General features: G+C 40.0%; 1 protein-coding gene across 3 annotated transcripts; it reads left to right on the top strand.

Moving 5' to 3' along the window:
* The first annotated feature begins 24,200 nt into the window (after positions 1-24,200).
* Positions 24,201-54,340, top strand: olfm2a (olfactomedin 2a). Of its 3 annotated transcripts, XM_062438874.1 has the most exons (7): positions 24,201-24,321; positions 26,220-26,238; positions 34,965-35,100; positions 47,153-47,308; positions 49,110-49,329; positions 50,158-50,264; positions 53,666-54,340. In XM_062438874.1, the coding sequence occupies exons 1-7, from the start codon at positions 24,201-24,203 to the stop codon at positions 54,338-54,340; spliced, it is 1,434 nt and encodes a 477-aa protein (XP_062294858.1). The 3 variants fall into 3 exon arrangements, with proteins under 3 accessions (XP_062294858.1, XP_062294857.1, XP_062294856.1); XM_062438873.1 differs by lacking the exon at positions 26,220-26,238 and having other exon boundaries at positions 24,201-24,338; positions 34,951-35,100; XM_062438872.1 differs by lacking the exon at positions 26,220-26,238 and having other exon boundaries at positions 24,201-24,344; positions 34,951-35,100.
* Positions 54,341-72,089: the final 17,749 nt, after the last annotated feature.

Genomic DNA, 72,089 nt, shown 5'->3' with positions numbered 1-72,089 from the left:
TGGTTGTTGTTTAATACAGTCCTCGGGCAACTTCAAAATAGTGGATATGTTGCAATACCTCAAATATTTTAGTGACATACATACATACACACACACACACACACACACACACACACACACACACACACACACACACACACACACACACACACACACACACACACACAACTATAGGTATAGGACAATACCTAACATAAACACTAATTGCATCCTGAGAAGATGAGGAGTGAGAGAAACAGAGAAATAGGGAAGATTACTTCATGAAGCAGAAAAGGGCTAAGAAGTAAAAATGTAAAAAATAGAATAGAATAAAAAATTGTCATTTTAGTAACACAGCGCAGTCACATGTGAGGTGACAGAAAGTGAGAGAGAGATAATGCCTGCCTGCCTGCCTGAGAGGACACACAGTAGCCCCGAAGGTTTATTTTCTCCTTTCTCTTGGCCCTCTTGGACTGACTCGGGGGGATAAAAAGAGAAAAATTCTGTGTATTTGACAAATGGGTCATGCTTTGTTTGTGTTTACCTCAGAAATAGTCCCTTAGCTCCCTCAATGCCCCAGGTCTCTAAACTGCAACAGGGGATGGAGATGGACATGGAGATGGAAGAGAGCAACCACAAGAAGGGAAGAGTCTGTTATTACAGTGTATTTCCTCAGCATCGACATTAAACACACTGACAGTCTGACCCCATGCAATGATTCAACATCACTTTTACTCACCCTGGCAGCCTTGAGCTTCTCTATTATTCTGAGCAGAGGTACTATCCAGGACGGTACAGTAAATACGATAACTGTGGTGAAAACAATAGCACAGGAAAGAAGGAATTATTCCTACATTCTTTCCTCTTGTCTTTCGTATACACCACCCCCCCTCCCTTTCTCTTCCTAAATTACTCATTTCACCTCCATGTGGTTTTTCCTGCTGGGGAAATAAAGGGGTGTGCACCATATCACTGAGGACAGCAGCAGGGGTGGAAAATGTCCACCCTCTACTGAACCATACAGGGGAGGAGGCCATAAAACACTGTAAACGTATCCCACGGTTAAAGGTGTTAAAAGCCATGAGGAAATAACTGAAATATACTAATACAATGAAATCCTACCATTCAGGAGACCTTCAAGGGGGAAAAAGTAGATAGATAAACATGAGAACATAAAAATGGAAAATAAAATGCTGTAATTGTTCCTTTTGCATAAATAAACACTTATTCATGCAGTCCCAGTCACGAGAAACCTTGCAGAAGACCATCAGGTGTCCCCCAGTTAAGCTGTGTGTAGGTGATTTATCACCAGCTTCCATACATCTGCTGCCCTCTTTATTCTTGGCACTAAGGATTTCCATTGGATGAACCCTAAAAACATACACATTTTCATTGCTTGATGATGAAGGTTTCAAAATATACAAAAGAATAGAGAATTTATAACCAGCTTTGATTTTTATAAATAGTGTGTTTCAAAACTGTATTTGTGTCATTTGTTGTTCAGCACCATTTTGAAAAATCTTCAAAAACAATGAAGATTATCTGTCACTTAATACACAAAAAATCTGCTTTGGCCACTGTTGTTAAAAATATGACACATTCGGTGTTGGTTAGGTAAGTAAGCCATATTGTTGAGAGGTGAGGGTGGAATGGGCAGCAGAGGCTGTTATATTATTCATACACTATCCGGGATCACCAGGAGCCACAAACACAGCCTGTCAAAAAAGCAGGGGAATCACAGGCCTGCCATCCAATCACTGTGACACCACTCACATGAACACACACAAACAGACAACATACAGGAACTGTGTCCACAACCTTACCCTGCCTGGAAAATACTTGTTTAATTCTCAAGTCTTAAGTGAATATCTTCATTGTAACTGGGGAAAGAATAATCTTTGACAATTCCCTAAACCCCAAGTAATCGCTCTGGTTTGGCACCTTCTAATTGGAAATTAATAATATAAATGCAGATTTGGCAGCTAGCCTACTACACCTATCTTTGAAAATGTACATGGTTACAGTTAGTCAACAATTGGATTTAAAAGCATGAATTATCTGTACTAGATGTCAGCTCTTTCTTAAGGTATCTGACATTGGAAAAAGCACTGCAATCAATTATATCTATATCAATTATATCTATCTATCTATCTATCTATCTATCTATCTATCTATCTATCTATCTATCTATCTATCTATCTATCTATCTATCTATCTATCTATCTATCTATCTATCTATCTATCTATCTATCTATACATCTATACATCTCTATACATCTATCTTAGTTGACTGTCTGTTTCAGTCACTGGAGCAAGAATTGTCAGTGCAAGCAGGCCCCCCCCCCCCCCCCCCCTTCTCTCTCTCTCTCTCTCTCTCCAGGCTTGGCTGCATCAAAGAGTGGTAGCTACTTCTTTGACTGGGCTCCTAGCACATAGACGTGCTGCTCCTAGCGTCGGCACCTTGCAAGCACAGCAGTCACCTTCCAACCTCTGCGACTCTCCTCCGCTCTCCTCGCTCAGTCGCAGTTATTTTGCAGGACGGAAGGGACCGCTGACTATCCACTTCGCCCCTTTACAGCATCTGTAGAGTTTCCCCCCACACCTGGAGATCGGAGCGTTTGCTTTCGGTACCGGCAAAAGAGTCTATGCTCCATAAAAGACACCAGGGCTGGTCGCTTTACCGAACCAGAGAGGGCTGCCGTGCGTCCTGGTGATGAGGTTGGTGGCGCACAGCCGACACAGTATTAAAGGAATCCCTCTGTGTCTGAAGAAACCGCCCCAGTAAGGGACAAGAACAGGGGGAGAGCTGCGGGAAGTGTTGTCGGCTGGGACGCTATCATTTCGACTAGGATGCATCTCTTCAGTGCCATGTTCCTGCTTGTGATGTTAGCTGTCATGCCCTGTGAGGTAAGGACTCCGGCACAAACGCTTGCAAGCTATGAATAAGCTTTGTTTCAAAGTTCCTAAAGCACTCACGACTGTCCTTATATGCGTTATCAAATATAGATAATTTAAGTAAGAATCTACACCTTTTTAATGAGCTCTATCACAGTAAGAAATGAGGAAAAAATATTATGTTAATTCAGTGTGGAGACTGTGTGCATGGTGCAGCATTTAACAAGAAAATTGCTATTGTTCTGAAGGTTTCTCCTTTCAGGATGCCACCTTGTGTACTAATGAGAAGCAAGGGCAGAGTAGGAAGAAAGTTCAGAGAAGATAAGACTATAAGCAGAGCTTGTAGTTGACAGTAAACCCACCTGAGCCCGTTTTACTTGCCGTTTTATTTCGGGAATTGAGCTCACACACATTTCAAGACTGGCATAATGATGTAGGCCTAATCTGTTGTGTGAATGACAATGAGCAAAATAAAAAAAACTGCTAGGGAAATTGTCTTTAAGAAAAAAGTAATCATGATTAAAGCAACGTTTTACCATGACAGTATAAGTGATTTATGGAGGTTGCCTGCTGCCTTTGATGCCCCGGAGGTCGTTGTTTACAGACCTCCCTATCTACCTTTACATCACTGACAGAGAGATCCAGGGGCTCCCCAAGATCTATCTGATAGCGCTGATTAAGCTGAAAGAACCGAGCAATGAACGGCAACGCTGACAGTTTGTTTACAGGATCTAGGTGTGATTTGTTGCTGTGAATCCGAGCCATGCGTAATTAGTAGTGTACCAGACCAGCGCCAAGAAATGGTTGTAGATCCTGAGTTGTGTGTGTGTGTGTGTGTGTGTGTGTGTGTGTGTGTGTGTGTGTGTGTGTGTGTGTGTGTGTGTGTGCGCGTGTGCGCAAGCGCTCGTGGGGTGCTGTAGTCCATGACACTCTGGAAAAAAAAAAAAATCCGTGCCCGTTTGGTAAAAATGACGAGCTTTGATGTGACAGTTATAAATTGAAGTGAAGGACGGTAAATTATTTGACCCAGAAAAGCTTTCAGTCAAGGCAGGAGCATGGAACTTGCAGAGTTTCAGCTGGTCAGCATACATGCAGTGCTGAGTATAACCCGTGGCAGTTTAAAAAGTATGACACTGGAGGTCTGCTGATAGAGTACCTATAATGTTTCTGTTATTTATGAGTGCATTAAACATCCCATGATCAGTACATTGGACAGCGCCGCTCCACACCTCCAGATACTTGCAGCAGCAAGTATATTCATGACCAGGGACAGCGCCGGTGAAGATGAGGATTTGGAAAAAGCCACCAGACAGATTGCAGCGCCTTACAAATAAAACAACGTTGAAATAAAATATTTCAGGGTGCTATTCAAAAATAACAGTCCAGTATGCTACATTTGAAAAATACCAGTTAGGGGGATTAATGGAGCACAGACAAAGTAAGTTTCTATTATAACTTTTCTTAGGATGGCTCCTGTAGATGAATATTATCAATGGGGCCTTTGGTGTTTAATCTCTAAGGCCCCCAAACAATGTATGCAATGATGGAACTAAGGTTTTGAGGTTTGTAACCAATTGAATGAGGAGTAGTTCATGTTGTTTTAACAATAATTCTATAAAATGTAGAAACATAAATTCCATATGTTGCAGCATCAGTGCTTTATATGTCACATCTACAGGTTGAGTGAACACTCTAATTGACCTTTTCTGTCTAGCAGAGGTGCACTGATGATATGCTGTACTGTACATCTGTGTAGCAGGCTCAAAGTATAAAATGTATGAAACAAGCCACAGGATTCTCCAGAGCTCACACACTGAATGCATCCCCAGATGCACGCCTACCACTCCAAATGAAACCGCAAAGAGTTATATACCTTCCTCTTTGACCTACTTTAAATTAAATTACTTATTATATTTTCTGTGACTTAATACCGAAATTAACTGAAAATTTGCATTTTTTTCTAATTTAATCTAATCGCTATTTCTAACACTTGAAGTAAAATTTTAAATTACACAACTTGTCTTTGCTAACACTGACACAGCTTTATGGATGTACTTCAGTAAATGAAGGGGAATAATTGACACTGTTAAACAGTTGTAAATGTGACTACTGAATGTAGTAGATGACTTACTATCATATCTCAATAGCTGCAACCGCCTCCCCTCTTCAGAGGGTTCACACTGTAATTGGCCATAGGGAACAATTTGTTAAGTGTTTACATTAAATATTAAAAAAGGCTGAGAGAAAATATGACACCACTCATCCCACCAAGATTACACCGCAAACATAAAGAATTGAAGACTTCTTGCATCTACTGCAATGAGGGTAACACTGTATCAGTGGAGTTGAGATATCCACATATTTTCAGTCACAGTCTCAGCACAGGCCTGTATGAAATATTTACACGGTTTTAATGAGACAGATGCACTTGTTCGTTCTCTGCATGTGTTTGTTAAGTACCCATAAAGCCCAGGGGTCCTTAGTGCTACTGATATAGATGGGCACATGCTTGACCTTGACACAGATGTCTTGTTATGGTGTGCACATCAAGCCATGCATGACAGGACACACCAAGTGTGTGTGTGTGTGTGTGTGTGTGTGTGTGTGTGTGTGTGTGTGTGTGTGTGTGTGTGTGTGTGTGTGCGTGCGTAAGTAAAGCATAAAGTACTAGCATTATACAAATATACCACTACTATTGTATGCAGTGCTGCATACATGTTATTCTTTGTTGGCTTCCAATTAAACGGGGAGGAGAGAGATGTGCACCAACTCTTCAAAGCCTAAAATGATCTGAAAGTCTTTTCAAAACACAACATTTATTTTAAAATATTTCTTACAAAATATATTCAATTTGTCCAGAATATAAATTATGACTGTAAAAGTATTATCAAATTGATTTAACTGCAAGGCATCTTATCTCCTCTAAAAAGTACTGGATATTCAGATGAATTTCCTCCAACAGTCATTCTGCAGGGTGTAAACCATTTTTAATATAATATTTTGGAACAAAGTTTCCTAATATACAACATACTGCACAATGTGCACCATCATCATTCAAGAGGTAGAAATTATACTATGTTGGCGTAATGTCGATTGCAACAATTTTTCTGAGAATGTCAGCACCTTTTTATTAGTCTGTTTAATATTAATAGCTTAGTATTGATCACAATGTAAATTTTGTGCCACGACATATAGTCCAACTCACAACATTATGTAAGTTCTGTTTACGTGGATGTAGACTAAGACCTAAATTGAATGTGATGACTGAAACTCACATTAAGTATAAGATGATCAGTTGTTAAAGGGGACCTATTGTGCTCATTTCCAGTTCTATATTCATATTCTGGGACTCCACTAGAGAGGCTTTGTATGATTTAAAATAAAAAAAAAACCTCTTTATTTATCTTAAACTGAGCCTTTACGTAGCCCCTCAATTCAGCTTCTGTCTCTCCATCTCTTTAAGAACTTCCTCCCAATGAGCCCACTCTGTTCTGATTGGCCAGCTTTCCGGAAGTCTGCCGAGGGGGCCTCACCAGAGTCATGTTAAGTGGCCACTGATGCAAATGAAACATATTCCTCACTTCATAAGAAGAGCTTGTTAGCAGCGCTAACAACGCTTGAATGTTATAATGAAGATTTTAGCTACTAAAATCTTCAAGTAACATTAGGTGAATGAATGAAAATGAGCAAAATCCTAATTTGTCCCTTTTAAACAAAGACAAATAAAGACCACAAGAAACCAACATTTAAACAATGAATACATGCTCACAGTTATGCCTGCATATGTAAATACCGACAAGAGCACCTTGCATGTTTTCAGGGGGGAAAAATCAGTGTTAGTGAAGTATTCCTTTTATCACAAATTATGTAACTTGAAATTTGGTTGGTCAGATTTGCCCTGAATCTTTATGAATAAATATAAAGTCTTGTTAACAGAGACTTTAGATAATACCAAAGTCACATTTTGAAATGGGTAATGTCAGCAGATCACACAATGATCTACCCACATTTTCCACTAATATTCTTGTCACACTTTTTAGTTTATTTTAAAAGCATGCTGGAGCATCCCTGAGAGTTGAGGTAATAGTGTTTAAGGGGGGAAAAGACTGCTTTGTTTAGTTTTGTGCTGGTGCCCAATTTCTGCCTAAGTAGTTGGGTATAAAGATTGTTTCATGAACTTGAAAAATTCACATTCAGGTTAAGAGGCAAAAAAAAATGTTGTGATCCCACTGGGGCAAGGTAGTGCCAGAGGAATGCAGTTATTGGTTTAAGATGTCTTGGCTCGAAGACTTCCAACACTAGCATGGATGAGAGTGATGGAAATGAGCACTTCCTTTGGGGTTTTTCTGTTCAAACACCAAGCGCATTGAGGGTGAAAACCTAATTGGTTGTCATTCTCAAGGAAGGAGACAGAACCCAGTTCAAGCAATTGGCTAGATTTTTCAGCAGTTTACTAGATTCTCCACTTACCAGGGATCACAATAAACAATCACTTTGAACAGACTACCATTTAGGACCTTGTTAAGTTGTGTTTCCTCATTCTAGATTGGTGTGATGATTCACCAAGAATCAACACCCAGTCGGTGTCTAGTGTTTAAAACATTGTTTAGCACAAACACATTTGTCTTGTTTATATTGAGCTAATTATCCAGTATTTAGGTGCTACAATATAAATGTCACTGAATTAAGATGGTTTTAATGACACAAATGAAACAGTAGCTACGGTAATGCACTACTGAAGGGACTTTTTTTAGCTACATGTCAATTATTAACAAGTCTGACATATATTAGGTCTGACTTCACATATGAACAACCAAAGCGATGGAAAGCATTAAGCTGGCCCCATGTTAACACTATCTACAAAGTCTCCACATGTGAGAACAACAAGGACAGACCTCAGCTCAATCAGAGTCAGGCAGGGCAAACAGCTGGATTGGCTTCTGCCCAATCCAGACAGCTTTGAAAAGTCCACTGACCTGGCAGAGTCCCTTCGGCCAAAAATCTCTTTTCCTGGTGGTAGTCCAAAGAGGGAAAAGCAGCATGATCACAACAAAAGCTCTTGCCAGACATGAGTGTGATCGAGCCACTTGTGGTAAATTTCTGTCCTTGTCTCCATGCCAAAAGCATATCATACAGCAGTCTTACCAAAATGTTGAAGCTAGTCAAATCTTACTTATTTTTTTTATCTTCCCTATGCCATTATTATCAGTTAAAAGCTTTTGTAAATCCTGAGGAGTGAGACAGTACAGATGACAGTTGGAGAGGAACTGAGATGTGAGAGTTGTCTACGTTTCCCAGGAGTAAGGACACTAGATAGCAGGCTGGACAGAGTGTGCTCTGCCAAGCAGCAGCATAACCTCCGCCTAGAGAATTAAACAGATGAAAAGCTGCAGGAGCATGGGGTGTAAATCTGCCAGTGAGAGGCAAAGACACACACTCAACCGTTAAAATCACCTTGCTTTGCTATTACAAGTCCAGTGCTTGCCTGCTTTGCTAACATTGCATTACAACACAAGCCAATATAATTAGAGGGTCAAGCTGCAACATTTAGACACAACTTGAAATCAAGCGCGAGAATTTAACATATTATGTAATTAGCATAGCCTTAATTTTCTCATAGTGTCGACATTTCTTAAGTGTAATAGCTATAATATGAGCCACATTTTCCTATTAAATGTGTAAGCTTAGTTTAATTTGCATGTGTTTCTTGCTCTGTTCAGACATAAGTAAGATAACCCACATAACCCAATTTCTGTGTTGTGCCTGTCTGTCAGTAACAATCATGTCTAGCACTACGTGGGTGAGTGAGTGAGTAGGTAGGGTTAGATTAGCCACTATGCCTGCATCTACCTTCATGCACTCCCTATTAATATACAAATGTGCTGCTGTGCTTCACAATCAGCCACAGATAATGAGGATGCATCATGTTTGATTTTGTGCTGCTCGAAGAGATTGAATAGTATGTGCTTGTGTCATGACTGATTAGGGTAGAGCTTGAATCAGCACACGCTAATGATACTACTTTGTGTGAGTCAGAACTTTACCACTGTAAAGAGATTTGTTTCATAAAAGTAATACTGCTTAAGAAAGGAGGCCGTGGTGCAGAGAGCTATTGAGCCTTTGTCCTGTCTGCTCTTCACTTGCTCATCTTAATGTTTGATGTGCTTTCATGTAGCCTGCCGCTTGATCATCAGAGGTGTGTATGTGTGTGAGTGTGTGAGAGTGTGTGTGTGTGTGTGTGTGTGTGTATGTGTGTGTGATATGTATTCATCAGATTGTTGGGACAAAAATATGTACATGCAATCACATTGTGTGGACATTGTGGGGAATGATTCAGTCCTCAGATGGTTGTTTTCAGGTTAAAATCTAAAAATTCTATTTACGAGTGACAAGTCTAAGCATTAGACACAGTGATTATGGTTTAGAGTTAGAACAAGTAAATACAATGTCCTCCTAAGTACTATAATGTGTGGGTGGTAGATACAGTAAGTGGTGGTCAGTATGTGTTTTTTAATGGACAGGGACGTTTGTGTGCCAGTGTGAGTGCTTTGGTTTTTGATGATGTACCTGTTTCTGGGTCAGTTTTCTAAATGTGGTCTGTCCATGACTCATACAGGGGTGATATTAGTGTGTGTGGATGGTTGAGAGCTGTTTTCGCGGTGTGGCCCACAGTGAAATGGGTGACTGATTTTACTACTGCAGTGCCCTGGATGAGGCACTAAAGCATGCAGCAGTCTGCGTGGTAATTGGTTAACAGATGGAAAGCTGGGTAGAGAAGCATGTGAGGTCAGTGGCTCGACGCTCAGAGTAACACTGTGTCCCTGTCATGGTTGGCCCCCTGAGGTTGAGAAGGTGTGTCCAGCATGGCCTTACCTTTCCAGCTGGAATGCCCTTTTCTGTACTTGTCATATGCAGCGCTCATGACCTTCCTGACTTGAGATAAAACAAAACACAAAACTGTGTTCTTAACTTCATACAGCATAACCAACACACAATAAACCCTGCAGACATTACATTTTACTGGTGCAAGAGTCAGATTTTCATAGCATCCCTTTCTGGCACTGACTGACACTCCTACAGACAAACCAAATCCCTTTCATGTTTGCTGTTGTTTGTTTTCTCATTTTTAAGCTCTAACATCATACAGGGCTAGGCTGATTAACTGCCAACAAATTTGTTGGACATGTGAGTATTTTGCAGATATTTCAAAACAGGGTTCAAAATGAACTTTTTTGTCCATTGGCCAAATGGCCAGAGAGTGTTAAAATTTGACCCTACCCTCGATAGATCACCACTGTTTTTATGTCTAGTGAATGAAACAAGTCTACCTGCCACTTGCATATTTTACCTGCATTTGGTTGGTGGTTGGTGCTCATTTTGAGCTATTTTGAAGACAAGGGACACCTTTGCTTCAAATTGGAAAGTCCTGGTATCCTTGACATTTAGTCAATTTTTTAAATGACTACTTACTTATTCTGAACAGCAGACTGACCACTACTTATCCTCTAGGGCTGTGTGGGCTCAAAATGACCTCTGATGCTGTTTTCTGTCTCCTTGGAAAAACCCAGAGGCCTGCTGCCCTAAAATGACCAGTATCATTCTAATGGGCTGAGCTGGCTGACTCTAGGGCAGCTTGTTATCCTCATTATAAAGGTCTTTGGGACTGAGTACTTAATATAGTTGTTAGACCCTTCTTATTTATATGTGGTTAACCCGGTTGCTAACCAGCAGCCGGCTGTACACTCAGGGACTGATTACTTTTCTTGCCTGCAGGTGGAAAGAAAAGTCGATTTACACGTGTCCCCTTTTGACCGTTATCCTTGCTTCTAGAAAATTTCACAATGACTGACTAATGCACAACTCATTTTTCAAAATATTCAGTGTGCTCATATAATGTATAGGATGTTATGTGTATGCTTACTGTCAACAATGTATGGACGGATCAGCTTTACTGGTGGGATGGATATCATTCCTATATCGCATTCTCTCCCCCACTTTCTCTCTTTCCTTCTGTGTGAGTGTGCTGGAGGGTGCAGGACTCCCAGAGGTTTATGTCTGTGACTCTAAGCAAGAGTGACATTTCTCTGACAACACCCAGAACAGGCACAGACACAAGCAGGCACACACACACACACACACACACACACACACACACACACACACACACACACACACACACACACACACACACACACACACACACACACACACACACACACACACACACACACACACACACACACACACACACATTCTCTTTGTCTTTCTTTTTCTCTCCCCTTTGCTCTTTAGTTCACAAACATTTCAGCAATGGGATCCACAAAACACAAAAAGACAAATAAGGCATGGAATTGATATCAACAAACATGGCTGAGTCTACTCTGGCAGTCGTTGGGTATAGTATGAGTGACAGATGCCAATTAAAGCAGGGACATGCTTGGTCAGTGCTGGACACATTGCCAACATTAATACGATTTATAACACATGTAACCCTAGTAACTGCCACTGTGGGACTCACCTAATGTTGTTTTGTTTTTGCGTCCGTCTGCTCTTTTTTGCATTGCAGTAGGCACCTCCTGACCAGTTTTCTGTACGACCTTGCTTTCCCCTGCTCGATGAATCTTTTATGAGGCTGGCAATGTGGGTTTCTGTGTAGAAGATTGGAATATAAATATGGCTGTTGCGCCTAAAGCTCCTCTTCCTGCTCTGATACAAAAGCTTTCATAAGACAAGCAGATTGGGCAAGCTGCTACGTGAACGGTGCTCTTCACATCTCTTCGCTTTTATCGGAAGACACACATCCCGTATCAGAGAGTGTTATGCATTTCTCGAACAACAGACACAGATTCTGCCTCCACCTGCTCGATCACATGGTTGGGCAACATACCACACCCACGGGAAATCGTGTTTCCTTTAGAAAGTGTCATTCTTTCAAATTCTTTCTGTCTAAGATTTTGCACGGCATAGTTTTCTCTTCGAAAGCCCTGGTTAATACGCATAGTGCTCACATTCATGTTATGAAGTTGAGAGTTGTAGTAGTAATTGGTATGATAAAAAAAAAATTCAGATAGTAAATCTTGCTTGAACTCCTCAGAGTGTACTATGCCTCTTTCCTTTTGACTATCTCTTTCTATCTTTTATCTTCTTTTGTACTCCCTGAACCTTCTATTTCACATGATCCTTATTACCTTTCTTCCAGAGAATCCTCTCCGCACTACTATGTGCGAGCGTGGCATCATTGCCTCCCATGTTGAAAGCTAACTCAATTGCAGAGCTTTCATTTTGGGGAATGAAGGATGAGTGCTATGCGGCGCGGCAGAAGCGGGTGGCAAGAGAAACCATTTAATCGATGTGTTTTCCGCGTGGCACTGTCACAGCCACTCAGTAGGGCCATTGATGAGGGAGGTTCTCTCTGACTGCGCCAAGGCTTAAAGGCTCCAGTCAGGCAGGCGTGGGAGCCCAGCAGCCACCAGACTGTGCTGCATATCAAGCAGGCTGGCATAGCTGCTCTCTGCAGCCCCACGGTGAGGAAGGTAGAGAGGTCCTTTGATAGAGACACTACATGTAGGAGAGGGGAGATAACAAGATGCTCCAGTGGAAGGAACACCAGTTTACATTACATTATGCTGCCTGATTCTAAACCCCTGGGATTTCTCCAAGTCTACAAAACACACACAGACACAGTGGTGTGTAATACTGGATGTTAACACAACATCTGGAAGTAGAAGTCAGAACTAGAGAGACTGACTTACATTTATGCAGCTAATTGGGAACTCAGTATGTATCAAATTAAAGAAAAAGTCAAATGGAATTATATATTTAGCTCTGATGACATTTACTGAAAGAAACTTGATCTAGCTTTGATCGATTACGCAAAATTGGACGCAAATGATGTAACACCCTGACTTTGGCATTCAATTTTCATAAATCAGAGGGCTTGGATTTGGATCACATTTAGTTGAAAGGAACTTTTCTTAAAGGGAGTCCTGTATATTCGGCAATGCCACAAATACATTGCTCATTATGCCATTTTGATTATTTACTGAGTATACAAGCAAAACATGCTTTTAAGACAGCAGCCTTGAGATTGCCCTGAGTTCTCAGTATGTGCCATATTTCACCTTCTCTTTTCAATAATCTGCAGCCTCACACACAAAGACAGCCTGCACAACGAACAACATTTATTTACTTTATAGTCTAAAGAAAGCATCATTTTGCCTCTCCAGTCCCTTAGTAATACTTTTGGCAGTGGTTATACATTTGTGCATTTAAATTATCTGAAAGCAACTATGTCTGTAGGAGAAAATACAAATAAGAAAAGAGTTGTATTGAGCTGTGTGTATATTGCAAATAAATACCAACATATAATGTACATACACAACATGCACTCAGTAACACACTCTCTCACACACAGCAGACAAATGCTGTGAACTTAAGATGCTAAGGTGATCAGGGTTGGTGAGCAGTGTCAGAGTACAAAGTGAAAGGATGTGTACTGTTTTAAAAAATACGTGCCCAGTGGAGTCGCTGAGCAGGGCAGCATGACTGAGAAGAGGGTGAGAGAAAGAGAGAGAGTGAGAGAGAGAGAGAGAGAGAGAGAGAGAGAGAGAGAGAGAGAGAGAGAGAGAGAGAGAGAGAGAGAGAGAGAGAGAGAGAGAGAGAGAGAGAGAGAGAGAGAGAGAGAGAGAGAGAGAGAGAGAACGGAAAAGAAAGAGTGGAGCTGGAAATGAAAATTGGAGATCGCGGGCAAGGACAGAGGGAGAAATAGACAGATAGAGTGCCTTCTGAATGTGCCTGCAGGGTTATTATCTCCCCCATCCTAACCAAAAGGAGAATAATAATTAGAGGCCTATCGCTCTATCACCATGATTTTATTCCCCTCACTGGCACTGACACTCCTTGCAGATTGTCTTTAATTAGCTTCACATTGCTTAATCAATACGGCCGCAACCATGACAAAACAATGGCATGTGCATCTTGTCGCTCGCGCGAGAGAGACACAGGAAGAAGCAGGAAGAAAGGATGAAGTGTTGACAGACAAGATGAGAGAAGAAAATGATGTAGAGTGGCATTTCTGTGGGAGGGGAAAAAAGAAACGTCATGCTCTGATAAAAACCTGTTCTCACAATGATTGCAGTGTGCACTTGTTTATCTACTATTGAGATTATGTGCTTGTGCATTTGTTGCAAGATTTATATGTCTGCATCTTGCCGCACCACAAGGTGAAAAACAAGCAGGTTGAAGACTTGGCTTAGCTGTTTATCAGGCGATAGTGCCATCATGTCTTAGTATGCTATGGGATATTATGCAGCTATCCTCGTTATATTTTTGAGCAGCAGAGCTGAGTGCTTCAGCCACACTAATGGTGATGTGATGAATAGGTATTCAGGAGAGGTCTCTCTCTTTAAGCCTTAGTGCCTCGGGCTACTGGCCCTCTCAGGCCCAGCTCTCATCTCTTACTCTGCTCAGTGAGAGTATAACAGCATGCAGTGAGCTGCAGGGATCTTCAGAGAGAAGTACTTCGCGCTTGTCAGGCACATTTTTCGACTAGGTATATTCTGGATCAATATCTGCAGCTGCCATGCTTAAATCTGTATTGATATTATCCAAACAGCTCAGAACAAGACCATTAAATGTTAACAGTGAGGCCGAGCTTAAGCTGCATCTGATCTCTACCTGTACATATTAAGAGATCATTTTTAAAGTGCATTTACATTGTGAAACAAGTTTACGGAGATGATATGTTCAATCAGAAACTAAGCTAAAAGAAGAACATTAAAAAAGAGGGACTTTGAAAATTATTAAGAGTGGAGAGTCCTCCTACATAAGCCTTTCCTTTCAAATTAACATGACCACAGTTGTTGTGCAGAGGTTGGCCCTTGCATGGGTGTCATTAAAATTTAAATTTGTGATTTAATCTGTGGGTGGCAGGAATGTCCCCGGAATGTGTTACCCTCTCAAGCTCATTATTAAAGGGTATTTCTGTCTTTCTGTCATTCTAAACTTCCATGCTTAGAGGTTGGATCTTAATGTTAATGCATTCTTCTCCATTTCACCCAAAGCAATCAGGCAATAGTCAACAATGATACGCCCCAGGAGTAATGAGCAGTGGAGTAGCAGACTGCAATGTCTTAAAGACAGACAGCATATGAAAACATTTGTGTTATGATTAGCAAAGGAAGTGCCTCCTTAAGGGAAAAATAATTTCCCATTCCCCCATTGTGCCAAATGGAATATTAATGCATGGGATGGCCTTTCTGATATCATATCGCCCAGGCTGCACTCACAAATATTATCATTAAGCACCTTGGTCCTGCATCGTGTTCAGAGTCAAGAGCCTGCTGCACAACATCCTGAAACTGGAATCCGGCAGCCAGAGACACAGACAGAGACGCTGCTTCGCTTTGTTTGTTTGTTTGTTTGTTTGTTTGTTTAAAAAAACAACACCAAAAAGATGCCTGCATGTCCAAGAACATACACCGTACAGTGAAATTGTATTGGAACGAATGATGGATTGAGACATTTACCATACAGTTTATTGCCTTTTACCTGCTGAATATTGCATCCATAGTTGAAAGATTCAGCCCGATGATCCATTGCAACCCCATGTGGTGAAGCATCAAACTCAATGCCTACTCTTTTCCATTAGGGCCTTTCTCTTCAACTTCCTCCTGCCAACACCTTCCCACTCATAATTCTTCTCATCTCACACTCGACTAACTCCACAGAATATTACCCATTTATAATATTCAACGTACAGCCCCCTCATTTCTGCTCTGTATACTCATTTTCTCCAGTTTGTTGATATTTTCCTGTCTGTTTCTCTGTGTAATCACTGAATGGATCAGTAGCTCCTCGTTCTGACAATGCAGCCGAGACTTTGCCGATTACATGGCCGGAATCATTGGCAGGGTGTTGTGGGAGCATACTAGAAGCACAGGCTAACACAAGACTGTTTACTTATACTAATAATCTGTTCTACTGTTCCCACTAGCCAGGCACACTCCATAAAAGCACACAGTGACAAGCTAATTTGTTTATCTACAAGTTTCTCCTAACCATTTTTGCCCATAACTCCATGTGGCTGTAAATATAATATTCAGTTAGGGGCTGTTTTGGGATTTCTCTCGACTGCACAGTGTGCCTGTGTTGTACTAATAATGTCTCCCTAATTAAATGTTACAGCTTCTCTGAGCATTAATGACCTGAAGACAGAGGATACAAATGGAAGCTTCAGCGTGAGATCCAACAAAGAAGCTGGACACTAGACTGCAGGCTGGTTCTGTCCCTTCATTACTAATATACAGTACATAGCTGATGGGCTCTGGTCATTGTTTGCTTCTGACCATGTCCGAGCACAGAGCATTACAATGTTTGTTTTTTCACAATTGGCTGCAGCAAACTCTGTCATCCAGACTGTAATTTGTAGGATTTTACCACTCATCTCTGGTCCTGTTAGTTTCACTGTTGCAGACGTGGCAGAAAACAGACAAGATGTAAATTCATCACCTCGGGGAGTTTCAAATGCATCACCAATCCTTTTCTCTCTTTTTTTGGTTTCTTTCTGTCTCTCTCTTTCTGCCTCTTCTAAGCACCACGGTCTCTTCTATAACCTCTTTGTCTATCTATTTAGTGGTTCATTGGCTTATTTTCCTCTTGTGTGACCTACCACAGTGATAGGGTAATCATGGTGATACCTTCACTCTGTGAGTGGGTGACATTTGTAAACAATGAGTCAGACAGAGACCAAATGAGAAAATGCAGACACTTTGTCCATTGGCTGTCTCTTCAAACATCTAACAAGACACTAGGTGCATGGCATCTGAGATCAGCTCTCAGCTCTTCTTCGGATACAGATGAATGCATCATTAAGGAAACAAAGCACTTTGCCTGTACAGTAATAAGACAATAGAATCGAATGCAGCAGCAGATGCAGATTTTTAAACACTCTCAGTAGCAACAGTATTAATCTATATTGAAGCCTAATATAGAACACTGAGTATTAGCTAGCCAAAATAGAAATGTTTCATCAGTTGTATAAAACTGAGTTTCCAGGACTCACTGCATGAGAAGTTACTATCTGGATGAACAAAAACTCAATTATTCTGGGTGATAGTGACAAGGCAAACACTGCAGGTTAAGTGAAGGTCTTTTTGTAGAGACTAGTGGCCATGCGGGGCAGTCTCAATTAGAAGGCTTTCTTTGAGCCTCAACTGCCTTATTGCCGGGCTGAAGACTCCCAATTTTCTGTCAGTAATTAATCCATTTACAGGAATAGCTTTCCCTACGAAACAGAGAGAATGTTTGATTAGCTGGATGGGAGAAAAGGTCAGGATGTGGCAGTGGCTTCCTACTATTGGATCCAGAAAATGGTGGGTGGGTTTTGTGGGACATTGGTAATCAGGTCATGCTGGCTGGATGAGCAAGGAAATGATCATAGTAATTGTGTGTGTGAGTGTGTATCTGTGTGCATGTATGTGTGCGCCAGTGCCTCCGTGTGTGTGTGTGTGGGCAATTCAACTGGGCACATTTGCCACAGGAAGTGCTGCACTGAGTCGTATTCAGCTGGTACTGTTGGCATGAGTAAATGCAGAACAGTGGATAGAGCCATGCTGTGCTGCAGAATACATGGCAGCTGATTGCTGCATGTCGCTCTTGACTATTGCTTTGATCAAGGCTTTTCTTTAGCAAGCCTCAAGCAAAATGTGGTGCCCTGCTTGTTCCTGATTGAGCTATCTGGTTCTCAACCATATACCATTCATTCATACCAAATACCCTACAAATAATAATGTATAAGCCCCCATGAAATGTTGAGATTGTAATCAAGGGAGCAATCAGGAGCAATCAATTCTTCTATGAATAAAATGTGAATGCATGTTCCAGCAATATATTCATGAAGCCTCTAAGAACAAGTTCACTGAACTAGGATTGCTCAAATACACCGTATTTAATTTTTCAAATAAAACTTGGCAATGTAAATATCATTGCAATTTAGCCCCTTAAAATGTATCAGTCCCTCTGGTGGGTCATTAAAAAGGCAGATTGGGTGGCTGTTAGAATTCAGGAAAAAGAATATAAAATTATTCAAAATATACAATTTCTCCTTTTGTGTAATGCTGCAATATTGTCTCGAGTTGAAGGTTTCACTCAGGCTGAGGATATTGATGAAAAATCTCAATACAAGCAGATAAAGAATGTCCTACAAATACAAACAATAAAGTGTTTATTCTGTTGTAAAAGCAATTACTTATATAGCTTTTTGAGACCGACTGAAGACATCAAGGCAAGAGTCCTGGTCTGACTCTTGGTCTCAGATCTGCAGTCTTGCTTCATGATATATTATGAATGTATTTCCTTGTCTTCAGTGTGGGTTGATAAATGGGCTCTACAGGCTACACTGTAAAGACAATGGATAGACTCACCACAGGGCATTGCGGGTGTGTTACAGTCAATACAGTGAGGCAGACACACTTACTATATTGATTTTCTTTCTCACGTGTTCTCACTACAGGGACCGATTCTCACCGTTAACAGCCATTATTATAGTTAAGCTCTATTGGGCTGAGATTTGGGCATTGACTCTGTTTTGTTCCTTACTTTTGTTTCATACAATAGCGACCAAGGCCCTGTATATCACGTGCAAGTCACAGCTCCAACGGGTCCCTCACACAACACTGTGGCAGCCACCATTAGAGAATATTGTAGACATTTCACAGCTCAGCGGAGAGAAAGTGTTGCTCACGCAAGTGGACACAAATATGGTGAACCATTGAAACACACAAACACATTAATGCATGCATCTATAAACATTCACACAGAAATGGACACATATTACTACATAAGCACGCATATGCAAACACACACATAGGTCTTAGTGTCATACATGATCATAGGTGATTCTGGTGCCTAATCTTGTAAAATTGTGCTGATGCATGCAAGGTTACACTCCCATGTATGTCTCCAGGTCTTAATGCAATCCACATATATCATGCCACGTCATGATTCATATACTGTCAATCACCTCCTTGGTGTCCACAAATGGAGTGAGACTGTTGTCGCAATGCATTTGTGTGTAATGCTCACTGCTTGAATTATTAAACATATTCAACTCGATATTCAACTCTGTACTTCATGTGTGCTGGGGTTGATGCACGTGTGTAGTTCTACAGTGGTGTGAGTCTCTAGTATAAAATGGAAAAGCCCAGATGAGTTTCCTTAATCAAAGGCCCACAGGAGCCGTTAATAGATTAAACACTCCATGTTGAAAGCACACCAATGCGTCTGCCTGCCTGAACCCTGGGCTACAGCCTATTTATGCCATTTAAATAGTTGCCATGGTGATGAGGTCACACTTGTTTAAGATGATTTTGATCTTGATATATTTAGAAGGCAGTGGGCCTTCATGTCCATCATCTAATTAATGAATTATGACTCAGAAAAATAGCCAGTATTCTTAAAGCCAGATGACTCCAGCTTTAGAGCTCAGACGGGGGCTTGGTTTGTTTGCGGCCTCGCTGCCTCAGTCATAACAGCTCTGCATCATTATGAAGGAGGTCTTTGTAATTAGCTGAGGTGTAATTTGGTCCTGTATTTCAGCTGTAAATCTATTGCTGGCTGTGTGTTTGTGCTTTTTGAGAATGTGGCTAGTGTTTGGTGCTTTCTGTTCCCCAGAATTGTTATCTCACCCAGAGCTTGTCTTTATGGCCTCAGGGCTTTGTAGTGCTCTACTGCCATCCATGGGTGTGCACAAATGCTGCCATTTCTGCAGTTGGTGGGCATTTTTGCCATTTGAACTGATTAAAAATGCCCTTTATAGAGCTCGCCTACAGGCTAGTGCAAAGTGGATTTTTTTTTATGTTTAGGATAAAGCACAGGCCATGTTTGTATGTTCATGTGCATGCACCAAAAAGCTGCACATAGAGATTTTCCACAATATTGTATCTACAGTATGCAGGGCAAATGTGAGTCCAAGCATGCAATAAGACAGTTAGAGTGTATGAGCTCAGGATAGAAATAGTTGAAGCTAAGACACATGCAGGGTAAAGGAGAAACACATGATATGATGCCAATTTTCTCATTGCCAGAGGGGCCTAGTGAAACAACAGGGAGAGAGAGGCAAGGAGAGAAGTTAAAGGCTAAATAAAATTCACAGAAAAGGAGAACAAAAGAGAGCGACAGAGAATTGGAGATAATGACACAGCAGAGTAGCAGAGAAAATGAGGCTGGCCAATTATTAGGGTGGAAATTATGAGGAATGGCTGTGAAAATTAATCAAAAAGGATTAAATTAATACAGGTTAAATGCCCGACTTCCTCTCTAGCTAATATTTAATGAAAGCTTGTTCTGCCAACAGACTATATGATTAGACAGTTGATTGGCAGAGCCTGGAATTCTTTGAGGTGTGGCAGATTGTCCTAATCACACTCATTATTTCCCTCCTTTATTTGGTCCATCACTCTACAAAAGATGGCATCTGACCTGAACTCTGTGAGAAAAATGTTAAGTTTGAAAGAGTTCAGGAGCACTCTACGTTGATCATGTAATACATACATACAACATACATTAATCACAGACAGTGATCAAAAGATGTATTGAAAATGAATAAAGGGTGCAAATGAAAACCTCTGAGAGACAGGAGATTTGATTTTCCTAATAGTGGCTCTTATGGTTTTAGTTATTGTACATGTAGGAGTTTTGTTATTGGCACAGAATAACAACATCACAGTGCTCTCTGGTGGGGGGGAGAGAAATGAATTGTGTAAGAAGAAGAACAGAGAATAAAGATTTGATGGGCAGACTTTGATGTAGAATGATAGTTACCAAGACATTGTTTAGATGTGGATATAATCTGCAGACATAAAAAATTCTTTGTGAGTTTTGCTTTAAAGCTAAAGTCACAATAACTTATCTTTTATAAACTTATATTGACTACTACCAAGAATATTGTAGGAATTTTACAGGTACTCGTAATTCAGTCATAGCCATTATTAGACTGTGGAAACTTCTAACTCTTCATGTCAAATGAAATGACAGCAGAGACTACCTTTATGCTTGCTGAATGTCAATGATTGTTGCACCAGAATCATGCACATTTTTATTTAATTATCAGGATAAGACAGTAGTCTGAAAATAGTTATTTTTTGATCGTTTGGTTCTGAATTGAACTCAGGGCCCTATAAGGGTTAAGAATGACTTTGGTGTAGGTTACCACTAAGGTAAAGGTTGGGGTAAGACAGGTAGTTCTAATGGTAAAATTTGGCTCGAGAATGCATTGTGTCAAATTGGGTCGGTATCAAATTACTCGGAAGACAAACTGTACAAATTGGAGTTTCTAGAGGAAAAACTAAGAGATAAATGTGCTGTAGCCATAAGTTCCTTGTTCTACAATCAGTAAATTGTCCCGCTTACTTCCAGCTCAGTGGCAACAGTCATACACTGGGTGACTGGTTAAATCATGTAAGATGGGGATTTTCTTTTTCTCACTTACTTTTACTATCATTTTCATATTGAGCTGATTATGGGTGCTTGGTGAAATACAGATACAAGGTTAAAGAATGCCAACATCCATGTTTAAACCTTTGCTGCCACCCTGTGAATATGATGGATACTGCATTCTTTTTAGACTGTGCATAAAGGAAATACTAGTATGGCACATTACAAATTACAGCTTTCCTCACCTACACAAACCTAGGAAGCAAAAAACCCTAAATATAAAGTCTCATGCATTCACAAAAATATGTTAATATAGTTTCTCCATACATATTTGCATATACATTAGATTTAATAATTAAAAGTGCTTGTAAAAGTGACAGTGTAAAGTATTTCATTATTTAGATGATAAACAACAAATCAAATGTCATAACTTATTATATGTAATCTGTGATAGTCTCTTGGCACCAGTCTATTTCCATCATGCCCCTGGACATTGGCATTGCTATACTAACAAACCAGCAGTATGTGTGTGTGTGTGTGTGTGTGTGTGTGTGTGTGTGTGTGTGTGTGTGTGTGTGTGTGTGTGTTTGTGTGTGTGTGTGTGTGTGTGTGTGTGTGTGTGTGTGTTTGTGTGTGTGTGTGTGTGTGTGTGTGTGTGTGTGTGTGTGTGTGTGTGTGCGTGCGTGCGTGCGTGCGTGCGTGCCTGTGTGTATGCTACCCTGCAAAGAATATCTTTTCCCCCTCACTAAAACCTCTGTTAGTGCGACTCTAAACAATGCTGCCATATGCCCCCTTACATCTCCTTGACACACACCCACAAAGTGACAACTAACAGTCACCAGGTTCAATCTTGCACAACAACAATGACAGGCACTGGCTGAGTGCAAGACTGTTTATTAAGTGCAATTCTACTGGTAACCACATGGGGGCAGTATTGCTGCAAAAATGGAAGACCTCACAGAGGCAAGACTGATGTTGGAGCCAGTAGGTGAGCTGAGGAGGGCTGACATTTTTTGGATGGGGCTCAGAAAGCTGTCTCTCCTCATATCACTTCACCGAACAACCCACACAGAGGAGACCATATCACTCACACAATGTGACTGGGTGGGGAGGGGAGCCCATCCAAGGCTGACAAAATGAATAAGTCAGCAGACCAGGATGCAGGCAAGAAAGGGAGATGACCTGGCCGTTTTTTCTGAGCAAGCCATTCTGTCATTATGCATGACTGTTTAGGGTGTAAAATGACACTACCAGAGGCCCGGTATCTTGCCAGATATTTTTGAGAGAAGTGCTTCAAGGAGAAATTTGAGACACCCTCCAATTTCCATACCCCTTCATACTTCACTCCATCTGACCCATCTTTTTAGTAATGACTGGCACATTCAGACAGCTATGATTTGAAGACAAAATACATACCCCCACCCCCATACCCCCACCCACCCTCCATATCCATAGAGCCAATCTGAACTTCAGAACACGTCTGAGGTCTCGTCCGAATCAAGCACAAATCAGACTTGAGGCATAGTCCCTCAGGTGAGATGACACCAAGACAGGCAGCGAAGCAAATTGTATGATATCTAACACAAGCATGATTGTGCTGAAAGCTAAAGCATTTGGATTATGCAACACAACAATGGTGAAACTATACTACCTGAAAAGTAACAGTAATCCCCCTTATTCAAGAAAAGCTTGTATAGCAGGCTTTATATATCAGTTTTACATCCAAACTGTATTGATAGCTGCAATATTCTCCAAACCACCATTTCATTATTAATGTCAATTCAAATTTCATTTACATCTTTTACACATGCACTAATTTCAGAGCATCAGCCACACATTGTTAGTGGTGACTGTCAGGATGACAGTGCGTGTAACTGAATATGATGATATGGTTATGACTCAGGCAGAGTGTAGTTTGTAAGACACTGTATGCATCTGCATGCTACAGGCTGATTTAGGAGATGTCATGAAGCAGAATGACGAATGAGCTGTCAGAGGCAGCCGTGGGCAGGAGCACCTCGATCTCTACCACATTAATACCACCTGCCCATGTCTCCCTGTCATGAGCCACTGGCCAACCTTAAATCTAACCTCCCACCCCTCCATAACTTAATCTACTACTTCATCTAATACGGACAGTGTGGTGAGGCCAATGCTGCAGGAGAGTCTACTGTGCCTTGGACGCCCTGGGCACACACACGTCACATAACATAGAGCACAAATCAGCCATCTGAAATCAGTCTCTCTCTGATCTACACGCATCAAAAATGTGTGCACGCACAAACACCAAGATGTGAGTCATAAAAGAACAGCCAAATGTCAGAGAAAGAGAGAGGGAAGGAAAAGAATGGATACATGCATGCAAAACAGGGCTGGCAGAACAGAGGCTGATTGGGAGGGGATGAGACAGAGAGGCAGCCAATGCGCAGCTCTGCATCTTGAGGAAGAGAGAGGAAGCGAGAGAGAGAGAGAGTGAGAGAGAGAGATAAGGGGCGAGTGAGGAAGCAAGAGAAATGGAAAGTGAGAGAGAGAGAGAGAGAGAGAGAGAGAGATGGAGAGAGAGAGAGAGGGAGGGGGTGAGGCTGAGGCAGTCACTCTTAGAGGGAAGATTCCAGCGTGATGCTGCTGGATTTGGAGCTGCTTTCCTCTAACCAGTCTCTGGCTGTCCCTTTGACTGAGCCAGTGGTGTGAGAGTCTAGTAAATGTGCTTCACCAACTCTGGGGGCTCTGCTGCTGCTGCTCAGACTGAGGCAGAAGCTGACTGGCTGGTTCCCTGCGTGGGCTGTCTGGAGCAGACTGGGGTTGACTGGAGCTGAGGTCCAGGGCAGGGCAGGGTAGGGCAGGGTAGGGTTGGTCGTTGGGCCATTTGCACCGGTGCCCCACAGGAAGCAAACATGAGCGTTCCCATGCTAAAGATCGGGGCGGTGCTCAGCACCATGGCCATGGTGACCAACTGGATGTCTCAGACTCTGCCCTCTCTGGTGGGACTCAACGGGACCACAATCTCAAGAGGGGGCACCTCCGAGAGGATTGTCAGCGTGCGTAAGACTTTTTTGCAAGTGTGTGTGCACTGGATTTGTTTGTGCATGCTGAATGTAAAAAAGTCAGAGAGACAGATGAAAGAGAGTGACACAGCAGAGGATGGGGAGAAAGTGAAGAAATTTGAAGATTGAGGCATGTTATTGAGTGTGTGATTACATGTTTAACTACAAAAACAGTACAGAGGTTTCAGGCGGGGGAGTGGAACTGCGTGAGTCTCAAGGGCTATGTTGTAGTAAAAAGAGAGAGATTATGGAGGTAGACATGCATGTGAGAGCAATGTTTCAACCAAGCGTGAATGATATACATGTTGGTGTGAGAGTCACATTAAGTGTAATGAAGCTGAATTGTGGGCTTGTGACTGTGAGTGATGGTGAGAGGCAGCGGATGCAGTGTGGATGGCGGTGGTAAATCATATGTTTTTGCCAGGGTGACGGGAGGTAGGGAGCTTTTCTGAGTGATGTTCAGGCTGATCCCATCTGTCAGTCACCTCCAGGGTGGGACGGATTGTGCTCAGATTCAGAGGTGATGGGGAAGACAGGGAGGTTGAGACAATGCTACAGTTTCAAGTACGTCTTATTCCCTCATTGTTCTATTTGTAAATCTGTTTCTAAATCCTCTGAGCCCTCCTCTCCTAAAATAAAACACACTGGCAAGTCATGTAGGTGTATAAAGGCTGTTGGAAGTGTTTTGTCATTAAAAAGCTCTTTCAGTTAAAGTTCTGTGTGGCATATGCCTTTCTGTCTCATTGTGTTAATGGGAGGCGGCAGTGACAATGAGAAATATCAAACTGAGGAATGAATTAGACACTTTCTGATTCATCAGTGGTTAGATTGTCTTTGCCTTTATCCTGAGTGTGTTTTTATTGCACCTTACAAATTAAGCAAATGCCCTGGTTGGTTAAAATAATGGAATGAAATTGAATGTCCAAAGAGAGCTGTGACCATCTGGAAAGATGTGTGTGCGTGTGTATATTTGTGTGTTTAAATATGTATTCTGAGTATGTTTAGGCATTCTTGTCTCAAGGGTGAAGGTCCATCTGTTTGAAGAGGATTTTTTATAATTTATAATGGTTCATTTAAACATCAATCCACCACTCTATGTCACCTTAATTTTGCAGTGATGTGTTGGGTTGAAATCCTTTCTGTGCAGAAAAAGGCATCTTAGCACAGTGTTACCTTTGTGAAAATGTCAAGCACCTAAACTAAAAGCCTGTGCTTTATTTCTTCTAAAATGTGTGCATATCTCAGCGGGTCATTTTGAGTACATCATCAAAGTAAAATGATAATCTAATCTCTGTAACAATGTCAGTGTATTTGAATTATTAACAGCCTTAAACTCTATAATCCCATTGAACACCCAAAATTCCCTTGGGGGGTATGGCCTGCATAATCCATCTATTTATTTTCTATACCCAATTATCCTGCTCAGGGTCAAGAAGAATAAAGAATGTTGCCAGGTTTCTTTTCAGTAAACTCATTCTAATCAACACTCATGACTCAAAGTCTTATTTTGCATTTCAAATAATTGGATATGATGAAATTATACATAGTTATGAGTGGATGATTTCTTTGAGGCAACCCTCATTCACATCCAGTGGAGGAGGAATGCTGCTGTTGAAACTCATGCCATCAAAGTTTCATCAAAACTGATGAGCCAGTTTAATGGTGCCAGGAATTATTACAGTATAAAAGTCTATTGTGAAGGGAATTGTCTTTGCTTTAAGACAGGGATATTATCCCCTCATAAACAATGGCAGTGCATAAAACTTTGATGTAAAACCTCTCCTCAAAGTCCCATCACTATTAATGAGACATTTCCCTGCGATGATCTGACAGTCAGGACTAACAAAATGTTTAGAGCTCTAATCAAAGACACTCTAACTCCAGTCTTGTGACACTCTGGTGCTAGTATGCCAGTGGCCATTGCATGGCTGCTCCCCACACTGGCACCCATACATGCTGCGTCCCACATTCTCCCAGCTTAGAGCTATTTTCAAAGTCTGCTTCACTTGCTTTCTGCGCCTGTCTTCTAACCAGCTGATCCGAGAACACAGCTGAATGAGTATATATGAGACTTGCTGCGATGGCACCGAACACAACACTGCCTGGATGCTTGTGCACATCTGGATAGTGCAAAACCATGTTTCTTAATGAGCAAAAGAGACCCTGGGACCCTAACACTTAACATTGCAAGAGTCAGGCTATGGTCCAATCAAAATAAGCTATCCAAAATAAATAATCTTACATATAATCAAAATAAATGCATTTTTTAATAAATAAACAATGTTTGTACTGCACTTTTCTTTTTTATTCATAATAATATAGATAGACAAATACAATCTAAAAAATAGAAGAAAAATAATGTATTGCACTTTTCAAAAACAGTGTTTAAACACATGTCAGGGAGAAAATAAATGGAATAAAAGATGTAAGATAATTTTGCATGAATAAAAGTGAGAGAGTTATTAAGTTATAGCTTGGTATGTATAAAGACACTGATTTGAAACAATTGATTTTGTAGGACTGCAGGGAAAATGTTGACAGAATCAATAACATCATTGGCAGGAAAACTGTTTCTTGGTTTAAGCTTTGATTGCAAAGGCTTAGTCCCCTTTAGTCTTCAATACATGCTGGGAAAGTTAACATCTCTGAGGTGACCTAAGGGGCTGTTAAGTAAAACATGGTTTGAAAATTTATGAAATACTCAAATGCTTCACTGTGCAATGTATTAAATATCATGAAAACAATTTCAGTGTCAAATAGATAAAGTAATATGAAAAAGTCAGCACAGGTGTCATACCAAGAGTATGTTTATATTATTTGTCAACATTCTTCCTGGTAAATGTTGAAATAGTTGTTGAAAGTTTCAGTCAAACACATTTTACAGTATTACAAGCAGATGGCGGTAATATAAGTAGGCCATTACATGAGTGAATAATTCTCAGTGTGGCAAAGGATACAGGAAGGGTCAGATTTTAGTGCTGTTTATAAAGTGGAATACCACCCAGTGTGGTCTTTAATGATGCTTGAAGCTAAATTCAAAGAGAATACCTCAAACCTAGCAGAGGAAAACTCACCAGACTGAGACTGCTGAATTTGCTTTGAATGTTAATCACCAAATATAACAACTTTGATATTATCTGCATTTAGCTGGAGTCAATTCTGAACCATCCAATGCACATTGTCTGTATGATTTAGGGTTGCATGATCAGTCTTTAAATGTCACTGAGATTAAGAATGAGAAATTGGGCAAAAGTCATTGGCGTAAAACTATAGAGACATCACACGTGAAAACAAGTTTTCCAAGACTTACGACGTATGATTAAAGAAGCACTAGTGCAAAATAACTTATTTATAAACGCTGTAAAATGCAAGCACTTGTATGTATAGGAAGGACATACATCAAGTGTAAATCTTCACATACTGTAGCTGTATACTCAGAATACTGCAAAACAGACAGAATAGCAATGTGTGTGTGCGTGTGCATGCGTGTGTGTGCGCGCATGCATGTGTGTGTCGACTCTGCCTTTGATATATTAAATAAGAAAGCTGTGAGGCAGAAGAGTGAAGAAAAATATTCTCACCATCAAAAGGAAGCGTGGAACAACAAATTGCAGCCAGAGCTCAGAATCTGATTGGGGTCACCCAGCCTCTGTCTGTCAGGGTGTGGGACTGTAAACTTCATTACATCCACTGTGCAGTCCAGTAAAGTGGATTGTAAAGATCGATTCTTGGCTATGGAATAAAGATTAAACATTGCTGCAGATTTTTATTTGAGTACTTCACTTTAATGTTTTTATCACGCTGCCTTCACCCAAATGTATTTGAGTCTAGACCCTGTCAGGTGTCCTCTGCAGGCTGGTAAATACAAAACTGTGTGAATGTGAAGCCAATCTTGTAATATAGTTTTAAATTATTTTGATACATGAACTAATTATGTGATAGCTTGTGTACAAATCAGTACTGATTAAAGGCTCTATAGTTGGATTAGTAATCAAGCTTTTGACATGGTTTATTTGCCAATATGAGAGTGTAATTCCATGTGGCTGAACTTAAGCCCAACTCATTGCTTTGTCCTTCAAATGCAATCGGATAATTTTACATTCACACGCTTCTACAATCCATATTTTCCTCCAATGAAGCCCTGACTGTTTTCTAACAGTTTATGTAGTGTTTTTCTCACTCTAGCCACCCTACCACTGTCACCTCCCTCCTCTATTTAGCACCAGCCATGATAGAGCTGCAAGATGTGTACAAGTCTAACAGCAGAGACGATGCAACATGCTTTCCACCAGGGCACCTGGCATGATGCTAGCAGCCTACTTCAAAATGTATAAAGTTGTCACTGCTCACCGGTGAGTGTTATTCTCTCTGAATTCTCCAAGAGTTCTCCAACTAAAGCCCCCCCCCCCCCCCCCCCCCCCCACTTCAAAAAACGCTTGACACGTTTGCCCACCCCCCTCTGTCATTCAAGTGTGAGCCGGATTGGAACGAGTGAGCTGCAGATGGAAAGCGGGCAGGACACCACGCCGGAGAGGAGGCAGTCATGAGAGTGATGGAGTGGGAGAGAGTGAGAGGCAGTAGGGAGGATAAAGGATGCAGCAGGGAGAGGAGCATGATGAGTTTATGAGTCATATTATTGACTGGTAACCATGCTGCGCTGATTGTGGTAATCGATTTTCCTTGGGAGCAGGAGAGACTAGGGATTTCACTAGGAGTCTTCACTGAGTTTTATTTTAAAGGCCAGCTGCTGGTCTGTGCATTGAGGATTCACTGAGTGATCATCTGAAGAGTGGGTGTGCATATTTGCTTGTTTATCTGTGTGTGCTTAATTCCAGAAATACCCAGCAATTTTGAAAAATTAGATCTGATTGTTTGGCCAAAGTATAGACCTGCCAGCTGTGGTTAGCTGGAACAGATGTTTCTACTTTGCTGGGGCAAAGCATTCAGAGAAGTTAATGCCTGGCAGTAAACATTATTCTGCAGAGAGAGAGAGAGAGAAAAGAGGGAAACAGAAAGTGAAGCTGTAGAACTTGGATAAACAAAGCTGGCATTGTAGTTACGGGATGGAAATAGAAGAAAGAGATAGATTACACCTCCTACTTTGTTATCCTGAACCTGACTGTCTCACCTTGATGTTTTCCACATTCTCAAAATGCTCTTTCCATCCTCTGTGGTGTTGCATTCTCTTACATATGATGGCGAGCTGAGTTCACAGTGTGGCAGTCAGCTCTCTCCATATCTCAGGCCCCTTGCCTGCCTCAGCCTGTTTGCCCTGTCTGCCTGCTGCTTATGAAAGTTATAATAGACTTCCCGTCATGCTCATAAAGTAGGGAGCTGTAGATTTATGATCTCATTTAGCTCTGACTTTACAGCAGCCAGCTCCAGGTTCAGTCCAATGAAATGCCAGAGGAAGTCTGTCCTGCAACTCTCGACAGTGATACCGCCAGCTATAATGTATAATTGGATAATCCTGCTGAACTTTGTTAATCATTAACAACACAAGGGTTCTGAGCTTCTTCGCACCATAGAGAGGCGCTCAAGTAATGGCACAACTTAGTTAGTTTGCCTTTAAACTACATATTGTATATAGGTTATCTGGGGAATGTGATTTGTTTTGTCTGCAGTGTACAGGAAACAGAGGAGAAATATTCAGCATTCGTTGCTACTTTTTAGCTTATTAATGACCACACCTCTCATCTCCTCTTCCCCTCTCTCAGCAGGGATTTATCTGAAGTTGTCATTCAGCATTGCAAATGGGCAGCATTTGAACTAAGCTAAAGGAAATTAGAGACACCTCTCTTCCCCCAAACCACAACTATTCCCTTTCTGCCTATCAGTCTATCAGTAAGTCTTGCTGTTATTGGTTTTCTATAAAGAGGATGGTAGGTTGTGTTTGGAAGAAATGCCAGCAGCTGATGGTCAGCTATCAGAGTCCCAGGCGGTCAGATATGATATCACGGGAGCAGAGGGAACCCTGGGGTGGTAAAAAAGAAGGAGCAAGCCAGAAATCTTAAAGAATTATTTTTATTTTTGTGAGTCAGCCCAAATGATTTTTCATCTCCTTTGCCCTATGCAGTTTCCTGTTGTTCTCATTACTGCTGTCTACCTCCTTAATGGGCTTTTGCATAGCAGCCATGACTGTGACAGCTTCAACTCTGGCACTTACATATTCTATTTCATCCCTCTCTTCTAATGGGTGAATTTCTGGAACAGTGAGCTGAATGCCTTCTCTTTCCTGAAACCACTGTCTGTGTCTGGGAGGAGAGGATTATCCCCTAGACCTGAAGTGCTCCCAGCTAGCAGCAAGTGATAGCATGACAATGATAGCACAGGTTGTGTTACATGTCATCACTACTCTTATATAATACTCCGTGGCCTGTCCTGCCAAATATACAAACATTTGCATATCCTGAATGCAAATCTGAATAACATTAGAAATTGAGGAAGCGTTTTTTCCGACATTAATGAGATATTTGATAGGCTGTGTGAACACTATGTTAAATGAACCAATGTCAATGACCCATTGCTCGCTGCAGAGCAGGACTTAATCATATTTGCAAAAATAAGCCAGTGCTATAAAACATATAACTTGCACCCCGAGAGATCAGTTGCTTATGAGCGCTGATATATAGATCTCCCTGCATGTGGCTCAGGCACAAAGCATATAGGGATATTTCCATTTAAGAATTACCTCCTCCCTCCTGTTCTCCCAGCTGCCGCTGTGAGAATGGGAAGTTAGCGCAGAATGGATAGGTGGGTGGTATTGAAATTGAAACTGATTCAAATAAGCTCTTAATTTCAGCCCAGCATTTATGAAATATTAATGACGGGAAGAGAAGATGTGTTGCTGTGAAAACTCCTTGGCTTTGGAGAGCCACATGAGGAGCACAGCATGAGTTTAAACATGTTGGAAAATCAAGAAAGCATTATGGTAATGGAGTTGACGTTTCTCCAGTAATACTTACTTGAACTCTGAACGTATTCCATATTACTGCCCACTATGTTAGATATTGTAAAAAATTAAATAAAATAAAAAAAGTCAGGTTAACAACTGCGGCTCCCTTTCAAGTTGATAGCAATATGGAAAAATTGGTGCACAATTCTTCATCCATTCGAAAGAATCCTTCCTTGCCAAAAGTGCATATCTGGTGCATAGGCAGACAGCCCCCCACATTTATGAATATGAGGTATTTTTATTGGGAGCAGGAGGCTGCACATACCCTCACAGTCTGAGTAACCTAAGTGGATTCTGCAGTTTGAGGCTAACGAACCTCCACCTGTTAACACCGCAGGATATCAACTATAATGAGAAGTCAGTGTGCCCTACTGTTGCCTCAGCACGATCTACTATCTTATACACATCGGCAGCTATTGCATATGCTCCCCTACACTTCAGTGGGAATCATGCATTACGGCTGCAGGGATTTCCAAACAGTCTTGAGGGGTTTGCTGCAAATCGAAATGCCTGCATGATGAAAACATGTATGAATTTGTGTAAATACTATATGTACAGGCATACACATGTACGTGCTCTTGCATGTACACCAGCATCTATATAGAACTACATGGACTTAAACCAAGATGAGCACACACACTCTCACACACATATGCTACAATAAATCAGAAATCCTGACATTGAGTGAGATGCAGGCAGAGAAGCAGATAGAGGTAAAAAAAAAGAAAAGAAAAAAGAATCCCCCTCCAGGCAACGGCAGAATGAAATAGACAGTTGAAAGAAATTGGAAGAGGTTCTGCTGTGGAGACTGCCTCTTTTTCACTTTCCTTAACTATAACTCTGGCCTCTGTAGACCTCTGTCATCTCTCCACCTAACAGCCTTCTGATGCTTGGATTGCCTCAAAGAAGGAAGTCTAATGATGAGAAAGGTGCTGACTGATTGAGAAAACTGTGCAAACCATTGCATCTATGCAATCTATGCATCCACATCAGAAATAATAGGATGATATTTCAGCTAGAGGGCCAGTAAATTCAACTATGACTCATGTGAATAGTAGATATTCAGTCATATTGAAATATGCTAACCGATGTATGCATGTAATGGTATGTATAGAAAATTAGAATAGAATATATTTAATTAAATTTAGATGTACTCATTTAAAATTGTATGAGTCTACTTAATATACCCTGAATTAGGGGTGTGACGAGATCTCGTACCACAATCGCGAGATTAAAACATGATGATCAGCTCATTTGCACGTCATGTCTTCTTTTTATAATGTCACGTGTGGATCATTAACCTTGTTACAGCTTCAACCTGCTGAGAAGATCTCAAAGAAGTAGGAGATAGCAGCAGTATGCTGGACCTCAGGTCTCTACACTGAAAGCCTGAGGTAGGAGGAGCAGCTATCGTAGCCTAATGATGCAAAAAGTAAAATGAGTCACACTACTAAATTATAACACAATTTATATGTTGTTCTACTTGTGTATTTAGGTGATATAGAATTTGTGAAATTTACTTTTATATCTGTTTTTTTTAATTAGCTTGTGTTATAATTTGTGATAATTTTACTCTTTATTTCATTTATATTAATATTTATATACTAGAATTGTTTCTATTCTTTATAATTCACTTTTTTGTATATGTGATTGCATATAATTTTGGTATTTATGGTTGTTATTTCCATAAATACCAAAATGATCTATCTATAAAATATCTATCTATATGGGGAAACCTTTTACAGTGCTTGCATATTGTATACTGCGTATGATAATTCAAACTTAGAAAGTAGAACTGAAGTGACATTCATTACAAGATGATTAGTTAAAACATTTCAAAATGCACCTGCATTATTTTGCAGGCCAGTCACATACTTCCTCATTGAAGTTTTCTTAAAAATAGTGTAAAAATCTTGTCTCCTCTCGATCTCGTGAACCCAATATCGTGTCTCGTCTCGTCTCGTGATCTGCATGTATCATCACACCCCTACCCTGAATATAATGACACAAATAAAATTTGAAAATAATGGCATGTATAATGTAAGGTATAATTGTTATGGCTGACAGTACAGCATATTTCAGGGCCACTCGCATAACTCTAGTCTGTTTGCCACAATTCATTTAGAGTAAGTAGGATTTAAAATTCACTCTTTCGGAGAGCGTGAGGGACAAAGTGGGAAAGGCAGTAAGTGCAGAAGAGAAAAGGGAGAAAGAGGATGGAAGGCCAAGGGATTGGCAAGAGTGACAAGATGTGACAGTGAGCACATTGGCTCGCAGGGTGGTTGCTACTTTACACTCCAATCACACAGTCCCCCTGTCCCCTAAGACATTTTAATCTGATCCCCCGACCTAAGGAGACGAGAGCACAGTACGGCATTGCTCAGATGGAGGCAGGAGAGCGGCACAGAGCCGAGCCGCAAGATTGTATTTCCAGCCTTTTCCTTCCACTTATGCGGATAGGTCTTTAATTTCATCACTAAAATGGCTGCTCCTTCTCTCATTACATTTTGCTTTATATGCTGAGTGTGTGTAGATGCAGTGTGAATGAACAGATCTCTTGGCCCGGGCCTTTGCATGTGTACGTGTGTTTGTGTGTGTGTGTTTGCAAGCGCTCAGCACTACTTTTGATTGGATTAGTCAGAGACAGACATCCATCCTTTCAGTCTCACCCCTCCTCCACTGGTAACAGGCTGCATTATCGATCCCGAACAGCTCCATTTCCTCTCTGTGTCCAAACTTATTAGATGCTCTGCTTTCACACAGCCTGGCCTGATACATCCTTCTTCCTTCTTTCTTTGAAATTCCCATTTGCCTCCAATTTCAGTTTGTCTTTCCCCATCCCCCATCAAGCTCTCACTCTATCTCTGTCATGCCGTTGTGTTTTTCGTCCCTTTGTGTATTATCCAACCATGTTCTTGTCTTATCTTAATCTGCAACCATTGCTGTGTAGTTCACCTCTTCTGTCTTCTATCTTGACTCGTCTATCTTCCATCTCTCTCCTATGGTGTCTTTACTGCTGTGAACATCACCTCCGTCAAACTTTACCTTTTCTTTCTCTCTCTCTCTCACTCTCTCTCTCTCTCTCTCTCTCTCTCTCTCTCTCTCTCTCTCTCTCTCTCTCTCTCTATCTCTCTCTCTCTCTCTCTCTCTCTCTCTCTCTCTCTCTCTCTCTCCTCTATCTATCTATCTCTCTCTGTTGCTCTCCAGTTAATGCTAAAATTAGACTGCTGTGATTGTGACTGAAGTGATTTCGAGTAGTTGGAGAGATCAATAGCCATTAATTGCCTTTGGGGAAGAGTAACTTTTGACAAGGTTGCAAGAGAGAGAGAGAGAGAATGCCATGGAGAAATTATGACTTTGCAGCTAACTTTTGGTGACAGAATGGGCACAACTAATCACGATATGGAATGTATTAAAGAGTCTTTTTTTCCCCTTCCAAACACTTTCAAAAATTGGATACATTTATTAGTTCAGAAATGTTTATAAGGGTGGAACACATTTCAGATGACTGTTTATACATGTTGGCAGAATAAAATGTCTTGTCTGCCCTCATGCATTTTGAAAGGCCTGCTTGGTAGCAGCTACAGCAGACAGAAGCAACTAGTTTCTTTGCTTGGTTTAAGATATGTCTCTATGTTTTTGCAGGCTCTGTACCCAAGCCCGGAGGAGGGCTGGCAGATCTACAGCTCGGCACAGGACGCAGATGGGAAGTGTATCTGTACCGTGGTTGCACCAGCCCAGAACATGTGTAACCGCGACCCACGCAGCAGACAGCTTCGCCAGCTCATGGAGAAGGTGACAGCTGTCAATAACACACTCACATTGCGTTGCCCACACAGACACACAAACATTAACCACACTACACTGCGCTCGATCGTGTCTGGCGCCGTCTGTCACATGCAAGCTGCTGAAGTGAACAGTCTCACGTCCCTTATTCCACAGCTGATCAGTACTGCAGATGAACACAACACCAATCAGAAGATTATGGCCATTATTTGTTTCTTTTTTGAGCAACAGAGATGCTGAAAGTGAAATAAGCATGAACAGCCTTAATAAGAGAAATGTCCTAAACATACCCATGAAATTGAATTTATTGAACCGTGGCTTATAATGTTTTGTTGTTTTATTTTACAAATATAAACCCATTAGAGAAAAAATTAAGAAAATGAACAGTTTTACAAATCAGTGAAGCTAGCAAATGCTTTGTTTACAAAGTTAAACAGCAAGTGCTTCTCAAACCGTTACACTAATCTATCTATTTACTCAGACTTCGTCTCATTCTGTATTTTTCTTGAGGGAAAATACCAGTTAACACTCTTTTTTTGTGCATACTCATATCTGACAAGCCAACACAAGATCACTCCCCACTCGTCAAATACTGAATTTGGTCAAGACCCCATGGTATCATTTTTTAATGCACTGGGTGCCCCTTGAGTGTCATTTTGCGGCATCACATCACTTCTGTTTTACGGTGTGACAACACTATTCTTAAGGTTTGGTTAAGTTATGGTACAATAAACACTTTTTTAAGGGTTAGGGAAAGATCATGGTTTGGGATAAAAACTTTTCCAACTCAGGGCTAAGAACTGCCCGAAACCACAGTTAAAAGCTGTGATTGAAAACAGGAAGCAAACAGTGTTTTGTGAGCTTTGAGTTAAGGTTTGTTTTTGGTTTGTTTTTGTTTTTCTTGCACATTAACGTTACTGTCAGGTAGTTGTGATGGAGCTGAGCTGGTGCTGTCAGCAAGTATGCAGCTGTTCCAATTGCAGAACGTCCATTCTGCGTCAGATCCACTTAAGAGAAACAGATAGAGGATAAGCTTCTTCAGCTCATGAAAAAAGACATTAGATTGCAGAGAGAGGCAGAGGAGATTAGAGCACAACAGAGCAGAGCTAGAATGGACAGGCTCTTCTCTCTATTTGAGAGATTAGTTTAAAAATAAATGATATTGAATGAGTGAATTAAAACAAAGTAATTATTAAATACGTTGTTTATTTCATTTACAGCGGCCATTACAACTATTAAAAAAATAAATAAAGTAAGAAGTGGAATAATATGTCTGCAGGTCTTTAACAAGTCTTGAATTAGATTTGACAAATATTAGGCCTGAGAAAAAATGTGTTCATGTATATTTTGGTTCAGCAGGGAGTCAGTGGTGGTGCTAATGGACCTGAATGGGTTGCCACAATAATACAATTAAAATGACTGCCTCTGGTGGGAACAGCTGGTGATGCAAATAGGAAATCCTCCGTAGACACCACCTTACAGCGTCTCATTTAACAACGCTGGGTTTGGCCTTCGCGGTCTATGAAGGACACGCCTTCGTAGAGTGAGTCCTTCGAGGGATGCGGCCACTAAATTGAAACACTGCTTGTTTCAGACATTGTGGGAGTTCTATAGAAGTCTATCAGACTGCTGTGCATGTTGAACAATTACACTAAAGGGATAGGCAGGATGTCACAAAGTGATGCCAAAGGGTCCTGACCAAGTTTCAGTATGTGATGAATTGGGAGTAAGAACAGGCTGGACAAGCATATAAATGTAATATAGAAAAACACAAAACCCTCAAGCATGCTACACTGTTGCAGCAACCAGACAATAAATCTATGTATTATTTACATGCAGTGAAGTGTTATTGACCTACAGTGCAGTGTAAGCAAATGTAATTTCCTGTGTGCGCACTCACACACACACACACACACACACACACACACACACACACACACACACACACACACACACACACACACACACACACACACATACTTGTCTCTATATCCTTGTGACACTCATTGACAGAATGCATTCCCTAGCCCATTATACTAACCTTAACCACCACAACTAAATGCCTAAACCCAACCCTAACCCTAAACCCAATTCTAACCTTAACCTTCAAACCTATTTTTAACCATAAAATTGCCCTTCTTGTTAGTTGTTAGGACTAGCTAAGATGTCTCAATGTCCTCACAACCCATAAATGTCCTCACAATGCCAGTTTTCAACTCATATTGACTCACTAAAAGACACACACACATCAGGGGTGAAAGACTACCTCACTAGTGATCCACAGCTGCTTTAGGACTCTACAGACTGCATTTCTCAATTTTTAACCACCTGTCTCTTACAAACTAAATAACAGAAACCTGGGGCCGTATTCATATACATATATATATAGTAGTGACGGAATTCTGATAATTTTTACAAATTCTAAGAATTTCCCCTTACAGCTAAGACTAGATCCAGGTAAAGTTAAAAGTTATTCACGAAGCATCTTAGCTCTTAAGAGAACTCAGTTAGGAGTAGGGAGGAGGTCTTTTAAGAGGCTTAAGAGTTTGTTAAACAGAGGAGAAAATGAAAGAAAGACAAAGAGGTAGGAGAAATATTCTCCAAACGATGAATGACAGTAAATTAATGAAACGCTACAGATTAGATTGTGCAGGGATAATGTTTGTGGTCGATCTCATTAGAGATATGATCACATCTCCCATATTGCCAGAAATGAAAGTGATCACAACACTGAGATATTTGTCAACTGGACAAATATTGAATTTGCTGACAGCTGGGAAAAAAAGATGCTACTCAACATGCTAACTAATGCTGCTACTTGTATAGACTGAACAGTATTCACATAAACTGATAAAAGTCAAGCCATTTTCTCCCGTTAACATCAAATAGATTAAGAGCTAAAACGACCAGCATGGTAAATAAACGTAAGCAAATCAACAAAAGTAAAAAACTAACAGCATGTAAAGAGGCTACTGTGAAAGTATGCATGTGTTTTAAAACATTTCATAGGCTATTTTTTAAAGCATGTGTAGCACATGGCTCCAAACACATCTGGTAGGAGAGATGATACAGTAAATTAATAACTAGTTACAAAAAGATTACAAGTGCACAGGACCAGAATCTGAGGATATTAGACTCAAACAGTAAGCAGAAATGGCTATTTGCAATATTCAATGACTGGTACCTTTTTATTTTTGGAAAACCAAGAAAATAAATGAAATAACCTTAGGTTCAGTATATGGTTCAATTCCACAAAGACACCTCAGTTTCAATTCAGAAACAATTTATTTCTTTTGTCACTTTTTCCCTGTGTTTGAACCACTGAGTTCCTTTCAGCTATTCTTATGTCTGACTGGATGCACCCTGACATAGGCAAATTTTAATTCTCAATATCGGATCCAACTTTAGGTTGGTGACAATATCAAAAAACAATACCCACTTCAATATAATACAGCCTTACAGTAGTTTGTTATTCATTGCATCAGCAATAAGAAAATCAGCATAACCAAGACACAATATTATGAACACTGAGTCTACTCATTTAAACCAATGATGGTTGTGACTCAGTCTTTTCACAGGCACAGTGAATGCGTTTGTAGAAGAGTGAAGGATGCAAGTGTTTTTTTCCAAATCAAGTCAACAAAAGTAAAGTCACAGTCTGGGATGTGAGGTTCAGCAAATAGTGCTGGGAATTGAATGCAACAGTGGAGCTGGCTTTGTTCAGTTTATGATATTTACCCTTCCATCATGGCAGAAGAGGGGTTAGGTTGGCAGTTTTTTGCCTCTGGCATCTCCAATTGAAGGATCTTCAATCCGGGAATCTGGAGGTCTCATCTGGGTTGGCTCATCATCAGCTTCAGATCAATTCAAACAGCCTGGCATGCAGTCATAAACATGGCCAGAATTGTTCATTAATCAACTGACTTTCAAATATGTCAGGAATCATTATCCTTCACTTCAAAAAAATATTGCACATAAAAAGTAAACTGCACAATCAACATATTTTAAATAACCTTTTCAGTAAATGTATCGAATAAAACTAAACTACTATATTTTTTCTGAACATTTTTTAACACAACTTTTTTTTTAATTAAAGAGATATTAGCCTACTTTAATTAAAAACTTGACACTTATGTCTTCTGTTCTATTTTTAAAATCAGATTCATTATACCAATTAAATAAAATACTCGACAAAACATAACTTGTTGCCTCAGTATTAAACAGTTCAGTTAGTTCAGTAAAGCATTTATACACTCTACGTTTTTATATATTTTTTCTTATTTTATCAAAAAGCTTTCCTTTAGTTGAGCTCTACACCAGTCGGCTAATTGCACTGCTCATCACTCAATGGTAACTGTATTAGCTCAGGACCCATTCACGTAGGCTACTGGTTAGCTTTAATTATTTATTTTTTACCACGATTCGCCAATTAAGGAGTTCCTCTGTTTCACTCTGCAGGTTTCAGTGAGTCTCCTTCACACACACACATCGACAAGCTTCTAACAAAGTACAGGCTGTTACCATCTGATTTAACAATGTTATGTTTTCACTGTTTTACTGTATATTTATTACATTTTGCAGTTCAGCTTCAGGCTCTTTCCCTACAGTGTCACCCAGCGTTTTACTTGTGCTGTCTAGCCTGCCTACTATGCGTCTTTTTTTTGCCTAGGATGGCGAAGTCATAACCAGCCCCCCTCTGTCTCTAATTGGCTAGTGCTCATTGTCTTTGTTAGTTGTTGGGTTGGTTCAGTTAAGGCACCAGGAGTGAGATTGGCTAGGGATAGGGTAAAAAAAATCAGAGGCAGCGTAGGTCAGGTCATGACTTCGCCATCCTAGGAAAACAATCGTCTACCACGCTGCGTCCCTGCATTCTGCTAAGGCCAAGGCACTTCCGTGTTAACTTTATGTGAACTGGGTTACAGTTTATTCAGAAGAGATGTTCACTACATTAAAAAGCATTTTAAAGTAGTAGAAACTAAATACTATCTTTATCAATTTCCCTGTCCACTCTACAGTATGTCCATTACCATTAAGAGTGCATATTTCTTTCGCCTCACTAAGGTAAAGGTTGCTTTCCCTTCATTGCATTTTTGAATTATTACATTTTTTTTCTTCCTAAATCACTCCTAAGCTAGTACTCCTTGCAAGAGATGTAAGGCTAAGTTAGGAGTTTTCTGAGAGTTCTCTGATTGTTTGTGAATATGCCCTCTGAAAAATAATGTTAAATAAGTTTATTTTAGCCTGAATCAAATGTTCTCAACTATCCAACCCATTGACAGCAGAGTTGTATTTAGTGGACAAATGGGTGAGTAAGAGAACATCCAAAGAGCGAGCAACAGCTTGGGAGTAGAGAAGGAGAAGAGAGACAGGAAAACGGGAGGGGCTGACATTGACGTGGTCTTGTGAGGAGAGATGGTGGTAAATTGAGATGCTGAATAGGCTCTGAGGCCCTGATGGATCAATGAGACACCTGATTTCACATATTGCATTCATTCTCATTGAAGTTTGGCTTTTCCCCTGACAGTCTCTGTCTGCTGCTGCTTCAACAGACAAAAGCTGCACTTATAGAAAGCGTAATCCAACAGAGAAGGTATATTCAGGTAGAAAAAGAGAGTTTGATAGAGATATGCAGAGGAAATGGTTGTGTTCACCTACAGTAATGTATGTGTGCGTATGTCTACATACACTGTCTTTATAAGAATTTGTATGTACATGTGTGAAAAATACTGTGATGGCATGTGCATGTGATGTCTTCATTTTCAGATAAATACAAAAACATTATCTCCTGTCCAATACATTTATGACTCATTTGCATTCAAATATTTGTCTGGAAATGTATTGATTTTTATTTTTATTATTACAAACCAGTAACAATTTGATTTTTAAGAATCTGTAACACAGACATCTACATGGAAATCAGATTTTGAAAATACCTTTTGTAGCACAGTGTAGCCATTAATTGTTTTAACATATTTTGAGGCAGCTGCTCATTTGTATTTTCCGCCCATTTTTCTCCTCGCCTTCTGTTACCAGAAACATGTTATGAGCTGTCAACATCGCCACGGGATCTTGTTTACTGTAACTGTTGTGAACAGTGTGTTTTTGCTGAGAGAAAACTACCTTAGGTGAAGATATACAATACAGGTGGAAATCATGTTAAACCTGTCTGCTTCTTTTTTTTTAAAGATAAGGGATTTTCCAGTGAAAATCAGTAAAATCTGGCAATGATGAGCCCTAAATATAGAGCAATCTAGTACTGTAAACTTTGCTGCCTTTGTGAAGCTTACAATGTTACATTTTTAAGTCGATGTCAGAATGCTATAAATTCAAAGTGCAAAATTTTGAGGCTGCAGTATCTGTCGTTGCATTGTATTGCGCCCCTTACAATATGACAATACCACAAAATAATGCTTCAGAAGTTGTCACAGAATGAAATAATAACCGCTCTGACACCTTCTCCACAGAAAACAAATATTTTACTAACATATTTATTTCAGGGCTGTATTAGATTGGTGTGTGGGTGTTCATGTTATGTAGTCTACCCTGTGTATATGCACACTGCTTGTAAGATGCCAGTTTTCAGATCCAAGCAGTCCTGTCTAACACAGTCCACAGCCCAGCCTAATGAGGACACCTAAGGTCAACGCTATTTGAGCTGCTCACAAGGGAAAGCCAGAAGTTAAAAGACTATGTATGAGCCTGTGTGTGTGTGTGGATCTGTGAGAACTGTGTGTGTGAGCACCTAATAGTACTGTGCCGACTAAGAATTCTTCATTTGATTCCTTACACGTGGAGCAGACAATTTAAAATAATTTAAGTGGACCAGAGCCAATTTATTATAGAAATTAATTAAATCACATTATCAGAGGAGCTAAATACCACAATGTAGAATTATCTAAACACCAAAATGACATGACCCTTCTTTGGAGAGCAATTAATTGTATCCTCAACAAAAAATAAATAAATACAAACATCTACCTAATGAATTTAAGCTTGATAGGGATCTTATCACTCATCCATAATTAATTGCCAACCATTTGAATATCCTTTTGTCAGAAATTGGTCCAACTCTGCCCTCCAAGATTCGACCTAGCTCAATGATAATACTGAATAATAATAATAATTCCTTACCAGTCACAGAAGATCCTCCAGTTCCAGTTCCTCCTGAACTAAAAATAGCCAAGATTATTCCTATTTGTAAAGTTGATAACCCAGCTGTCTTCAAACATCATAGACCCATCTCCATCTTGTCTGCTACATCAAAATACATTAAAAACGTATCTATCAAAGATTACTTGCACATCTTAAGTACAATATTATATAAACACATCATGTACAGTTGAAACCAGAAGTTTACATACACTGTATAAAAAGACACATAACCTTTTTTTCTCACTGTCTGACTTTATATCAGACGAAACTTTTCCTGTTTTTAGTCAGTTAGGATTACCAAAATTATTTATATTTGCTAAATGCCAGAATAATAGGAAAGATAATTTTTTAGACTATTTTTTATTACTTTCTTCAAAGTCAGAAGTTTACATACATTTCATTAGTATTTGTTAGCATTGCCTTTAAACTGTATGACTTGGGTCAAACGTTTTGGGTATCCTTCTACAAGCTTCTCACAATAGTTTGATGGAATTTTGGCCCATCCCTCCTGACAGAACTGGTGTAACTGAGTCAGGTTTGTAGGCCGCCTTGCTCGCACACGCCTTTTCAGCTTTGCCCACAAATTTTCTATAGGATTGAGATCAGGGCTTTGTGATGGCCACTCCAAAACATTTACTCTGTTGTCCTTAAGCCACTTTCTAACTAATTTGGCGTTACGCTTAGGGTCATTGTCCATTTGGAAGACCCATTTGCACCCAAGCTTTAACTTCCTGGCTGATGTCTTGAGATGTTGCTTCAATATTTCTACATAATGTTCTTTCCTCATGATGCCATCTATTTTGTGAAGTGCACAAGTCCCTCCTGCAGCAAAACACACCCACAACATGATGCTGCCACCCCCGTACTTCACAGTTGGGATGGTGTTCTCAGGCTTGCAAGTTTCCCCCTTTTTCCTCCAAATGTAACAATGGTCATTATGGCCAAACAGTTCAATTTTAGTTTCATCAGACCACAGGACATGTCTCCAAAAATTAAGGTCTTTGTCCCTGTGTGCATTTGCAAACTGTAATCTGGCTTTTTTATGTTGCTTTTGGAGTAATGGCTTCTTCCTCGCTGAGTGGCCTATCAGCCCATGTCGGTACAGGACTTGTTTCACTGTGGATGATGACACTCTCTTACCAGCTTCAGCCAGCGTCTTCACAAGGTCTTTTGCTTTTGTTCTGGGGTTGATACGCACATTTCGCACCAAAGCACGTTCGTCTCTGGGACACAGAACCCGTCTCCTTCCTGAGCGGTATGATGGCTGGACATTCCCATGGTGTTTATACTTGCGTATAGTTGTTTGAATAGATGAACGTGGCACCTTCAGGCATCTGGAAATTGTACCCAGGGATGAACCATACTTGTGGAATTCCACAATTCTCTTCCTGATATCTTGGCTGATTTCTTTTGATTTCCCGATGATGTCACACGCACAGGAAGCAGTGTCTTTGAGGTGTGCCTTAAAATACATCCACAGTTGTGCCTCTAATTAACTCAAATGTTGTCAATTAACCTATCAGAAGTTTCCAAACCCATCACATCATCATCTGGGCTTTCCCAAATTGTTTAAAGGCATAGTAATCTTAGTGTATGTAAACTTCTGACTTTGAAGAAAGTAATAAGAAATTATCTAAAAAAATATCCCTCTCATTATTCTGGCATTTAGCAAATATAAATAATTTTTGTAATGCTAACTGACCTAAAACAGGAAAAGTTGTGTCTGATATAAAGTCAGACAGTGAGAAAAAAAAGGTTATATGTCTTTTTATACAGTGTATGTAAACTTCTGGTTTCAACTGTATATATGGGATTAGAAAGATACATTTAACATATTCAGTGCTTGCACTTCAAATTAATGTAATATACAAAGCTAGAAACAGAAAGGAAAACACAACAGGTATTTTTTAGACTCATCAAAGGCATCTGACACATTCGTTCACCTATTCAGATTCACATCTTGGAATAAAAAATAATGCACTGCTCTGGTTCACCACCCTCAAATCATGACCATATGAAAATGACCAAGAGTATTGATATATTAGGCAAAACCTGTCACTTAAATCGGCACTGAGGTAACGACTGTGTTATATTATACTATGGTTTATCCATTAATTAATTATTGTAATATAGCTTGAGCTACTCCTCATCAGACCAAACTTGAGCCCATATAACTTCAGAAATTAGCTCTAAGAATAATAAGTTGTGTACATCAAAGGTACTCCTCTCAGCCTCTATTTCTTAATCCAGGCATTCTCAGAGTTTATCAAGTGAACCGTCTCCAGATTGGTTTATTTGTTTATAGATCCTAAAAAAGAACACCTTCCCCCTTCATTTCATGACATATTTGCATACTGTACAATTATCAATTCCTTTATTACTCCACACATAGCTCTTGTCTCCTCAGACCCCCAATCTCAGTTTAGTATATTCCACCGAGGGTCTAATATATGAAATTCTCTGCCACTACATTTGTGTGAGAGTGTCACATCAGTTCTAAAAGCACTGAAATCACTGCTCCTAATCAACCAATTATCGGCTGCCTATATAAACTGGCTCCAACCAATATTTTCCTCTATGTAAGTCCAAAGTCCTATTGTGAATATGGTTTATTTTTTCTTGTCATTATGTGTGTTTATATTCTTCTTAATCATTTTTGTCATATGGAAACTCTAAACCCCGGCACATGAGTGTATACTCATAAAAATATTTTTATATGTAAGCTATAAATAACGAAACAAAACAGACACAGAGCCAAGGATATGCTAACAAATGTCAAAACCACCCTCTATTGAAAGAATGTAAAATAGCCTTGTGCAACCTCTATTCAGCTTTCTGCAAAGCCTGACAAAATGCCATCCAAAGCAAAGCCGACCCTGAAGGTGGTGTGAGATTGCACTTTTTGAACACTTTGTCCCCCCTTTAACCCCTCTGTCCGACTGACTGCGTCAAGATGAGATCAAATGAGATTGGAGTGCACAGTAAAGCGTGCATGCGTAAATGCTTATAAACACACAAGCACACTTTTTAGATTTGGGACACTGTGTGTCATTACAGTGGACATGAGGCAGACACACCTACGACAGATTGGATCCTGGTTAGTGTGAGGGTGTGGAGTATCTTATGTGGCCAGAAGAAGCGTGAAATGGCATGTAGGTGTGTGTGAGTGTGTGTTTGTGGATCAGTTACCACAGCTCTGAGGATGGAACGATCCCAAATGTCACCACAGCCCAGGAGGAGGATTGTGACAGTGCACTTGTTCAGTATCCAGGCTAGTGGAACATTTTTACTCTTTCTCATTTCCCCCAAGTATTCCATCTGTACTGGTGTCTAATATGTTTTATATGGGGGAAAAAACATTTTTTTCTCACCAAATATTCCCTGGCTAGTTCATGAGGCATGTGGGAGAAGAGTTGGGTATAGAAAACAGTAGGCTGGACACAGTAATTGAGTGGGCTGTCAGAGAGGAGGCAAGCTAAGCATTTGGTGTAAAACAGACTTCATGCCAAACTCTGACCTTTGAAAGTTGGGACTGTTTTTGTTTTTGTTGGGAGCGATTTGATTAAATATATTCTGTGTGCCCAGAGTTTCAGTTGTGCGTATTTGTGTGGGTGGGTGTCGGTTTGTGTGGATAGTTGGACATATGTACATGTGCGTCTACTATATGCACCACAGCCCTGAAACATTTGTCAGTGTTCAGATGATTTCTGGCCAGTTCAGTGCAACGTGCAGGAGATGAGGGGGTGTATGAAACAGTAGGCTTGTTATGCAGCAATAGAGTGGGCTGTCAAAGAGTGAGCAAGCTGAGTACTTAGTAAAAAATTAAACATAGTGCAAAGCTGAGTTCTTTGAGAATGTAGATTCAGTAAACACCAGCTTGACAACATTTATGCTCCTCCATGAGATTTATTCTGTTTGCATTACATTTTGTATGTTTCCATTAACGTCACAGTGGCACTCTACCCTTCTTTTTTGTGTGAGAAAAGATATTCATATCATGACTGTACACTAAAGAGGGCCTTGGTGGCTTTTATTGGATATTTTTGTGTATTATCTTGGTAGATTCTGGACGATTGTGTTTCCAAATTCCACTCCTTTCATCTGTGTTACTCTTACTTCTATTTTCCTTTGTTTTTAGTGATGTCTGTTAGCTTTCTATTTAGTGTATATTTTATATTTCATTTTAAGTGTGTTTTATATGACTCATGAATTTCTTATTCAACAGCATACAGCACATATTGACTGAGACATCCATACCTGTGGGCATTTGAGAGTTTTCAATTAACTGGACCTGCATTTTTAGAAAACCCAAGTGAACACTGGAAGTCTGGGAGGCTCCAGTCAGTCTCTATCCTTGGATTTTCTTTTTGTGAGGTCACAGTGCTTATCACTCAGTGATTATGACGATAATAGACTGGAAAGCATCAAGTTATCTTTGACTTATTCATGGACTGGAATTTGGCACTTGAGGAGTTGTCTTTCATTTACTGTAGGTGCCAAGCTACAGATGCAACTAAAAATCTTTTTTTTATTACTGATTAATATACTGATTAGTTTTTCAATTGATTAATTCATTTTTTGTGGACTTTAAGCAAATAGAAAGAGATGCCCATTTCGCAAAGTCTACAGGGATTTCTTGCTTTGTTTTTACATTTTTGTGAAGTTTTGTTGATTACTGAAACAGTTTATTGATTAAATAGTCGCAGATTACTTTTTGGTCAACTGACTAATAGATTAATCCCCAAATCATTTTAGCTCTAATGCCAAGCTAGAGCTGTATCTCTGATGACGAATGTATGAGTGTTAAAAATTTATTTCTGTAAGAGTAACATTCACAAAATGAATTCTTGTGTGTCTGTTTGTGTGTGTGTCCTGGGGATTTGGTGGTGTCTGTGTGTGTATGTGACAGGTTCAGAACATTAGCCAGTCAATGGAGGTGCTGGACCTGCGGACGTACAGAGATCTACAGTATGTAAGGAACACTGAGGGTCTCATGAAAGTGGTAGACGGAAAGCTGAAGGTGGCCTCTGAAAATCCCCGCAGTCTCAATCCGAAGGGCTTTCAGGTAATTGGCTGTCACCTCCAGTACAGTGCATGTGTGTTATTGTAAAGTGAATGCAGATGCTATTATGTGAGACAGTGCACTCCACGGGCACACCAACTTTGCTAGATGCATTGCAGTCTTTTGTTCTTCACAGACAATAAATTCTGTATGACTCTAATGGTCTGCTGCATACATACACAAATTCAAGTCCAAACTTATCTCTAAGTCACTTCCTCATGCGCAGTGGAAATTTTAAGCAAATTCACATGCTCCTGTATTATTAAAATCCAGGACCTATAGATGAAGAGTGCTTTTCCTGTATTCCTCTCTTTACATTTTTCCCCCTCTCTCCCTTCTCTCAGCCCCACATCCAATATACTTAACATTCCGGTGTCTGCTCTTAGATAACAGGCACATATATTCACATTTATCTCTTCCTTATCTCTCTACAAGCTAAGGCTCAGCTGCCATTATCAGTGGGCCTTTTTGTCTTCCTGTCAGCAGGCTGTCTTGCCCAGACTTTCTCCACATTTCTCACACTCTTACAGATATTAGATGGGCCATAAAATAGTTTGATTAAAAGATGCCTTGATAAATGTTAAGTGTGTTTTACCACTGGGACCTTGCCTCAGCACAGTGACAAGCATGAATGGCTGTGCTTTGCTTTCAGCATGTTTTATGAAAGCCATTCCAATGGAGGTAATGAAGATGTTTGTGAAATTAGCCAATTCATCAGTAAAGTTTGAGATGACAAAAATATGCAGAATGGAATGCATTACTTCCCGGGACTTGTCTGAATGCAAATCCACAATCCAATAAAGAAAAAAAAAGTATTTAAAAGAAAGCTGGATTTGACCAGAGCAGGTTGGCTGATGAATGCGTGCAGTACAAAGTTGCCGATGGCAGAGCATGGGAGATTAACGACACTGAATTTTCGTGGCTTGAAAAGGGGAAAATGAGATTTATGATGCGGCGCCACAGGGCTGAGAGCTTCTCCATCACCAGATTTACGATAAACCTTAACAAGTAGGAAACAGCCCCCCCTGTGGTGGCCACACTTTATTGATACACCTATTTCTCTCTTGAGAATTCTATCTTCAGAGCAGGCAGCCTGGCTTTTCCTGCTGTTTCCTGAACTCCTACCTAAGGACACATTGTTCTTTTCATTTTAAAATACATGATGAGTCATAGACCAAGTTTATACACAGCGGTACCATGCTCCTTACTGTAGTTGAAAATGCAATCACCCAAACCAACTCAGACAAACAAGCATTGAAGATGTAAATTCAGTGGCTTTCTAATCCATGCATAGCCACAATGTAAATCATGAGAACTCTTCACAGATAATATATTTAGAAGATAAAAACAAAATTCATGAGAATTTAAAAAAAAGACAAATGAAGAGTAGTTTATGCTTAATTGTAAGGGACATAAATATTAGGAGGGGAAGGGAAGTACACAGTAATTTATGATAAAGCTCATGAAAGAAAAAAACAATTTCATTGTGTGTACCAAAAGTCATAAATAGTCAGGAATACATGTAATTACAGGAAATTATACTTTGCCACAGTTCTACTGTGAGTCAAGTGATAGATTCAGGTGCTATTAGAGTCAAACAGATGAAACTACAATATAAGCTCCTGATTGAGAGATGAGCTATGAACTGGAAGCAACAGTTGAAAATTGAAAGAGTAACTGCTCTGCACACAATACCCTGTACTGACCGTGGACCTCATTCCCCGTCCTCGTTATTCTCCCAGGGTTTAATCTTCTTGACTCCCTTTGCTTTTATATGTCTCTGTCTGTGTGTTGGCTATCTTAGGAGTTGAAAGACAAGGTGACCCAGCTGCTCCCCCTGCTGCCAGTGCTAGAACAGTACAAAGCCGATGCCAAGATGATCTTGCGTCTTCGGGAGGAGGTGAGGAATCTGTCCTTGGTGCTGATGGCCATCCAAGAAGAGATGGGGGCTTACGATTATGAGGAACTGCGCCAAAGAGTCCTTCTGCTGGAGACCAGGCTCCACTCCTGCATGCAGAAACTAGGTATGAAATATATGCAAATGGTTATGGGTGGGTGGGTGTGGATGGTCATCTGGAATGAATGAAGGTTTAATCTGGAATTCATTATCAAATACCATTACAGCACTTAGCCAATTAGAGGTTAAATTACAGCAATGCAGATATAAATTATTGATTAAATTAACATCATGGATGGTCAAAGTTCTGGTGTGCATTGGCAACATTTCCACTCTGCTCAGTGCTCAAATTATCTGCATAAATTAGGAAAAAATGGCCTAGAAAGCCTGAATGAATAATTGATTCGTATGTAATGTGTTAGGTTAAACTGATGATTTTACAAAATCCCTCATATATAAACCGATGATTTAACAAAAAAGACTGCAGTTATAAATGTAGCCTTTAGGTCAGTGGTGTTTCTTATTGGTGTTTTTGGTGTTTTTTTATTGTCTTGGGTTATTTACATTATATATATATATATATATATATATATATATATATATATATATATATATATATATATATATATATATGTGTGTGTGTGTGTGTCTGTGTGTGTGTGTGTGTGTGTGTGTGTGTGTGTGTGTGTGTGTGTGTGTGTGTGTGTGTGTGTGTGCATGCGTGTGCGTACATGTGTATAAGGGGGCTTAAAACCAAGCCTAGTGGAACACCATGTTTCAGATGAGCTGTAGAGTGGATTTACCTAGCACAAATATATAGGATGTATAGGATATATATATATATATAGGATCTTAGTGAAATTACATTGTGTGTGTCAGTGTCACAGTGTGTATATCTTCATATAAACATGCATAAATCTGTATGCCTTTTTGCCTCTTTCTCTTTAATCTCTAGGCTGTGGGAAGCTCACTGGTGTCAGTAATCCCATCACAGTACGTGCATCAGGGTCAAGATTCGGCTCTTGGATGACAGATACAATGATCCCCAGCTCAGACAACAGAGTGAGTCTCTTAATCCTTGCTAGTCACTTTGTAGTTTAACAAACATAGAGAGGATAAAGTAGAACCAAAGTCATTGTCAAAAACAAGCCCAACTCTGTCAGTTGCTCAGTGGGAAAATATCCCTCACAGCAATGCTGTCATGATACTTCAGTGACTGATTCACTGTTTTGCCTGAGTAGAACTTCTTGTGAGCACTAGAGGAGGAGAGAATGAGAGAGAAATGGGATGCAAAACTGAGTCACTGATGGATAGCATCTCTTTCCCTCCTCCCTGTCTCCTTCTGTCACTGCAACTCCAGCTGATTAATCACTTCATCATCAGTGGAGAAATGAATGAGTTGTTTGGGCAAAAAGTTTTTCTAAATCACCTAGGTAATTACCAGGAGTGTGCTGAGACACTTTGGACACATATGAAATAGTAATGCTTCAACTAATTAGATATGACAACTGGTCTCATATGGGCAGGCACATGGTAAAGAGCAGGGAAAAAGAGACACAAGGGATGAAGAGGAGGAAGGGGGAGATGTGGGCCCTAGTGAGTGGAGGGAGTGGATGGAGTGGTGGTAGTGGAACTGGAAGAGTGGATTATTAGCCAACTGAAGGGGAGAATGGAAACTGATGATGTTTAAAAGGAAATATGAGAGTGGCCTTTTTCATTTCCACCCTGAATCATGACAGGCTAAATAGATATTGTCGACAGAAAAGGTCAATTTTGTTGATTGAATGCTCTGATCTTTCTCTTTAATCACCTGACATGCTGAGATCACATTATACTCTAGATCAATCACTGATTGTATTAATAGCATCAGCAATATTGTATAAACACCCGCACCAATCATGATAATCATATTTGCGAAACATCATTGTCACTGAAGTGCCAAACAGCAAAACAGACGACCGGAAAGAAAAAAAAACGTGGTCTTTATGTGCTAAAGCTTTGGCCTGGCTCAGTTCCTGCCTCCTGCTCAGCTCTAGGGACTCATTTAGCAGGCAGAAGAGCAACAATGCTTAATGCTCTATAATCTCCTCTTCTCCATAATTCAGCTGCTGTACTTCGCCACCCCCAGCTCCTCCCATATCCTTCCTCATCCCCCCTGGAATTTTTATTCAAGTGAAAACTGCCCATTCTTCACCTGAAATAGAGGCAGGAAAAGGGAGAAAGGGGAGAAAAATGATGGATTGAGTATTAGAAGAATGAGAACTACATCTTAGCACTGCCCTCCTTAATATGTTAAGGACAAAATAAATATCTAAGCCAACTGCAATTTAATTGAATCAATTAAAAGCTGAACTGTGTCTCAGCGGAAGCATTGAGGGAATGAGATGAGATGGAAGATGCAGCCAAAGAAAGGCAATGTCAGTGCAGCGATCCACTGAGAGTGCTTGAGGAAAAAGATAGAGCTGCTAAATGGATTTATTTTCCGTGAACGTGGACTGGAAAGGGCAGGGGGCACAAGCAGTGGTTGACTGCAGAGCACAGGCAACATGTTCACTCCCACACATAGAGATCAATAGTTCTGCACACACAATCAGGTGTGCATGACTGCATGAAGACATACATTCACATTCAAACAAATAAATATTCAACACATATGCACAAGATCATGCTTACTTTGCTCAGGGCATTGCCACCAGCTATAATGAAACATCACAATATTCTTGCCAGAGGTTTGCTACGTATAGCATAACAATATTCTTCTATATACTACAGATCTTCTCATTGTTTCCTTTAAATATGTACTTTCTTTAACATTGGGATTTGTTGTGGCAATTTTGCAATTTCACTCTGATAGCCCCTTTAATTAATCCCACATCATATTTGTCTTTATCCCATAGCTTTTGTGGTACTTTTGTAACTGGTGAGACAATTTGAAGTTGACATGAAGTTGCTTTCTTTACCTTCCTGTGCTTCTCCAACTCTGCATCTGCTCCTTCACGGACTCATACTGTCCAGTGCAAATCAGATGCCTGCATTAACATGTGCTGCAATGTCATGTTTGTGTGGGTGCTTTCTCAAAGCAGACTTGAGGTTACTGGCCTGCGTCCCAAGGGTTACACCTCATTGGTTCATGTACAGTGGCGTGCCACGGCCTAATTGTACATATTGACCTGGGAAGTCTGATACTCTGGTGACTTTAACTCCTTCCTCTGAAGAGTGCAAGATTAAGCCTAAAAGCTTTGAGTTAAAAGATTTGCAGGGCGATGTGTGGGAAAGGGATAGGAAGGGTTTTGGGTTTTTTTCTATCCCCATCTTCTGTGACTACAGACCGTGGCATAAAGTATGATTCTTTTACTGTGGTGCCTGTTGCTCCAATTGTATATATCTACCATTACATTTTGGAAGATTCATAAATTCATCTTCATTCATCTTCAGTTTAATACTTTTGCTTTCTACATTTATAGTTATTTCAGGTAAAACTTCAAAACCACTTATTTTTGTCATAGAACTTACACACATGCAATGTAGGTGTCATGCTTGCGGTGATCATTTGTGTCAGACCCAAGGCTGCTTGGCAGCAGCCTCTTTAACACTCTCCTAATATGGAGGTGGAGCAGACGCTTGGTGTTTATGGCCCCACTGCATCCATTTCCACCTGTACTGGGATCTCCAGGTAAAGTTTGTGAGGGAGATCAATGTCAAAATGGATAACAGGTGGTGGGAGTGGGTGTCTCTTATATGTAGCTGAGGCAGGGAGGAGATCCTGTTCCTTTTGTGAATGTGAGAGCTGAGGACATTTAGTTTATTCCCCTCCCTCTTGCTCCACTGTCTGACACAATTCCACATCATAAATACTTTCCAGTCTACTTTGCTTTTACCTTTCAAAGATAGCTTACGGGAGTCATCACCATGTTTTCGCACACAGAATTGTTGTGTATCCCATTAGATCAGACTTGTCAGTTAAAGGTTTGCTGTGACTTATTTCCATTTTGTTATTATTGTACAGTCACTCACCCACAATCAGAGATCTCCTAGACCTTACATTTGTTGATATTAGTCATTATTTCAGCCCTATGGAATGTCACTCTTTACCTTAAAGCACCTTTTGTGGTCTTCAATACTGTTTCCTCTTCGGATGGGATGCCTTATCATACAGTCTCTCCACCCACAACCTCAGCAGTCTCCTCTAACTTAACCCCTGGAGATGATTACAAGCCATCCTCAGGGGAGGTCAACTTTCTGGGTCTTGGGTGAAGGTTGATTGAGCCAAGTACCAGTTAGGCATCCCAGAAGAGCCCCAAATTGTAATAGTATCGTCACACTTTATTAATGCTCAGAACATGTAACAGCAAAAAGTGCACACAGATGAAAAATCATATGTGCAGCAACTGTATTCAAACATGTTTAATTGTACTTGTAATAGGTATAATTCCCTCACAGATTCCTTTTACTTCTCTTCACAGGTGTGGTCCATGGATGGTTACTTCAAGGGGCGTCGGGTCCTGGAATACCGCACCATGAATGACTTTATGAAGGGCCAGAACTTTGTGCAGCACTTGCTGCCCCATCCCTGGGCAGGCACTGGCCACGTGGTTTACAACGGCTCACTGTACTATAACAAGTACCAGAGTAACATAATCATTAAGTACCATTTTCGTTCTCGAAGTGTACTGGTGCAGCGCAGCCTGAGTGGGGCCGGCTATAACAACACCTTTCCCTACTCCTGGGGTGGCGCTTCTGACATCGACCTGATGGCGGATGAGAATGGCCTGTGGGCTGTTTACACCACCATCCCAAATGCGGGGAACATTGTCATCAGCCGCCTGGAGCCCCAGAGTCTGGAAGTGCTGCAGACATGGGACACAGGCTTCCCCAAGCGCAGTGCTGGAGAGTCATTCATGATCTGTGGTACACTTTACGTCACCAACTCCCACCTGGCTGGAGCCAAGATCTACTTTGCCTACTACACCAACACATCAAGCTATGAGTACACAGACATCCCCTTCCACAATCAATACTCCCACATTTCCATGATGGACTACAATCCTAGGGAGAGGGTCCTGTACACCTGGAACAATGGACATCAGGTGCTCTACAATGTCACACTGTTCCAGGTTATTAAGACTTCTGGGGACTGAGAGACCTCAGACTGACTCACTCAAATACTGTAATGCTGTGATCATCGTTCGGGGAGGGACAAAGGATTGGGGTGGAGGTGGGTAAAGGTTATGGGGGGTGTGGGTTGGGGACTTCAGTGTATGGGCATAGGCTTGGACTTTTTTAAAGAATCTTCATAGAGTGCTATTATTCACATTCTGAAAATACATTCCGACACCAAGGTCGGTAAAGATACAAAGACTGAGCGCTTCTCTTTTTTTTTCTTTCTGTGATGAGTAAGCATGGTTCTTTTTATTTGTGATGAGAAATAAATATCAATCTTTACCATTTATGACTTTGTACTTCATTGTCCCTTTCATTTCAAATTGATTTTTCACTGTATTTTGGAGGGTAGGGTAGAAAAACAAAGAAGAAACTCATAGTGTTGTTGTAAAATTGTCTTTAAACTTATTCATTCATTCATGGTGGTTCCTTCTTAAAAGGCACAAATACATTAACCTCTTTTAGATATGATTAATGTTTTGTTTTTTTCTTCTTTTATCAATTCAATTACCAGGATAGTAACTACCATTGCAAATCTGTAATATGAGATTACACTGAAATGCTGATATTCATTATTGTTGACTGACATATACAAAAAATGTATAAAATAAGTTGTTAATACAATTTAAGCTGTTTTTCAGTGTTAAATCTAAATTCCTTAACATTTTAAAACATTCTAAATATCAAAATGTTAAAGAAATTAAAATCCTGGAATAATATCATTATCTTGCTATTACCAGGTAGCTTCTGCCAACCGAGCTCAATCATAAATTAATGAGGTAACAGCATGTAGATACTAGCAAGGCAAACCAACATTTCATTCCATGTTTTCCATCTAAAAGAAGCCCTATTACACATAGGATTCTGTGTAATAAAACAGCATGCTTCACTATACTCAGTAATACCACTCACTGCGAACATTTTATTTTTCCAAGGTGAACTGAAAGTTAAAGCAAGACATCTGGTAAAAGGAGCAGGTGGCATTGGGAAGGGTTGAAAAGTACAAAGAAGGAAAGAGAGACAAAATGTATAAGAAATTCTTAGAGGATTTACATTTGAGTCGAAAACATAGGCTTCAATACATTGTTGCTTGTCAGGCTCCAATCTGCTTTGATCTCGCAAGTTGCACGGCTCTCAGGGGTTTCTGCAGAAATGTTCAGACACAAGGCACACAGCGGGACTCTGCTCACATGAAAGTCTCAGACTGCAGACCTTTCATTGTATTATATTTATTTTTTCCTATCCAAAATAATCCTGAAGCCACATTGGCATTCTCTGCTGTATAGAGGACACTTTGGCAAAAGGACAACAGCTCACTGTGCTGTCATTTTTATCCCTTTCATTTATAAACCATGTGAGGGTACACCAATTCTTTGCAGAGGCTGTGGTGGACACAGAAGACATTAAGTAAAGTGGGAGGTCCCATTTTCCCTTTCCTCTGTAACCATGGTGATCCTATTCATCTTAGATGACCTTTCTATCAATAAAGTGCTTTTTCTGAAGAGAACCCTGATGAGTTCATACACAGTGGCTGACATTTAAAGCACAATACAGTACAGAGCATCTAACAGCATCAGCTCAAGAGATTGCAGTAAAAACTGTACTGGAGAGGGAAGATATGTTATGTTATGTTATGTTATGTTATGTTATGTTATGTTATGTTATGTTATGTTATGTTATGTTATGTTATGTTATGTTATGTTATGTTATGTTATGTTATGCATTAATAATTATATAAAATAATTGTATTTAGATTGAAATGTAGATACAAATGCAATCTGTTATCAAAGGAACAATATATATGGCTGAAGGGAAAAATATCCAGTTATCCCCTACAGAATCCTCTCTTTATTCTCACACTGTCTAAACATTGGACTACACAGTCAGCCACCACTGAAAAAAACAGCAAGGCCAATCCTGAATGTGCAGGCAATTATAAACCAGGGCAGAAGGTTACTTATTGTAAAAAGTCTTCTTTTAATAATGTCTGGGGCTGACATTTTCACCTATACACAAAGGTATTTAATGTTAGGCATGACTGGGTAAAATGGGCCTACACTTTCAACCAACAAACTTTTTCCTTTAACAGAAAACAGTGAAGGAAATAATGACTGCACACAGATAATGCAATGTCTAGGACCAAACAAACTGAAAAGTAAGGCTAGCAGACTGGGAAAATAATGCACTCATCTGAGAAATTTCAAAGCATCTACCCATTCATGAAAGAAAAAAATGAATAAATAAATGCATTTAGTTATAAAACAAGTAATATGCAAGGTCTGGGCACTCAGTAAAATGTCTTTAACAAATGTATTGAAGTACTCTGCCTGGAACAATAATCTGTGTCTCATATGTTCTTTACAAAAAAAGCATAATTACCACATTCAAATCCTTATAATGGCATCAACTCCTTCTCCCTCATTAATATTTCCAGAATCTATGAATATGCAAATACATTTAATTTCAAAAGTTTGCACAAGATGTCTCCAACTTCACTATAAAATCCATTCTCAGTGTTTGTGCACTGAGAAAAGACTTCCACATCACAAGTTGAATATTGGTCCACGATTGGCTTCCAAACTAGTTGTGATGAGCATAGAAAAACGTTCCACTTTCCGCAGATGAATGAAGATGAAAAACCTTCTAGTGTCAAACTCTGCACATACATCATTCTGCACATTGAAGCTCAAATATCCAACTGTAGAAACAATAACAAAAGCATATTATTGAGCAGAGGGAGACCTAAATCAATATTGTTTCTTCATCTTGAATTCATTTTCCTTCAAATTCACATGTTGCAGTGAGAGAAATGAAAACAAATTGCTATGCTATTAACAAGTAGCACTGAAAGGGGGAGGGGACGGGAGGGTGCGGGGCATAAGTTTTGTTGACAACTTTTTTCATCAAAAAATCAATTACTGCTAGTGTTTGCTGCCAGCAATATAACCATTGCCTCCAGCTCTTTTGAGGCAAATATCAGCTCCCTGAGCATCAGTGAGTGTGCTATTGTGCCAACTAATGCTCAGAGCCAAGGGCCAGTAAGTGTAGTGATGATAACGCTAAAGATCAAGGTCATAACGAACATCATCAAATCATTATAGTGGCACCATTTGAGTATTGTATCACATCATCGTATTGGTGTCAAGATAGATTATCTACAGTCAAGGCCTACTTGTTGGTGCACAACTCTTGCTGTGGAGGAACAGCACTCATGCATCTTCTTTGCTCAGGATCATCCCAAGCATAAGAGAAAAAGTAGATTGAAAGTGGCAAAAGTTGTGAGTCAAGAAGCCTAAAATCACTAAGCTGGCTCACACTGTGTGTAAATCTCCTAAAGCAAAGATTCACACATAGTGCAGATTTATTTGCAAAATTGTCCAGCGCAGCAGACTTCAGGCTTATCTGTGCATCACAGCCATTGCTGGTTGTTTCTTAAACAGGGATAAAGGCAAAGTAGAGTTTCCCTCAAACCCAGCAGGTTTATTTTACTTAATCTCACTTACATTGCTTTAAACAGAAGTCCTCTTAGGCATTAGGGTTATAATGTTAACGCATAAAAAATATTTAAAAAATATTACTTACGTAATCTGCACAATTTTTAGAGATGGATACATTGACATATTTACCAAATTCAGGCACAGATACCAGCAGTAGATGCATTGAAAGTATGTTGTTAACCTCAATATCAAATAGTTGCTAATATGTTTGTAATAAATAGCAATGATTGGTTATTTTGTGCTACTTAGTATCTTATTTACATGAAATCCCATGACTGGAACAATACTAAACTGGAACGAGTGAAGTATGTAATTCTGGACCTAAATTTGCTGCTTGGAGGTTTAGATGATGATGTGATAACTGAGCGACTCAAATCTGTGTGATGAACTAAATAAGCAAAGTGAATCAAGATTTACTCATGAGATGTGCCTGATTTACAAAGTTGGCAACCGGACAGTAACTGATAAAACGTATTAAAGGGGGCATTTACTATAAAAGAGAATATAAAAATGCATGAAATTAATTTGGCACCTGACAGTTGCACAGTCAAACACACACACGCACTTTAAAGCAGATTACTTTGATGCAATTAAAAATTCAGACCACCATCTCTCAACATGATCAGTCTGTATTAATGCAGAGCAGAAAACCAAAAAGAACAATAGGCATTGGGGACTTGATTTAGTGGCTATAAACATGCATTCCCACAGCCACTTGAACTGATTGAGTGCAGGTATGGCAGTTAGAGAATTGGTTTGATAGAGTGCACAGAGGTGAGCTACATGAACAGAAATGGAGTCAGTAACTCAAGAATTAACAAGCAAACCCAGTTCCCACTTTAATCATGCAGCCATCCTCAGGAAGAAGGGTTTCATTTTGATTGAAACACAATCATCTCTGTGTGGAACGGGTCCTGAGATAGTCTTCTTTGATTAAATTGTAGCGTAGATGCAGAGTACATTTGCTTTTTGTCCCTTCAGTCAGTACATCAGCTGTGACTATTTGTATGCTGCGAGCAAGGCTCACAAATGGTGCCACTCTTGTTTCATATGTCTGCTAATTCACCATTTCCTTCTCAGCACAATTCTTGATCAGCCCCCTTCATTAATTGTACCCTCAACCACACTTCCTGCCCCTCAGGGTGACACAGAGGCACTCTGAACAGTGCTTTGAACGTTTGTTTCCTCATGATTAAACATAACTTGCAGTCTGTTTCTTTATTCCCCCCGACATTTTATATTCATGTTTGAACTCAAAAAGGATGCGAAGGTGCTGGAGTGTGGAGATGGAATAACAGGTTAGTGAGAGAGGAGGTAATTTTACTCCACTACAACTCCATAGAGAACTTTACTCATTAATTGGCTCTTTAATTGTGTTTTGAGCTTTCATTGATTCAGCGCTGGCATTCCTAATCTCATTAGGTACTGTTTTGTGAAGGACAGTAAAGTAAAATCATTCTGGGCTTCAACCACGGGTGATTCGGTTTTATAACCCTGATGTCCTGACATCGCACACCTCACTGAGGCAGTAAAAATGTACCACGAAACATTGAACTGCAGGGTCTCTTGGATCTCTGTCCTCTTTCTGTAATTAAGATGCTGCTGGCGAAAAAGACACAACAGTTTACCTTTAGCGTGGTGGTAGAAAAGAGGGATCAGGATGCATAAATACGAACAACACAATATAGCCACAAGCAGAGGTGAGCAGTGTCCAATAAGTACAAGTCAACATAGCTCAAAATGACTTTTTTTCTATTTCAAAAATATGTAGGCTATATTCAGAAAAGAAATTAAACACTTATTAGCAAATACAATGCTGCAAGATGGAGCCAGATGTGCAGTATCCAGTGTAGCAGTTGAGACTTCACAACAGAGCTATACAGGACTTATATAATGAAGACTTAAATGACAAGTTAAAAAGCAAAGTGTTCAAATTGGGTTGTTATAAACCATTCCTGATAGACTAACTGACCAGAGGAAAATGGCGAGTAGCAGCTGCTCTGCTTAGCAAAAATGAGGATGATCATCTGTGACAACTTGCACTGTATAAGATTTATTGTGGATGTAATGTGTGACAACATCCATCTTGTCATTCCCTTGCAGCATATAGTATGTTTTGATGAAAATGTACTATGTGAAATGGATTGAGTTAGACATGAGGGATTATCGTTCCCCTTCAACTGGTATTACAAGCTAGATGAGTAAAATCAAGCTCATACGTGTTGAGGAAGAATACTTGACTCTAGAGAATCAACACTCCATATGCGGTGTGTAAATATTTCCTATGTTCAAACTATTTGAATGGATTCATCACAAATTGCAGCTTCACCAGCAAAGTAAGTATGTGTGACGGTCAGGTTCAACATTGGTGAATTTTATGTGGAAATTCACAGAAGCAACCACAATACAGCTTTTTTCCTCTATGTTCCATATATATAAAATATGCAGTGTACTATACAGTGTATGTACCTCCCAGTACATTTAATCTTTCTCTCAAAGACTCACAACAGCTTGCTTCCAATAGTTTCCCTCAACCACCTACACATATCTGTGCATTAAAAAGCAAACACGTCTGTGAATTCAATGGAAGTATTACAACTTTAAGTATATGGACAAAATGACTCTGTATGTCAATGTTGTTAGACTTATTGATAACAAGTGTAGCTTATAGTTACCAGTGTGGGCAGTGAGATCTGTTTGTCCCTTGTGTTTCCCTCCTACCAAAGTTCTTATGTTGGTCTCATGACAGCTTGCAGCCTGTTTTTTGCCAGGACACTACCAAAAACTGTTAAATTATTCAACTTGTGGGAAAGATTTAAGCCGATATTTGGCATCTACAGAAGGGCTTTGACACCATATCTCCCTGTAAGCAATCACAGAGTACAGCAGAGATTGAAAAGCAACGATAATAACCATCCTCTCATGGGGAACATAGACTCAGAGCCTACAGGCCTTCAGGTGGATGTTGGATTGGAGGTTGGGTTTATGAAAGAAAGAAAATTGAATCACATCACCTTTATGCTTGTAGCACGAGTGCCTGATTAACACAAACAATATAGGGATTTGCTTCAAAAATCCATGGATACCTTTAAATGTTGTAGTCAAAACTAAGCTGGCAAGATGTAGTCTTGCCTGGAGAGGCTGCAGTGGCCTTGATATGAATTCTTTAGCACAAATCAGATAAATATATCCCTTATTAAAGCACCAGCAAAGTACAAAGTTTAGGATAAATCACTTATGATTTTGAACCAATTAGTCTCACAGGTAAAGCACTGCTTAACCTACTTAAATAGACAAGCCAAAACAGATTGGGGATATGACTGCAAAGTATCACATACACAGATAATGGCTTTAAATAAATCTGGTCGTATACCAGCTGTTATACTAGGCAGTATTCATAATCTTAATTTTAGCCAAGGCAGATTTGACTTTATCACAGTTTATCAGTGATGCCTTCAATTTGTTCGTATTTGTCTTTGGTTTCAGGCTAATATTAAATTTTAGTAGAACATAGTGTATAGGGGCATGAAACTGAACACTCCCGACATCAGAAATGCAGAGCAGATCATGAGCAGCAATAGAACACAAGCAGCTTCAAATGTGGCACTCTATATTATAAAGTTCAGACAAGAGAAGTAAAGAGGTTGTGAGGGAGGGAGGCAAGAAGAGTGACAGACAAAGTGAAATCCAGGTTAGGTGTGAAGACTGTCAGATCACAGGACTTCTCTACTGTATGTCAGTGAGACAAGATGCTGTTCTCTCCTCCAGAAGATCAAAAGAGATGAGGAGGAGCTCTCTGAACAGAGGGAGCTCTTTCCTCTTCCTCTGTCCTCTATCTATTCTGCAAGAAATGAGGAAGTTGAGGAAGAAAAAAAATAGCCCTGTCAGAAAGCATAAGGGGCAGTGGCCATGGGCAGGAGGGAGCAAATTATAAAGACCCAACTTTCTATGTGACTAAAACACAAAATTAATTGCACCATGACCAAAAGGTACATAATCTGCAAAGACACCTTTCCAGTGTTCAAATTACACTCTGGCTCTGGTGCAGTGGACTGTTTGGAACTGTGGATATCTTTTATGTTGCATCAAAATGGACAAACTAATATATCCTGATCTGACATGCTTCTACCGGGTTTCTTCATCAGATGCACAAAAGAACTGCTATGTCATCCAGGTGTAAACAGCGCCACATGGCAACTGTGAACACATACATATTTATATACTTTGATCTTGGCAATAAAGCTTGCCTCACCAGATTATTACAGATTTTTCCCCTTCTGATCAGCCAATCTGATTCAAATCACACACAAGAACTACACAAAGGTGCCCAGATAAAAGAATACAATTGTAATTGAATTTCTTACCCTGTGGCATGTACTGTCTTATGATCCATGTGTTGTGTGCAGGTGAGGTGTAATTCATTTTTCCCCCCCCTGTATGTCCTTCTCTTCTGTGAGAAAGCATCCACCTTGTAGTTCTTAGCAAATGGGAAGAAACACTCTCAGCAGAGATGGATAAAAACACAGATAAGAGAATGAACAATAGGACAATGGTTACATACACAGTGCTATGTTATTTGCAATTGTGGGAGCAGTTTTCACCATAAAAATGACTGTTAAACTAAAGTCCTTGCTCATGGTCTGAGACATACATAAGGTAGACATGTTATCAAATGTATGGGTGAACAGTGTCCAGAGTTAACATGTCATGTGTAAATGATTTTCCTCTCTTTCAATTTTTTATTTCTTTAAAATCTACACAGCACCATCGAACATCTTACACGTTACATCTGCTTTGGTAGCGGCTGTTTATTCAGTACGCATCTGCTTGTTTGAAACCTTATGGGTGTTATGCTCAAAATAGAGATGTAGGAAGGATTTCTGATTTAATTTTTCATCTCATATCATCCTTGTGGTAGTAGGAGTACTGCCGTTAATACAATTGATGGTAAATTAATTATAACTTTTTTTTTATTGCAACCCCCTAACTTTAATTTATACTGCTTATAAAGGGGCCCAGGTGTCATTTGGAGCAGCTTCAGATACTGAATTTCTATCTCTCTCTTATTGTTTCTCTTTCTTTTTCTCTTCTCCTACAATGTGTGCTGAATTCTCCTCCAGGTTGAGATATGTATAATTCATGCCTATGTTTTTTTTTTATTTCTTTTTTTGTTTTGTTTTACACATTGCATAAATCTTCATCATACCCTCACATGCATAAAACAATTTCACCTTTCTTTACACATACTTAAAAAAATATTGAGGCTTGATATTTAATAACAGTTTAGTGATTTCACTTTCAGGCTTTTGTGCTTACCCACTTACCTATAGAAAGAAATCCATTGGGATGGATTTGTATTGCAGTGATTATTTTTCTTCAACTTGCATTTGGGAAAAAAATATACAACTTATATTTGAGATGAGCAGAGATGCCAAAATACCTTTTTAGTAAATATGCAGAAGCATTAGAAAGTTTCCATCAGGGATATGCTGCCTTTTCTTGCCTCCAGTGTGACACAGCTGGGCCCCACCCCCATCACCGCTAGAGCAAATCAAAGTAAAGGTAATTAAAAACAGTCGCCTCAGCCCCACCCGTCCATAAACATTGCAGGCTGCACACGCCATGCTACATTAATATGCAAATTGGAGCTAGGGCTGTGATCACAGTGCTTTACTGATCCAGTTATTAAATTAATTTCCCCCAAAACAAGCAGCAGGAGCTGCTGAGGTAGTCAATGGGTTTTCCCTCTATCTGCGCATATTAATGAGCCTTTATCAATTTTACATTCATCACAGTAGGAAGGGGACGATGTGCACTTATACTGCCACCCCTGTGGCAGGCCACCCTGCACTGCAGTGACAACCATTCACAAAGTCGTCCATCACCAGAGCAACCCAGGGACACAGAGGGACCAGGATCTCCATCTCATCTTGCTGCCCCTCCATCACAAGCCCTGTCTCATCTGTGTGACAATGCATGCACAGCCTCGCACTGGGCTAGTATGATCAAGTTGTTGCAGTAGCAGCAACAGGTGATGTCACATGGCAGCCAAAATGCTGCAGTCTCTGAGGAGCAGTGGTGTCGAACTAGTGTACTTGCTGGTGAGCTTAGCAGACTGCATTTCACTGTGTAGGTTAACATCAACAGAGTATGTGGGTGGACACAGACAAAAACACATACATACATACATACAAAAGAAGTCCCGCTGTTAGGGCTGTGATGCTTTGCAACAGGCTGCTGTACTCTGTTGTTTCTTCTGATAAATGTAACACACATAAATGGTCTCTCATTAAACCAACTGGCAGCAATATGAAAACGACTGACTTTCAAGGGTCAATTCAACAAAGTCCAACAGGTGAAATTAAGGTTTCCTCCTGTGTGCCGTGTGGAAATTATTGGGTAGTTTGTTTTATCTGCCTTCTTTTATTTGTATCAAAAGTGACCTTGGGCAAAGACTAGAGTATGGGGACATTAGCAAAACAGCAAGCATTGTTATAGCAATTACTAGAAAATCATGGAGCCACAGGGAGCAATTATGTGCTTTGTGTTTACAATCCTGCATATAGGAGAATTAGTGGGGAAAAGTTGAAGAAGATTGAGCAATAGGCAAGTGGGAGAAAGTGGAGTGAGCATGCAGGATGAGGAGAAGAGACAACGAAAGAGCAGGGTAGAATATTAGTAAAGGCAGCAGACAAGGGGGCCAGCAGTTAGCTTTGTGAGAGGATAGGAGGAGAGCAGAATAGAAGAGGAATTTCAATGGTAAAGAAGTGGACTCTTAAGTGTAATTGAGTGAACACTAGTGGGGAAAAGTGGAGGAACAAAATAGCCAAAAGTTCCTCTTGAATCTCCAAAGCGTACATTCTCTAACCACGGTGATAACTTGGATTTCTAATACAGCATCCTGGTCCTCTGAAGCATAAATTTAAAATGGCACTGTGTCCCCACTGTAGCTGCCCACATTGCCAGATGCGAGCATGGACAAGATGGCCTGGCAACATGGCCAGGCTGAGTCTGGGGCTCGGCTGATAAGAGTGAGGTGGAGGAGGTCATTGAGCTCACTGTATTGAGACATAACCGCCGGTCAATTCAATTTCCTTAAGGACACAGAAGTCCAAACCACAATCAGAACATTTCATATCACAGTCAGGCTCTTTTTGCCCTTTTCCAAATCTCATCAGAGGAGAAAGGGAGACAGGTAGAGGAATAAGTGAGAAAAGCATGAAACTAGTGAGGGAGAGTGTCAGGCAATAGATGACGGCAGGGGTGGGAACTTTGGCGGTTACTGCAATGGCCCAGAAAATCTTAATTTCCTGACAGTGTTATTGTAACCAGTGATTATGCTCCTGCTGGTCTCAAGAGGGAACGAGGGGAGGAACATCAGAGAACACATTCACAAACAGATTCAGTAACGCTTTAGCGCTCAGACAAACAGGCTAACACTGCGGGGATGTCGGATTCTATAAAAGAGAAGAATCAGCCTCTCCCCAGCACTTTAATTATTCACATCAGTGTGTGCTTGACTTTCAGAAGAGAGTTGGAGCAATACACATACAGGCCACCCAGAGGATCAAACACCATGCCGACTGCAACAGAGGATCCGGCGACAAAAGACACTAAACCAAACTCTGATGCAGAGGAAGGAAAAGTGGAGGGTGAATAAGAAGAGCTGAGAGAAGGACACAGTATACAAAACAGCAATCTGAGACTGGAAACAGCAGGATGCCTGGAAGCCCATGGACCTGGAACAAAATAAATTAAATGTGGCCTTGTTTTTTAACAACGGCAACTTTTCCTACTTACAGGCCAATTTCTCTTGAATTCTTAATGCAGGCAAACAGCCAAACCAAGTTAAATTTTTGATCCCTCAGATTAAATTAGTGTCAGGGCTGCTATTATGGCTCAATTAAAGCTGAAGCTTTAGTGGCAGTTGTTCAAAGTGGGAGCAACATGACTCAACTTAAGAAAACCCTATTCAAATTGCCGTTTTACACACAGGCGCTGGATGAACAAACAATGGCAGCCTAGATCTGGATTTGACCAATTGATACTTGGTGCAAAGTGATAATTTAACACATTCAAAGATGTAGATTTATTGTCAACGAAGGATATGCGTGGCCATCACATTTCACCAAAGAGGCAACGGAAGTGTGGCTTTTAAATGCCTCCAGTGGATGACATTAAAATGATGTGACAGAGTTGGTATTTGCCAGACAGGTGCATAGTCATTATTTTGGACAAGGAAGAAAACTTGTGCTTTTACTGCCTCACTTTTACTCTATTTGTAAATGTGAATATATGAGCATTTTATCATATCTGTGTGCACTGGTGTATGAGTATAGAAAAAAATGTGGAGAGGTGTGATTGTTGTGACAGTTATAGACTCTTCTGTTTGCAGAACATTTTCCCTGAGAGTGAAAATGAACTGCAGACCCTGAACAGATGCTCCCCTGGTCATTTGTCATTCCGTAAATCATGCAGTAAAGGCTAATTGTGTGGTTAGCAAATCAATAGTTTCTGGTACTTTGTTAGACAAGGCGTTCACACGAGTGGGTGGCTGAAATGAAAGTTGCAATAAAGAAACCAGATGCTGAGAGAAGTGTAAATAAGTCCTTTGTTACTGCAGCAAATTCATCAGCTGAAAACACAGAGCCAGAGATGAGAGGGGATGAAGAGGTTGTGATGAGCAGCTGAGCAAAAGAAGAGCGGCTGATGAAATGATTTGAGTGTTTAGAAGTAGAGAAAGGCAAGACATGGACTCATAATCAAAGGCCATGGAACCAAATGCAATCATACAGTATGTCTGTTCATTTAGATTGATTCAGAATCTCAGTCTCTATGGGTAGACATTTGCAATGAGCTAAAAAATGTATCTGAAGAATCTGTCTTTCCTTCTTCAATCGTTTCACATTCAATATCCTTCTCTTTATCTCAAACACACATTTTTTCTGGTCAGATATTATTTCAGCAACTAACAGCAATGTCAGCAAAAGAGCAAAGGGAAGATCAAGACAGCAGTTCCTATACACATATTATATAGATAATGTGACAAAAATGACAGGTGCAGACACAAAAGGGTCAAAGTTTGGTGTCTGTTATATTTCCCATTGGTCTGCAGTTCCTCCCACTCACTAATAACAGCACTGTGAAGTATATAGGACACCAAATGATTGTGATTATGCAATGCAGTGGGTGTCTGTCTGGTTCTTGGTGGGGGAAAAAAACAGAGAGAGACAAGGAAGACATGAGACAGCCAACAAACTCAAACAGTGTCACTTGAAGAGAATCTCTGACGCTTTATTACCAGACTTCAACAGCAACAACTCAACTGAAAGCAAACACGCCGTGCAGGTTTTTCTCATACGCCTCCCACCCTTTCACGCCATCCTCCCTGCTTTCCTCTTCATCCTCTTCTCTCCCATATATGTGACTTCCAACACCCCAATTCACCTCTGTGTGACCAGCACTCTGACTGTCTGCTTTATTTGCTCTTTAATGCTGTCAGGAAATCTGCAACCCCTCTGTGGATCACTGCTTTTAGGCTGAACTTGTATCTCACTGCCTGACAGAGGGAGATAGAGGTCCAAAATGGTAAGGATAAAGAAAGAAATGCGGATCTTTCAGGCCAAACAGGAGAGAAAAATCGAGAGTCAGACAAAACAGGAGGGGGGCAGAGGAGGGTGAGAAAAGTCCTGCCATTCTGAGGTCTTCACAAAGAGAAAAGAGAGACAACAAGGAGAAGAATACTCACACACCACAGCAGGTGCCCTACTCTTTTACAACCTTCTATCGAACTAAAACGCAATACCTGACAGCCACTGACAGGCTCTACAGCAGGAGGCAGCGCAGAAGAAGCATGCAGCACATGTTTTCTGTGCATATGCCTTGCATGTGCACATCATGCATGAAATGGGGCTCACAGCTGCTAATATGACTAAAACAGTCTGCCACCATGATGCATAATTAAAATATTGCTGACATTAATTTATTAAGATTTGTTTGACATTATATGCTAGTTCATTTTGTGATTGCTTGTTCGTGTATGCATGTGTGTGTGTTGAGAAAATCATTAGAGAGCTATCAAACTTTTAAATGTGCCCAGTATGTATATAATGAAAGGTATCACACGCACATGGGAGAGGAAATACAAGCAATAACATGCAATGTGAAAAGCGAAATGTGAATGGTGAGCTCTCATGTTGAGTGAGAGATTGAGGTCATTCTGCATCCTGATCTTTTTCACAGATGGAGGAGGACTTTCCAAAGCCTGCCACTTTATAAAGTAAAGATAGTTATTTAATCACCTCTCTATCTTCCACACATATTGAAAAAGAGGTGACATTATTGGGACAGACATCAGTGAAAACAAAGACCTTCTTGAATAATCCCATAAAACACAATGAGGTGAAAAACAATCTTCTTTTTGATCTCTGAATATCATCATTTATCATTAATGGAAGAGGGTTTGTGAACAGTTTGCATGCTGTTATGATTTAAATTCTGTTCCTATGCCTCAGAAAAGTGGACAGCATAATGGACTTGTCTGGTACTGTGGGTGTGGCTATGAATTACTTCCTCCTAACTTTCAGAGACGTTTTCTGCCAGAAGGACAGCGAAAAAGGTTGAAGCCTTTTTCATTTGATTTTATGTAATTTATGCTTCCTGCACGGTGCTGAAAGCTGCACCCCAGCACTCTAAAACAACATCTCACCAAACCATCCAACAGAAACTACACCACTGCACCACTGCAAACTAAGATCTCTTATTATAGACTGTGGTTTTAATTAACATGGACTCTTTAAATAGATTTTGTCCCACTTTCTGTACATATAATGTAGTGTGTCTTATGCAGTAACACACACATCCGGATGAGAGTGGAAGCAGTTCAGAGTAAAAGAGAAACAGATAGCAGGTGTTACTGTAAATATGATCCGTGCATATGCCTCACAGGACTCAGGTTTAATTAAACTCCCAGCTGTCCCAGCTTTCCTTCATGCACGCCAGGTCAGTCCAATCACTACAATAAAAAATTGACATCATCAGCAGGAGCTATCACCTAATGTATGCCAATGAAACACAGAGAACAGAGAACATTTACACAGCTTTTGTATGATAAACTCTCCTCTAATTTTCAAACAATGTTTCATGTTTGTTCTTCATTGTCAGTATTCTGAAATAGTGAACAACTAAAAGGATGTCTGATAAAATGGAAAGAATAGTGTAGCCAATAATTAAAAACAAATACAAGGTCACACAATTGCAAAAACACTCAGGTGGATTTTAATTAAATGAAGCCATGGATAATAGATGAACCAGAACTTAGTTATTGGGAGATACTTGATGCAATTAATGGAACATGTAAATTAAAGCTCTTCAACACCTGACAATGGAGAACAAGTTTTACATCCTCTTACATGAGGAAATAAAAACAGACCACATAAGGATAAAATTGCAACATATAGTTCCTGACACTGAAAGTATATCCTTGGCAATGAAGCAGAGCAATGAAGCAGAGCAAAGACCACTTACCCAAATTTTAAGGTATATTGTTGAAAATAAAACCAGACATCTATATCCATAATTGGGCACTGTATTCATTTCTCTCTCAGCTCTAAAGCACTGGACTGCCAGACTCTCTCTGAGGCAATTTGTGCCAGCATCAATTGTGATCTCAACAGGGAATAGATAATGAAGCAGAAATACACCTGAAAGAACCTCTTGCGACTAATACAGGTATGTAATAAACTTTCATTTTTTCTCATCTTAACTTTTATAATGTTTGTTTCAGGAGTGTCTACAAAATGATTTGGCAGACAGGTATTGTTTGTTGTCATGCCACTGAGGCTCATTTCAATTTCAATTTGGCGGCGTGGAGGGAGGCAATAAGGAGAAAGGGGAGAGGGACAAATGTAAGGTAGCGAAGGGCAAGGCGGCAACAACTCCAATCACTCATAGATGAGAGTCATTTGTCTCAGTCTGAGGGGCACTCATTCAATTATTCTTTAACTGTTTGCTTTGAAACAGAGCAAGTATCGATTCATTTCTCTCATCGAGAGAGCAGTCTGAGGCAATGAATAAAATGTTCACTCAAAAACCACAAAAAGGACAATAATGTACAGTACCAACCTCTTTTAATACACGACTAAAAAGATTAACAATGTAACATCTGATATGCATTAGTCATGACTACACTGCAGTGCTGAAAACCACATTTAATTCACTCTTTCATGCTGTGTTAAAATCCAACTGGTTTGTTCCCAAATAACACAACAAGAACTGCTGTGATTTTATCAAACCCCACAAACAGTTCAGACTGTGTCAAGAGTCAAGATTGCATCACTGACCCTATAACACATGCGCAAGACAAGCTGCCAAAGTTAGACTGAAAAATCTGTGTCTGTTCTTTTATTCTATAGTGAGCATAAAGTGAACAAATATCAGGTAAACACTAAAAAAAAATAACAAAAAGGATTTGGGCTAAAGCTGGAAAAGCTTTGCTGATACAAAGGTTTGTCCTGGAGGATGAGGAGAAGAAGGAGGGTTTATGTATTTCTCTACACAAATGAGCACACCATTATGGATACAGGCGACAAAAAGAACAATGAAAATATGCAGTTCCTAGAGGGCTTTGTAAGTGTGTGTATGCAAGAGAGAGTTTGTTTATGTGTGCATGAAGTGTGATTGAGCTACTGTTTGGGGTTTTCACAGCAATTTGTTATTTTGAGGATTTTTAATTTCTTCAATCCTAAAGCGGCTATTGAAGGTATGAGGAAACGAAAATGTTGCCTTTAGGTTTCTCTTGAATGTTTTATTGGGTTTGTACCCTTCACAAAATATTTCTACCTGTTTCAATCTGTAAAAAAATATAGCTTCATAAAGACGTCCTTGCCTCTTAAAAGCCACTAATTTAGAGACCAGTGAAATGATTGTATGGACCTGGAAGGAATGCACGCATTTCAGGTTTCCTTCCTTCCATGGCATTATAACTGCAGGGGAGCAAAACTGTGTATATATGTAAACAAATACAATGTCTTCATGTTTGAAATCATAAATAGAACTTAAAAATCTCAATTAGCAATGGCTCCAAGCAACACATAATAGGCTTTTGGAGGAGAACATGAAGTAAAAAAACTGTGGGATTAAGTGTTATCAGAAAAAAGATTGCTATTTCAAAGTTTAGGGTTGGCTGGATGAAAAATATGGATATAATACGGAGCCACTTTGGTCCAGGCAATATGAACACAATAACCTCAAGCACAAACTCTGAGTAAGAGTAAATTGCCACCGTAACAACGCTGCATTATAAGTCAGGCTGTAAAATTGGGCGACAGTCTCCACATATTGTCAGTGCAGCTAGATAACTGAGCTGTGTGCAGTCACCTAAGATGGAGAGGAATGTAATCTGTTGAATGAGACACAGCTTTAAAATAAAACTCATTTCTTCCCCCTTGGCATTGTGCTTTGTCTGCAAAAATGAGGATTTGCAGTGACTTCTCAGACACTCAGGGACACTGGTGAACGAGAAGAGTTATTATTCACATCACAGTAGTCCACACACAGACACATGCACACACACTCAAATACACACATGCGCAAGCTCGGAGGTCCCTTTGCTGCACTTGCTCATCCATTGCTATTCAGTGTCTCCTCCTGCTTGGTCCTTTATTACTCCCTGAGCAGCTCTTGGGCTGTGTGGTTACAAGAGGTACAAGTCTGCTTAACAACCCCTGCATATTCAGGACACCCATTATAAAGGAAGGGCAAGAACAGTCAGACAGTGGGTGGGCAAATCTGACATGGACACTTTATGACTCCTGAACTCCAGACATAGTGGGAACTCAGGGAAGACCAACACAAAAAGAAAATACAAATTAGGTCTTTTAGTTGAAAGCCTATGATCTGAAGGTCACAGGAAAAAACTCTTTCTCCCTCTCTCTATTAAATGGGTGACATCATAGAAATAATTTATGTACTATTCCAAGTTTTTGTCCATTTAAAAATGTACATTAATGTTGGCCATTCTCCAAGGCACTTTTTTTCTTTTTAGATTTTTCTTTATGTTTTATCTGCCTTTCAGACAGCGACCGCTTTCCATTCATTTTACTGTGCAAAGCAATTGCAAAAATTTACTGAAGAGACACAAAACTTGCTTCAGATAAGTAATCGATTTAAATCACTGTCTTTCCTTCCTTTTATTCAAATTACTAGTTATCATGTCATGACCATGCATTTT

Source organism: Scomber scombrus, chromosome 18 (genome assembly GCF_963691925.1).
Source record: "Scomber scombrus chromosome 18, fScoSco1.1, whole genome shotgun sequence".
NCBI classification, from domain to species: domain Eukaryota; kingdom Metazoa; phylum Chordata; class Actinopteri; order Scombriformes; family Scombridae; genus Scomber; species Scomber scombrus.
This window is presented reverse-complemented; position numbering and strand designations above follow the sequence as displayed.

What these genes read in the sequence shown, in the direction of transcription:
- olfm2a (XM_062438872.1), top strand. Translation starts at nt 24,201, where the DNA reads ATGAGCGTTCCCATGCTAAAGATCGGGGCGGTGCTCAGCACCATGGCC. An exon ending in TTCGCCAGCTCATGGAGAAG is followed by an intron (nt 35,101 to 47,152) that starts GTGACAGCTGTC and finishes TGTATGTGACAG; the next exon opens with GTTCAGAACATTAGCCAGTC. An exon ending in TCCCCAGCTCAGACAACAGA is followed by an intron (nt 50,265 to 53,665) that starts GTGAGTCTCTTA and finishes TTCTCTTCACAG; the next exon opens with GTGTGGTCCATGGATGGTTA.